The 72,089-nt window shown below is 40.3% G+C and overlaps 2 protein-coding genes across 3 annotated transcripts; one reads left to right on the top strand and one right to left on the bottom strand.

Moving 5' to 3' along the window:
• Window positions 1-47,229: 47,229 nt before the first annotated feature.
• On the bottom strand, window positions 47,230-51,710 carry LOC122022292 (probable serine/threonine-protein kinase At1g54610). 2 transcript variants are annotated; one of them, XM_042580249.1, is made up of 7 exons: window positions 51,279-51,708; window positions 50,875-51,168; window positions 49,679-49,996; window positions 49,219-49,437; window positions 48,705-48,805; window positions 48,501-48,618; window positions 47,230-47,852 (listed from the first exon to the last, which is right to left on the bottom strand). In XM_042580249.1, exons 1-7 carry the CDS (start codon window positions 51,564-51,566, stop codon window positions 47,538-47,540), a joined length of 1,653 nt encoding a protein of 550 aa, XP_042436183.1. In that variant the 5' UTR covers window positions 51,567-51,708; the 3' UTR covers window positions 47,230-47,537. The 2 variants fall into 2 exon arrangements, with proteins under 2 accessions (XP_042436183.1, XP_042436184.1); XM_042580250.1 differs by lacking the exon at window positions 49,679-49,996 and having other exon boundaries at window positions 51,279-51,710.
• Window positions 51,711-57,592: 5,882 nt separating this feature from the next.
• Window positions 57,593-58,400, top strand: LOC122022280 (zinc finger protein GIS3-like). The gene has a single exon (XM_042580237.1). It carries the CDS (start codon window positions 57,630-57,632, stop codon window positions 58,080-58,082), a length of 453 nt encoding a protein of 150 aa, XP_042436171.1. The 5' UTR covers window positions 57,593-57,629; the 3' UTR covers window positions 58,083-58,400.
• The last annotated feature ends 13,689 nt before the right edge of the window (window positions 58,401-72,089 follow it).

Raw genomic sequence — 72,089 nt, 5'->3', positions numbered from 1 at the left:
GTTTGAGTTAAGGTATACCTCCATGTTTGGTTTCCAGATGGAAAACTCCCCCTCGAATGCAGGTGGGTAGTCGCTAGCTCCGACCATCGTTTTTGTTGCGTCAGACGGCGATTAGTCCTTCTGAGGCGTACTCGACTCTGATACCGCTTGTAGGACCGTTGGGCCGGCTAGGAGGGGGTTGTTGGATATCCTGCTAACACAAAAAGAAAACAAACCCTTCTCGAACTCTTTAGGCTAACACTTGCATAATTAAGTTAAGCAGATAAATTAAAAGCAAAAAGAAAAACGAGCCACAAAAGATTTACTTGGTTACAACCGATGTGGTTGTTAATCCAAGGAATATTAAGCTCAATAAAACTCCTTCGGGCGGAGAAGCCTCGTACAGCGTTGAAGTGCAGAAAACAAAAGCTTAGACTAAAAGAGAGTGTGCAAGCACTAGATTTATAATCAGTGAGATCTGTTTAAGCTTCTGTACCAAGGCTATATTTATAGTCTTGGTCCGGGCGCCTGGAAGGGTTCCGGGCGCCCTGGGGGGGATAAATTTTATCCCCCAACGGTCGGATCGAGATAAACTCGATCCTGTTGAAAAGTCGATTCCGGGCGCTCGGAAGGGTTCTGGGCGCCCCGGTCGGTTCCGGGCGCCCGGAGCCCTAAGGTCAACATAAGTTGACTTTTCGACTCCGGTTCAACTCGTCTCGGTCCGGGTCTGTTCGCTCCGGCTCCGTTTGCTTAGGTGATCTCGGCCTTCCAGAATAGGGCTCACCGGAACCCATGTTCCGGCCTTCTCGAGCGTGCTTCCCTCCGGCTTCTCGTCCCTCGGAATTGCCGCGTGTTCCTTCTCGTCCACCAGCGTACTCATCCACAGTCTTCGTCCCTCAGTCACACCCCGTGCCGACCTTCGCGCTAGCTGCGTCTCTTGCTCCCCGAGCAATCTTCTGCACCGCCTTTCGTCCCTTGGAACCACCGCGCGCGCTTCCTTCTCGTCCGCCGGTGTACTCTTCCGCAGCACCTCGTCCCTCGGACGCACCGCGTGCCGTCCTTCTCGCTAGCTGCGTCTTCCGCTCGAGTACCTGTGCTCCTAAGCTCCTGCACACTTAGACACAAGGTTAAATACACACAAGACCTAACTTAACTTGTTGTTCACACCAAAACAGCCTTGGGGTTCCAACAATCTCCCCCTTTTTGGTGTGATCAACCCAAGTTAAGCTAGGGACAAAATTAGATATGAAATTAAACAGTTTATTGCAATAACATGCAACATGATAGAAAAAATTAAATTTTAACAGAATTTAACAGAAAATTTCAATTTTCTCTACCTCCCCCTAGACTTATACTTTCTCTTCTCCCCCTTTGATCACAATAAAAATGGGGTTTCAAGAAAAACAATCTAAGGGTTAAAGACTTAGAAAAAAATATCTCTAAACAAAAGTATTTCTAAGTCATTAAGATCCTTTTAGAGCAATTTCGAGAACTTTGAAAATTTTGCAATAATTTTCACCAAAAAAAATCATTCTAAGCCCAAATATTTATGCAAGAAAATTTAGAAAAATTGATAACGTAAAAAATTTTCTTTGCATTTATTTAATTGTTGTTCTAATGCTCTTTATCAACAGGATTTAAATTTCCATTTTAATTTATCAAAACTTCTTAAATCACACTGTTTCAAATTTAAAGCCACAAATATTAAACATGCAACAATTTGTATCATGTTAATTTCTATTATTTTTTGAATTTCAACTTCACAAAAATATTCAAATAGCATAAATTCTAACTTGATAAAATTCCTCAATAATATAAAGAAATCTTTCGGTAATGTGCAAAATTCGTTTGAAAGAATATTTTGTAATTTGCCAGAATTTTTTAACAATAAGAATTTGCAGGAATCTATTAATAATATGTTTCTTAATCCGAAAATATTTTTCGATGAATCAATTTCTAATTCATAAAACTTTTTCAATAAAGTAATTTGTAATTCCAAATATTTAGGACCAGAAAAAGTTTTCGATAATATTTCTAAGTTGCATAATTCTTTCGAAAAACTTCTTTGTGATTCACAAAAGTTTTTTAGCAAAGTTTCAACTTGCAAAATTCTTTTGTTAAGATATTTTGAAATTCGAAGAACTCTTTCGATAATATTTCAAATTTACAGGATAAGTTTGACAACTGATTTTCTAATATAAAAAACTCTTTCGATGATTCACAAAAATTTTCAGGCAATTCTTCGATTGAATCATTCAATTGATCAGAGGTTCGAGTCCATACCTGACTTACCTTGTCAGTAATTGATTCTCCCCCTATCGAGTTGCTTTCTTCCGAAGATTCTCCCCCTTCATCGATCTCGGGATGTACTTCGGCTGTTGTAGTACTTACCTCGATTTCGGACTCTTCTGTCGGTGGCTCAGTGTCTATTGAGGTGTCAGCTTCTGAAGGTTCTTCGTAGAGCTGCAAGAACTTTTCCCAAAGTTCTTTTGCGCATTCATAATCTGCCACCTTTTTGAAATCTTCCTTTGGTATTACATTCAGAAGATAATATTTTGCCCGCCCATTTGCCATAGACTCCTCACGTTGCTTTTCGTTCCAGAGGCGTAGATCGAGTCCTTCTCCGTTCGTGTTCTTTGGTTCTTCATAACCAAATTTCATTATTAAAGAAATACCAGAGTCTGAGTTAAGGTATACCTCCATGTTTTGTTTCCAGATGGAAAACTCCCCCTCGAATGCAGGTGGGTAGTCGCTAGCTCCGACCATCGTTTTTGTTGCGTTAGACGGCGGTTAGTCCTTCTGAGGCGTAGTCGGCTCTGATACCGCTTGTAGGACCGTTGGGCCGGCTAGGAGGGGGTTGTTGGATATCCTGCTAACACAAAAAAGAAAACAAACCCTTCTCGAACTCTTTAGGCTAACACTTGCATAATTAAGTTAAGTAGATAAATTAAAAGCATAAAGAAAAGCGAGACACAAAAGATTTACTTGGTTACAACCGATGTGGTTGTTAATCCAAGGAAGATTAAGCTCAATAAAACTCCTTCGGGCGGAGAAGCCTCGTACAGCGTTGAAGTGCAGAAAACAAAAGCTTAGACTAAAAGAGAGTGTGCAAGCACTGGATTTACAATCAGTGAGATCTGTTTAAGCTTCTGGACCAAGGCTATATTTATAGTCTTGGTCCGGGCGCCTGGAAGGGTTCCGGGCGCCCTGGGGGGGATAGATTTTATCCCCCAACGGTCGGATCGAGTCAAAACTCGATCCTGTTGAAAAGTCGATTCCGGGCGCCCGGAAGGGTTCCGGGCGCCCCGGTCGGTTCCGGGCGCCCGGAGCCCTAAGGTCAACATAAGTTGACTTTTCGACTCCGGTTCAACTCGTCTCGGTCCGGGTCTGTTCGCTCCGGCTCCGTTTGCTTGGGTGATCTCGACCTTCCAGAATAGGGCTCACCTGAACCCATGTTCCGGCCTTCTCGAGCGTGCTTCTCTCCGGCTTCTCGTCCCTCGGAATTGCCGCGTGTTCCTTCTCGTCCACCAGCGTACTCATTAGCAGTTTTCGTCCCTCAGTCGCACCTCGTGCCGACCTTCGCGCTAGCTGCGTCTCTTGCTCCCCGAGCAATCTTCCGCTCCGGCTTTCATCCCTCGGAACCACCGCACGCGCTTCCTTCTCGTCCGCCGGTGTACTCTTCTGCAGCACCTCATCCCTCGGACGCACCGCGTGCCGTCCTTCTCGCTAGCTGCGTCTTCCGCTCGAGTACATGTGCTCCTAAGCTCCTGCACACTTAGACACAAGGTTAAATACACACAGGACCTAACTTAACTTGTTGTTCACACCAAAACAACCTTGGGGTTCCTACAATCTCCCCCTTTTTGGTGTGATCAATCCAAGTTATGCTAGGGACAAAAATAGATATGAAATTAAACAGTTTATTGCAATAACATGCAACATGATAGAAAAAATTAAATTTTAACAGAATTTAACAGAAAATTTCAATTTTCTCTACCTCCCCCTAGACTTATTCTTTCTCTTCTCCCCCTTTGATCACAATAAAAATGGGGTTTCAAGAAAAACAATCTAAGGGTTAAAGACTTAGAAAAAAATATCTCTAAACAAAAGAATTTCTAAGTCATTAAGATCCTTTTAGAGCAATTTCGAGAACTTTGAAAATTTTGCAATAATTTTCACCAAAAAAAATCATTCTAAGCCCAAATATTTATGCAAGAAAATTTAGAAAAATTGATAACGTAAAAAATTTTCTTTGCATTTATTTAATTGTTGTTCTAATGCTCTTTATCAACAGGATTTAAATTTCCATTTTAATTTATCAAAACTTCTTAAATCACACTGTTTCAAATTTAAAGCCACAAATATTAAACATGCAACAATTTGTATCATGTTAATTTCTATTATTTTTTGAATTTCAACTTCACAAAAATATTCAAATAGCATAAATTCTAACTTGATAAAATTCCTCAATAATATAAAGAAATCTTTCGGTAATGTGCAAAATTCGTTTGAAAGAATATTTTGTAATTTGCCAGAATTTTTTAACAATAAGAATTTGCAGGAATCTATTAATAATATGTTTCTTAATCCGAAAATATTTTTCGATGAATCAATTTCTAATTCATAAAACTTTTTCAATAAAGTAATTTGTAATTCCAAATATTTAGGACCAGAAAAAGTTTTCGATAATATTTCTAAGTTGCATAATTCTTTCGAAAAACTTCTTTGTGATTCACAAAAGTTTTTTAGCAAAGTTTCAACTTGCAAAATTCTTTTGTTAAGATATTTTGAAATTCGAAGAACTCTTTCGATAATATTTCAAATTTACAGGATAAGTTTGACAACTGATTTTCTAATATAAAAAACTCTTTCGATGATTCACAAAAATTTTCAGGCAATTCTTCGATTGAATCATTCAATTGATCAGAGGTTCGAGTCCATACCTGACTTACCTTGTCAGTAATTGATTCTCCCCCTATCGAGTTGCTTTCTTCCGAAGATTCTCCCCCTTCATCGATCTCGGGATGTACTTCGGCTGTTGTAGTACTTACCTCGATTTCGGACTCTTCTGTCGGTGGCTCAGTGTCTATTGAGGTGTCAGCTTCTGAAGGTTCTTCGTAGAGCTGCAAGAACTTTTCCCAAAGTTCTTTTGCGCTTTCATAATCTGCCACTCTTTTGAAATCTTCCTTTGGTATTACATTCAGAAGATAATATTTTGCCCGCCCATTTGCCATAGACTCCTCACGTTGCTTTTCGTTCCAGAGGCGTAGATCGAGTCCTTCTCCGTTCGTGTTCTTTGGTTCTTCATAACCAAATTTCATTATTAAAGAAATACCAGAGTCTGAGTTAAGGTATACCTCCATGTTTTGTTTCCAGATGGAAAACTCCCCCTCGAATGCAGGTGGGTAGTCGCTAGCTCCGACCATCGTTTTTGTTGCGTTAGACGACGGTTAGTCCTTCTGAGGCGTAGTCGGCTCTGATACCGCTTGTAGGACCGTTGGGCCGGCTAGGAGGGGGTTGTTGGATATCCTGCTAACACAAAAAAGAAAACAAACCCTTCTCGAACTCTTTAGGCTAACACTTGCATAATTAAGTTAAGTAGATAAATTAAAAGCATAAAGAAAAGCGAGACACAAAAGATTTACTTGGTTACAACCGATGTGGTTGTTAATCCAAGGAAGATTAAGCTCAATAAAACTCCTTCGGGCGGAGAAGCCTCGTACAGCGTTGAAGTGCAGAAAACAAAAGCTTAGACTAAAAGAGAGTGTGCAAGCACTGGATTTACAATCAGTGAGATCTGTTTAAGCTTCTGGACCAAGGCTATATTTATAGTCTTGGTCCGGGCGCCTGGAAGGGTTCCGGGCGCCCTGGGGGGGATAAATTTTATCTCCCAACGGTCGGATCGAGTCAAAACTCGATCCTGTTGAAAAGTCGATTCCGGGCGCCCGGAAGGGTTCCGGGCGCCCAGGTCGGTTCCGGGCGCCCGGAGCCCTATGGTCAACATAAGTTGACTTTTCGACTCCGGTTCAACTCGTCTCGGTCCGGGTCTGTTCGCTCCAGCTCCGTTTTCTTGGGTGATCTCGGCCTTCCAGATTTTGGCTCATCCGAACCCATGTTCCGGCCTTCTCGAGCGTGCTTCCCTCCGGCTTCTCGTCCCTCGGAATTGCCGCGTGTTCCTTCTCGTCTACCGGCGTACTCATCCGCAGTCTTCGTCCCTCAGTCGCACCCCGTGCCGACCTTCGCGCTAGCTGCGTCTCTTGCTCCCCGAGCAATCTTCCGCGCGCGCTTCCTTCTCGTCCGCCGGTGTACTCTTCCGCAGCACCTCGTCCCTCCGACGCGCCGCGTGCCGTCCTTCTCGCTAGCTGCGTCTTCCGCTCGAGTACCTGTGCTCCTAAGCTCCTGCACACTTAGACACAAGGTTAAATACACACAGGACCTAACTTAACTTGTTGTTCACACCAAAACAAACTTGGGGTTCCAACATTTTCTTCCTTTGGTGAAAACCTAGCAATGCACCTGTGATCTCCTCCAATTTGAGAGTTTCCTTACCCCACATCAAAGTAGTAATCAAATTCTCGTACATAGGAGATGAAAGTAGAGAATTCAACAACATCAACGCCTTGCCTTCGTCTTCGATCTTCACATCAACACGCTTCAGATTACTTACAATCTGGTTAAATATGTTGATGTGCTGGCTCAAATCGGTTCCTTCTGTCATCTTCAGCTCGAATAATTTCTTCTTAAAATATAACTTATTTGTCAATGACTTTGATATATACCGACTTTCCATTTTTGCCAAACTACCACCGGTGACTCGTCGTCCATGACATGGTACATCACGTTATCCGTAAGACAAAATTTGATTATTGCTACTACCTTCGCCTGAAGTTCTTCCCAATCTGATCTCTCCATACTTTCCGATTTTCTTTCTCCTAGCGCCTTCACTATGCCTTGTTGCACCAACAAATCCTTGTCCCTTCTCTGCCATAATCCAAAGTTTCCAGTTCCGTCAAACTTCACCATATGAAACTTCACAGAAGTCGTTCTCGACATGTTTAAGAAATCTGCCAAAAACCTGTAGCTCTGATACCAATTGTTACGCAAAGAGAGGGCAATACCTCTCAACCTCTAAAATGCGGAAGAAGAGGAAGAGAGAAAAAAGATCACGCGGAGTAACAAGACAAAGATGCACAAAAGGAGAGCAAACACGAGGAAAGAGAAGAAGAGAAAGAAGAAAAGTTACTGTGGTTCAGCAGTGTGCCTGCTCCACAAAAACGGCCGAAGCTTTATTAGAATTCTCTCTACAAATGAAGATCACATTACATGATTCTTATGATTGTTGTTGTACAATAGGTTTACAATGATTCCTATAAATAATGCTAAACCCCAGATCCGGTAAAATCATAACAGAATTTTGTTATAAAAAATCACAACAAAATTTTATTATATAAAATCTTAATAAAATTTTATTAAGAAAAATCTTAACAGATTTTTCTTTCATAACATCCCTCATATTAACCTTCATCCAAATATGAGTTATCCGTAAACACATTGATAGTTCTCATAAACTCTTAATGCTTAGGAAATCTTATCTTCTTGCATCACCACAATTAACTAACACCAAGAGTCAATCTCTAGATGTTTACTAGCTAAATATTTATTTCCTAGAGTTGTAGTTGGTCAACTCCTCTTTCTAAATATTTGGACTACTTAGGAACTCAAAAGTGCACCATAAGTCCTCCAACTAAATACAATCCTAGTTGATCAAAGTTCTTAGTAAATGGGGGAAATTAATCATTTCTCAACTTGGCAAACTTTGAGATTATGGTTTCTTGGTTCACACTTTCATTGAAAGTGAATCATCTTCCAACATCATGCTACAGATCTAGGTGATCAATATCCCACCACTATGACTAGATTGAGCATTAGTGAAAAAATTAGGATTAATAAGAGTAGTTTGCCAATGCTTTTTATGCCTCGCATTGCAGCAGCAACAAGTCATAATAGCAATGCATGATTGCTTTTTCATCCTCGACTCTCATTGTAATGCTTCTATTCATGATGTGACACCACAAATTAAGATGAGGAATTATATATGAATTGAAATGAAATGTTGAAGGATTAAGTCTCTATTTGTGGGTTAATACATGCATTAGCACCACACATAATTGCTATTAAGAATAAATCTCAATTAAGTAATTAATCTAATACATTGTATATTAAATAGGATTTAAGTTATCGAATGTGGATTGTATGTATAGATATAACAATGTGGTTCGTTAATATTGATGAACTATTAATGAGTTATGAGCTTTATGATAGATGATCCCTGTAGGATGGGCTGGTATAAGAGGAAGAAGTCAAAATTCATTTGGACATGTTATGGAATTGTTGACTTTCTTCCTCTCTTCTCCCCATTGAGACAAGACTCCAATTGTCACCTAGATCTTGTAGAAGACTCTCCGTTGCATGCAGGAACTTTGTTCAACGACAAGTAAGGAATCGATGACATTGCTTCTTGATTCAGGTTATCCCTTCGATTTCACCATTGTTTCGATTTCAATTTAGACGGATATATGATGATAACTATATCCTGTTGATGCATTCTCATTTTGTTTCAATGTATCATATTACTTTCAATTGGTATCAGAGCTTAAAATTAGCTTATCGTCATCTTTATGACATAAAAATTAGATTTTGATGATTTGGTAAGTGTACATCGATTTTACATTCAATTCCACTTTGAAGATGTGAATCAATGTATCTCCGTCGAATCTAAGATTGGAAAACCTAAGATTTAACCTAGACTTCGAGTTTTTCTCATTATCCCACAAAGAACATGAAGAATAACACAAATTTAGAGTTTGTTGTGCCGTTCTAATGCTTAAAAATCGTGTGCAGAAAGGCAGATTTCAAGTTATGTGAATGACAATCGATTGATAACCGTTAGCAATCAATTGCTAGCACAAAATTGGGCATAGAATGACTCGTAATTGATTGGTGAGTTCGACTGATACTCACCAATCGATTGTTAAGCCTAAATTTGAACATAAAATGGTTCGTAATTGATTGGACATCTTGACTGATACTTATCAATCAATTGTCATAAGGATAAATCCATTATTGAACCTAGGGTTGTGTACGGAAGGTGCTGTAATCAATTGGACAGTTTAATTGATGAATCACAATCAATTGTTGTAATGCACTAATCAATTGCTGCTCGTCGGATTGTCCACTGAAGGTCTCATAATTGATTGGTGGGTTTGAATGATCAATACTAATCAATTGTTGTAATCATCAATCGATTGTTGTGGATGAACTCATGAACAAAATCCTTCTATCTCAACTGGTGAACTCAACTGTTGTTGGGTAATCGATTGCTAAAAGTGGACAATATCGATTATTATGTCCAAAAATCAGCACATAAGGAGTATCAATTGATTGTTGTTCAAGGGAAATCCATTAATCCATTATTAATCGATTGGTAATTGATATCAATCAATTGTTGACAGTAAAGTTGAATTTTCTCAAAAAAATTTTTTGTATCAATCTTCTCACTTTCTGCTTAATCGAATCAATACTATCACCAAAACAAAAACTATTGGGTATGCTTTGGGTATTTGCGTATGATGAATATATCTATGCTAGAGATGGTTGGCATAAAGGAAAATCATTCTTTATGTCATATATATATTTAAGGAAAATTGTAAATCAAGCTAAACTTCCTAATCATGCGTGTGGTGTGTCGGTCCAAAGGAAGACACTATGTGGTTGATTAGAAGTGTTCTGTGTGATGCTTGAAAACATAAGCAAACTAAGAAGACTTGTATATAAAGTTAATCATGTGTATAATGTGTTGGTGTGTTATGTGACAAGTGAAGGTAATTATGAGTTGTTTAGAAAGTATCACTAACAAGTTACATTTTAGTCAAAAGACTTAGTGTAATGCTGCACTTAGTATCTCAATAAATGCTCATATGGTTGCATGTTTTGAATGTTGCATTTATTGCTACAACACATCTATAAATATGCAAGTTTTGTTTATAAATTGAGTTATACTCTTTGCTTTTATTTATTTAGCACTCTTAATATCTACAAATCTGAATAATATATTCGTACTTACTGGTATAAACTTTGAACAATGGAAAAATATATTATGGTACTATCGGGCTATATGGATTGGACTTTACATTTAGGCACGATTGTCCTTCACCTTTATCCAATGATAGCACTGTAGATCAAAAGGTGATCTTTGAAAAGTGGAAGCGATTAAATCGTATGAGTCTAATGATCATAAAGATGTTAATTCTAGAATCTAGTAGGGGCTTGACAATTTAGAATGAGGATGGTAATACCTTTCTTAAGGAATTAACGGACCGATTCACCTCAAACTAAAAGGTCTAGACTATACACTTCTTACGAATTTGGTATCCATGCAGTATAACTAGAAGGGAAGTATTAGAGAGGATATTATGGAGATACCAAATTTGGTTACTAGACTTCAGACACTAAAGTTAAAAAATGTTCAAAAGTGTTCTTGTGAACTTAGTCCTGATCTTTTCGTTGGTCCATTACAGCCAACAAGAGGAGAAGGGGGGGGGGGGGGGGGGGGAATTACCCTACACAACAAAAATACCTTTCTCGATGTAATAGTTTGATTAATAGAAATATTTGTACAAAAAGAAATTAATTACAAAGAAAAAGAAGAGGTATATCTTTTATTTGGTTTGCAATCAGAGGATTGCTAGTCCAAGACGTTGAAAGCTCACTATCAAATATCCTTCAGGCAGATAAACCTTTTACAGCAGTTAAAACACTCGATTACACAACTAAACAGAAAGAGAATCTTTTACAACTGTTGTATCGAACTAGTTAGATCAGGGCTATATCTATAGCATTGATCCGAGCGCTTGGAAGGGTTCCGGGAGTCTGGGTGTGGATAAATTTTATTCACGACGCAACGGATCGCAATAGGTGGCGATTTGATATGATTTCTGGTCCAGGCACTTGGACCAGGTCTAGGGCCTCGGACTTGGTTGAGCCAACTTTCGACCAAGGCGTGGCCCGGGGCGCCTTGGCTTGCCCTAGTGGTCCAGGCGCCCGGACCAGAGTCAACTCTGTGTAAAATACCGAAAAAATGACGGATAATGATAAGGAAATTTTTCAGAATTTTTGGAAATTTTTCGGAGCTCGTATAGACGAGTTAACGGGGATAAAAACGGCGCCCGGGAAAAAAACCTGTTTAGGCTACCCTAATTAAGTGAGGAAATATTTATTTATTTCTTTTATTTCTTTTATTTCTTTCCTTTTCTTTTTCTCCTCACTGCGTTTTAAGCCCGACGCCGTTCCCCGACACTGTTTCCCCGCGCCTTCTTTTTTTTTTCCCCGATCTTCTGCCCTAACTGCTGCTATGCGACGGTTTTCATCTCCTCGCCAAACCCGATTCCCCTCGCCTCTCCTCCATTTTCCTTCCAGAGCCGCCGCCACAGCCGACACCGCACGAAGCAGTGCCGACCGATCGCCGACGCCACTTTCTCTTCTTTCTCCCGATCCGAGCCCTTCTTCCCTTTGTGCTGCTGGAGCCGACCAGCACAGGCGATGCCCTCACCCCTCTGCCGCCGGTGACGAGAGCCTCCTCTCCCCTCCTCTGGTTCGACGAGCCACCGGCGGACACCCTTGCTCTCGGCCCCCATCGCGACGATCAGCGACCACTAGATGTCGACGCGCAGAGATCACGCCATGCCCTAGCCAACTCGGCACCGACCTCTCCTATCCGTACCCTAGCTTTCCTCTGCCTCCTGATCCCTCTCCCCTCCAGCGACGCCAACCGCCGCTGTGCCCTAGATTGGGTTCACAGTCACCAATCGCGCTGACGCCGACGCACAGCACCTCTTCGCTGTGCCCTAGCACCGGTAGCCGACTTCGCCTGTGCCCTAGCTCCGAACCTTGCCTTCTCCTCAGAGTAGTAGTGATTCGGCAGTGTGACAGCAAGGTGAGAGTTTAGATCTTGATTTTTTTGTGATATGTTCTTGTCCTTTATCTACTATGGATCATCACCAGAGGTTCTCCATTTACATAGGGTTGCAGGTTCGATCAGTAGCATTACTGCTCTGCTGATTTCGGCCTGGCAAGTGCTGAGTGGAGTATTAAACTGTAGACATACTCAGCTGCGGCCATCGTTTTACGGCTGTGGACTTCCCTGGTCAAGAATCCTATTAGCTACCCCGCATTTGGTGAGTATGTATGAGGAATAGGTTAAGCAATTAGGGTTTCCTAACCCTAATTGAGATTTCGTTTGGTTATGCACATTGTGGTAGGTTGAGGTTTATAGTTTAGGGGTTTGCCCTAAATTATTATTATTATTTTTTTAGGGATTTTATTTAGCTATACAATTGGATTTTTAGCTAAATAAAAGTATATCGGTTGACACAGGCCTTTAACGCGAGACGAGTATCTCGACGTCGTATTTTGGACCAGATTGGACTTTCCTATTGGAGGCGGGTACTTTGACTTATGTCTTTTTGATATGCATAATAATGTTTTTAACATATAGCAATGATTATGTTGCTCATTTGCTTCGGTTGATCACTACCCGATCTATTACATGCTTGTTTGTTTATGCACATCATGTTAGTATATATCTGATCATACATGCTTATAGGGGTAGTGGCACAACCATGACATATATTATGTTCAGGACCTAGGGTTTATTTGATACCCTATCCGATCTATGAACCTTTGATTTGATACATTGTCCTGTGGTACACATTTTATATTTATATATGGATCTTGATATGCTGTTCATGATATTGCCATGTTTAGTGTCATGCATCATCTTGCATGATTGCATGCTGTGCGATAGTCTGCTCCATTATTGTCGAGCACATCGCCAATTACATGTATCCGTACACACCACCACTCATGGGTTAGTGGTAGATCAGATAGTTGTGTGACAGATCTGCTGTTTGGCTCCGTTGGTCTGGTGACTCAGCGTGGTAGTCGGCAGACAGTTCTGCTCTGTTTGGCACCGCTGGTTTAGTGTAGCAACGTGGTAGCCGGCAGGCGGTTGGACTTTGTTTGGCTCCGTTGGTCCGCTCATGGGTAGTGTGACGTAGCGTGGTAGCCGACAGAGATGCCTCCCCGTCATCGTGTACCGGGAGATGAGAGCATTGCGCTCCCCCACTTATGATTTGGGGTAGGAGGATAGACGTACTCCGACAGCATCCCGTCCACTCGGTCACTCATCAAGGGTAGTGATGTCAGAGTTCACGGTTGTCACAACCCTACCCCCTCGGTCTCACCATTATGTGTGAGATGGCTGACTGGCGTCAGGGGTGACCATGACATTTGCATCATATGCATGATACATTTATTGCTTGTGTTTGCTGCATTTACTTGCTGCATTTATATAGATGCATTTGACTGACATGCATACAGGATTTATGACATTCTCGGTCTGACGACCTGTTGTACTTATACCTTGGTCCTGGTTAGTACATTTTTTTCTTGTATTCCTCAATTGCATTTATCTTTCTTGTATCATGAGACTATACACATGATTAGTGCTAGTTGTTATATTCTTTATTATGCATATCAGTTGATACCCGCTGAGTGTTGGACTCACACCCTCCTCCGTTGTTATTTTCAGGTTGATGCTGTCCAGAGAGTTCCAGTCGCTAGTCCCCATGCAGTCCTCAAGGATGGTTATTTGTATTTTGGTATTCTTTTCTAAACTATGTTTGGACTTGTTCCATTTTGGATACTTTGGATCTGGTATGGATTGTTTTACTTGTGGATAACTTTTATTTGGATTTGTTTTTACTACATGCCTGCGTAGAGGGCAGAAGAGGTAAGTTCGTTGTGATTTGTGTTTTATGAGTGTAGTGGAGTAGGACATCGGTTTTGAGCTTTATGGGTGTAGTTGAGTAGGGTGGATTTTGAGTCTTCTTATCATTACTATTTAACTGCGTGATTGTGTCAGCCAGAGGCTGAAATTGATATAAACTGCGTGGATGTCTGTGTTATTGTTTGTTTATTATTGTTATTATTCCAGCCGCATGTGGCTGAGGTATATGGTGATGTAGAAAGTTTCAGATTGTCCGTCGTACAGGGGAGATGTTGCGAAATTTCTTCGGACAGTGACTCCCCCGGGGCGTGACACTCTGTGTTGACTTTTGGTCCGGGTCTTTCGCTCAGGCTCCTCTCGCTTGGGTGATTTCGACCATCTAGAATAGGGCTCACCCGAACCCATTTTTCGGCTTTCTCGAGCAACCTTCCACTCCGACTTCTCGTTTCTCGGAACCGCCGTGCACTTCCTTCTCGTCCGCTAGCGTACTCTTCCATAGTGCCTCGTCCCTCGGACGCACCGAGCCCGTTGACTCTCTCCCGTGTCGTCTTTCTCGCTAGCTACGTCTTTCGTTTGACCTCCAGTGCTCCTAAGTTTTTGCACACTCAGACACAGGACATTAAAACATAATAGGACCTAACTTGATTTGGTTGATCACATCAAAACTACTACGGGGTACTTACAATCTCCCTATTTTTGATACGAGCAACTCAAGTTATGTTAGGGTAAACTAAAAACAAATAACAGGAAAATAGCAAGTATAGATGTTACCCTTCCCCTAGACTTAATCTTTACTTCTCTCCCTCTAATCATATTAAAAATAGGGGTATGCCATGAAAGTAACTTGAAATAAATTAAAACAAAGTAAAAAAAATAGTTAATGGTGGGAAAATTCTAAAATTTTTTATAATAGTAAAGCGGATATATGCAAAGTAGAAATAAAATTTTCATGAAATTATGGATTTGATCTAAGCAATAATAATTTATCTTCAAAAATAAGTTGATTTTTTGAAAAAATATATTTAAAAATAGTTTCTAGGCTAAAAAAATCATGAAAAATTTTCTAAAAATGTAATGGAGCAAGTATTTTTATAGAAAAATTATTTTTTATAAATTGAACAAAAATCAAATTTTTAATATTTAAAATATGACTTTTGTAGTAAAAATTATAGAAAAATAATACAATGGTAAAAAAAATTTAAAATTTTTTCTTTGATCTATAACATGATAAAAGTTCATAGAAAACTAAACTTTGCAAAAATTACTTTTAGGAATTATTTTTAAATAAAAAAAAATAAAAATTTTGTTAAACAATTTTAAAAAATTTAACAGTCAAAAAAATTTGAAAAGTTTCCTACAGATAAGTGATGAAATTCTCTTTCTTGGAAAAATTAAATTCTAATTAATTTATAACAAAAATTATGCAAAGCAATTTATTTAGTTAATTCTAAGCAAAAAATAAAAATTAAATCAATTAATACTACGACTTGCATCAAAATTTAATTTAAGCACAATTTTGGAAACCAATATAGGTTTCTTCTAACTGAGTTAATCAAAAAATTTCTAGGGATGTATTTAGATGATAATTTTCTAATTTGACCCTTTTTATTTCTAAGATGCTAATTGAGTCCTTGAAAATTTCTAAAATTTGAAAGAATAATATTCAAACATGCATAATTTTTCAATTCTTGTATTTGTTTTTTTAAATTTTGATTTTCTATTTTTAATTTGTCGAAATCTTCTAATCGACAAGATCCTGCTAAAGTTTCTTTTAATTCATTATTTTCCTTTAATAATTTTTTATTATCTATTTCTAATTTATAGGAATTTTTTGATAAAATTTTAATGAATCTAAATAACTGGTCAGGAGATAGAGACTGTACCTGACTTACATTGTTAATTTCTGATGCTCCCCTTGTAGAGCTACTTTCTTCTGACGTTGATCCCCCTTCTTTGATGCTTTCGATACTCATCTCGGATGAGCTCACTTCGTCTTCTTCTTCTTGGTGACCTACCATCAGCACAAGTTCGGCGTGGACTTTGATCTCCGACTCTGACGACGTTTTGTCCCACGTCGCCTTTAAATTTTTGTACTTTGTCTGGGTTGACTTCTTATCCTTATCCTTATTCTTTAATTTTGGACAGTTGTCTTTGACGTTCCCTTCTTCATTGTAGTGGTAGCATCTTACCTTTTTTTTCTTTCTTTTACCCTACACTTGATTAAACTTATTAGCCTTAAACAATTTTTTGAATTTCCTTACCATGAACGTCGTTTTGTCATCGTCAAGGGATGTTTCAGACTTTGGTTCATCCACTTTTGCTTTTAGGGTAATGTTCTACATCATCTTCATCTTTAGATCTGTATATCTAGATTCATGAATTTCAAATGTCAAAAATAATTCCTCTAAATTACTTACCTCTAAGTCCCTAGAGATGAAATATGCATCTACTAGGGTTGACGATTCAGGAGTTCTAGGAAATGCATTAAGTGCGTATCTTAGCGAATCTAGGTTGGTTACCTTTTCTTCGAGATTCGTGAGTTCGGTGATGAGTTCTTTGATCCTTGAGTGGAGGTGTGTGACAATTTCGTCTTCTTCTAATCGAAGGTTGCTAATATGGTTTCGGAGCAAGTCCCATCTTGCGAGTTTTGCTCCGAGGTCCCTTCGTGTAGTTCCAGGAATTTCTTAAAAAAAATGTAGATCCGCTACATTAACACCCCCTAGTGCCGACCCCATGGATATGGAGGGAGGTACATGCAGGTACACAGGCGTCAAGCGCATGGTGGGGTAAACCTCAGGTCGTTAGTTCCTGAGAATCGACCCCTGCCCACTACGCCAAAGATGTCATGCGCCCACCATCCGTGCTACGCCCTGGGGGCAAGAATTTCTCTTAAAGCTCCTTGGCTGACTCATAGGCTTTGATTTGGTTGACTTCTTGAGGCGGTAAGATGTTCAACAGATAAAATTCTACCTTGCAATTTGCCACGAAGTCAGCTTGCTCCTTTTTCATCTAGTGATGTTCTTCTTTGTCCTTTGGTGCTACAAAACCATACTTCATTACTATTAGTAATTCAAAGTCAATTTTAAAAAATACCTCCATCTTTTTCTTCCAAATTGTGAACTCCCCCTCGAACTTAGGCAGGTAGATGCTCAATTTGGCCATCGTCTTCTGTGTTTCAGTCGGTAGTTAGTCTTTCAGAAGCGGTTGGACTCTGATACCACCTGTAGGTCCCTTATGACCAACAAGAGGGGGTGGTGAATTACCCTGCACAAAAAAAAATAATACTTTTCTCGACCTAATAGCCTGATTAATAGAAACACTTGTACAAAAAAGAAACTAATTACAAAAGAAAGAAGAGGTATAGTTTTTTTACTTGATTTGCAATTAGGGGATTGCTAGTTCAAGATGTTGAAAGCTCACTATCAAATCTTCTCAGATGAAGAAGCCTCTTATAGTAGTTAAAGCACTCGATTATACAACTAAACAAAAAGAGAATCATTTACAAGTGTTGTATCGAACTATTGAGATCAGGGTTGTATTTATAGCACTGATCCGGGCACCTATCTGAGCACCTAAAAGGGTTTCAGGCGCCTGGGTGTGAATAGAATTTTATTCATGACGCAACGGATCACAACAGGTGATGATTTGATAAGATTTCTGGTCTGGACATTTGGACTTGGTCTGGGCACCCAGATTGAGCTGAGCCAGCTTTCGACCAGGGCATGTCCCGGGGCACCCTAGTTTGCCTCGGTGGTCCGGGCGCTTGGACTAGGTCTGAGCGTCCGGAATAGCTCTAGGAGCCCAGACCAGAGTTAACTCTGTGTTGACTTTTGGCTCGAGTCTTTCACTCCGGCTTCGCTCGCTTGGGTGATTTCGACCATTAGGAATAGGGCTCACTCGAACCCAGTTTTTGGCCTTCTCGAGCAACATTTTGCTCTGACTTCTTGTCCATCAGAATCGTCGCACGCTTCCTTCTCGTCCGCTAACGTACTCTTCTGCAGTGTCTCATCTCTCAGACGCACCGAGCCCATCAACTCTCTCCTGTGCCGTCTTTCTCACTAGATGCATCTTTCGGTTGACCTCCTGTGCTCCTAAGTTTCTGCACACTGAGACACAGGGCATTAAAATATAACAGGACCTAATTTAACTTAGTTATACTTACACTTTCTGTCTACACAATTCACTCTTTTCAATATAAGTAACAACACTCAAAAAGAGAAGTGGACACTAAAATGAGCTTATAGCTTAATTTGTACAAAAAAAAAGAGATTAAGATATGACACATCTCATAGTGCTCATTTTGCATCCTTATCTTAGTACTCAAGCAAGAAAAGGATAAAAATATTTTTAAGTGTAAGGGTAAATAACCTACATTGACTGGGGCTTCACAAAAGCAACAATATCTAGATCTAACTTGCTACTTTTGTAAAAAGAAAGGCCACCTAAAGAAGGATTGCCCCAGATACGTCAACTAACGTGTCAAGAAAGGTATACTCATCAACTTTGTTAGTTCATAAGTAAACCTAGCCACTATACCTAATAACACTTGATAGATAGATACATACACAACTATTCACATAAATGTAATTATGTAGGGTTGCCATTGGAGCCGACTGCCAATTGATGTTAAAATGTTTATCTATATTGTAATTGACAAGAAGGTGAAAGTAGACGCTATATGTGTCTTTAGAGTTTGTCTTGGGAATGATATACTTTTGATTTTGAAAAATATATTTGTAGTACTATCATTTAGGTTGAAGGGGAGCCTTGGCATAACGATAAAGTTGTTGCTTTGTGACCTAAAGATCACAGGTTCGAATCTTGAAAACAACCTCTTGAAAAAAGTAGGGTAAGGCTGCGTACAATGGATCTTTCCTCGGGACCCCGCATAGTGGGAGCTTCATGCACCGAGCTGTCTTTTTTTTTGCTATCATTTAGGTTAAACTTAATTTCTACCTTTCGATTTAGGTCAACCCTTCAATTTTGCCATTGTTTCAATTTCAATTTATCTGCATAGATGATTATAACTAGATCTTGTTGATGCATAATTAAAGCCAAGAAAAATATGTATATTATTCTGAGGCATGAAGTTGTAGAGAAATTAATAAGAAAATAAGAGAGAAGTTACACAAAAAAATAAATATCCTAAATTAGGCTTAGACTTATTATGAAATCAAGAGCACAAAGCAAAAGGAATGTAGCCGTAATGTGGCTTAAGTAAAATAAATTGATTTAATATTAAAATAACTTGTTCTAAACATCATCTAAGAATAGGTTTATATACCTCTCAAAACTCTCAAAAAAATCTAAACGGAAAAAATAATCAAGTAGACTAATTCCCTAAGATTTAAGATAAATTAACTAATAAAACTTATTTCCTAAGATTTAAGATAAATTAACTAACATGACTTAGTTCCCTAAGATTTAGAACCAAATTAAATATAATTAAGAAAAAAATAAAATAAACTTAATTAACGGATAACTAATTTAAAAAAAAAATCCAAAAGATGTAAATCTAAATACATTGGATTCCCTCCTTCATTAACCACTCAGGGTTGAAAAGAACTCATCCTCAAGTTCAAAGTAGTGTCAGGTGGTAGTCTAGGAGGAAGATCATCTAATACCCAATCGGTAAAATCTATTACAAGTTGTTGAACTATGAAAATCCTAATCGATTCGCCGATGAGCATGACATCATGGACACTACTGTTGTCCATCTTAGAGCTATAATCTTGCAAATCACATCTATTCACGACCTTAGCTCTTCTAGCACTTAGCAAAATCGAGCCATCATCATATATTGCCAATGAGGTAACTGGTGAGAAGTGCTTTTCTAGCACTGCAACACATTTCTTAGATTGCAAGTTCCAAACTTGAATAGTAGCAACATCATCGCCTGAGAACAACAATAACTGGTTCAGCTGGAATTTGATGAATGTCACAATACCCCGATGACCTTTGAAGAAATGTGGGCAAAATCCACCATCTACGTTCTAAACACAAACCATTTTTTTTGCTCCATCCGGAAATCCACTAGGAGAATGGAATGCCATGCTCTTACTGAACCATCATATCCCTTCCACGAACGAATGCGCTTGCGGGAGGACAGCTCCCAAACTCAAATTTGATGCTTGTCGGTAGTAGTGAAAAAGAACCTGTCATCAAGGCTTAAGGTGAAGGAAGTACTAGACTCTAAAAACTCATCAAGACTCCTTAAGGGAGAGGAATCGGACAAGCTCATGACTTTTACTTCATCACCATAGGAGCAAACAAGGAAGGAGCGGTTGAAGGACATAACAAAAGATCCACCTTCGTAGAACTGTTGCAGGACGACACGCATAGGTAGCTTTGCTTCAGAACCAAAGGAGATATCGCATCCATCGCCAACGACTGCATGGAAGGTCCAACTTGGATTTGATTGCTTCCGTAGAACCATAGACTTTGTTAATTTGCTGATGTTCCATTACCTTTGATGAAGAAGAACCATTGTTGAAAGAATCCAATTTGGATGAGACAGTAGATATTGGTTTGACTTCTGTAATATTCATATCGATCTCTTTTATACTGTTAGCGACATTCTTAGAACCTATTATGTCACATTGAATCATTTGCATCTTGTTGTTGAAAAAACTGCAAACAAGTTTTAGCGGTGCATTTTTCTTCAGTATTACAAACAACAGCACTATTCATGTCGGGACCATGAATTTGTTTTGCTTCTTCCTTGATTTGAAAATCCCTATCAACTTCATCCATAACATCATCCACTTCTTCATCATCATAAATTGACTCGCTAGTTAACTCGGTCTCGTCTTGGTCGTAATTGGATCACCGAGTATTTTGATCTTGTCGTCTATATCTTTGTCAAGAAAATTTTTATTCAAATTAAAATAAAATAACTTACGACCTTTAAGATGTTAGGCACTACGATCACAGTGTGAGATTTTCTCAGCCGGAACCTGTCTATCACGACCTCGACCATGCACCTCACTATTTTCAAGATCTTGTGTCGCTAGATGCTGGGATAACTCCGCAACTTGCTTATGCAAATCCTTAATCATCATTACATCCTGAATATTACAATCATGGTGCTGGGTTTCCTCATTCGGAACCTACCTATTGTGACCACAACCACGTCCACGATGATTCTCTGTTGGATCTTAATGAGCTCTAATACCAACTGACGTCGAGTAAAATATGTATATTGTTCTGGGGTGTGAAGTTGCAGAGGAATTAATCAGAAAACAAGAGAAAAGTAACACAAAAAAAAGGAATAACCTAAATTAGGCTTAGCCTATTATGAAATCAAGAGCGCAACGGAAAAGGGATGTGCCATAACATGGTTTAAGCGAAACTAATTGATTCAATATCAAAATAACTTATCCTAAACATCATCTAACTATAGATTTATATAGCTCTCAAAACAATCAAAAAAAAATTTAAATGAAAAAAATAATTAACTAGATTTATTTCTTAAGATTTAGGATAAATTAACTAACAAAACATATTATCTAAGATTTAAGATAAAATAACTAACAAGACTTAGTTCCATAAGATTTAGAATCAAATTAAATATAATTAAGAAAAAAATAAACTAAACTTAATTAACAAATAACTAATTAAAAAAATCCAAAAATGTAAATATGAATGCTTTAGATTCCCTCCTGTATTAATCATACATCCTCGTTTTTTTTCGATGTATCATATTGATTTCAAATGTAACTTCCAATTCAATAAACAAAATTGGACCCTTAAATCTCATTGTTCAAAGACACTCCTCCCCTTCATGCAAGCAATGCCAAATCAAGAAATTCATGAAATCCTCACCAAATAAAAAACCCACAAGCTTAGATTTTAATAAACCTAATTTTGATTTTAATAAAATTACCACGAGTAGGAGAGCTCCATTCCATATACATGTAAGTGAACATTCTTTTGACAATTCACATTAATGATCCTTCTCATGTCATTACTAAAAATTAATGATGGTTGAAGGCATCAAACTCGCCACTTATTAAGTGGCTATTGAAGATTAGAGATATCATCTTGGATTGTGTACGTATAGCGGAGCAGCCAACATCTATGCTCAACTCTTGATATGACTCATCAAGACGAGGCATTGTAGATGCATATGACTTCTTTCGGCTTTACTTCTTTTGTGTTAGTCCTGGGTCGAGTTGGCGGGGGCGCTAGGGACGAACATATTCATCTTTTGTCACTATATGACTTCTTTCGACTGAGGGAGCAATAGCCAACTTTAACTATAGTGGTTTGAAGGTCGAGCATCATACCTAAATATAGTTTTGTACTCGCTCATAAACTCTTGTAAACTAAGGATAGACTTCCTTATATGCCATGTAAGACTTGCCTCCTATCCCAAGGGAAGGATGCATGCATGAGACTCAGGAGCCCTTTCTTCTTGCTCAATTAGCAAAGTCTTGTGGATCAAAGTGCACACTTGATTGAATATCTGGCAGGAGATGAACACCATGAGACAAATGTTATGAGTCTTCAAAAGGGAGATTAGCGGCTTAGGGTGGTTTATTGCAAAGATGAGAACCTTGACTATGTCATATATGATATATCTTATTTGACAATCTAGAAACCATTATAATTTTGATGGAGTACTAACTCTTGATAGGAAGTTCATCAAGAAACACATATTTTTAGATCTATGAACACCTAGATTGCATTTTTTTTTTAATTCTTAATTTTTGAGTGTGCATAAGTTATGCTTCAGATTTAGCCGGTAGGAGAACCAGAGGTACCTAATATAAAAATAATAATAATAATAATAAAAAGTATCATAGCACTACATAGGAACACAAACACGAAGTGTAGAGAATAACATATTTTGTTGAATTCCTTTATATGGAACAAAATGAATCTTGATTACAATTTTTAAATTCAAACTAGAAAAATGATGCATATCTCTCACAAGGGCTAAAAACATGTTTTTCATAATAAAAAAAAATATTATACTGAATGAAAAAACAAACAATAACTATTCAAAATAGAGCTAGTTTTCAACATATATACATGTCATACTAGCACTAGAAATATGAATAAGTTTGCTTTCTATAATGGAGAAAACCACAAAAAATGCTTCGAAGCTATATCATAGAAGACCTTCGGTGATGAAAATTCACCCTTGCAAAATCCATTGCAGATATTCTTGTCACACAAGGCTTTTCTGCGATAATTTTTTATTGTTGCAATTTTGCAATAGAACTTTTTGTCGCAAACTCGACTGCAATAATTGTATGTGATGGAATATTCTATCACAATTTTTATCTTCATGAGTTTTTGTCGTAGATAATAGTGCAGATTAAGATCTATGAAGATTGTTGCATTTTAAAATTTAAAAATAAATATTCTTGGATACAATTAAATAACCACAAGATATAAGCAAATAAACTACAACTACATCATAATTAACAACTTATCAACATCATACGAGGTTGCATGGGGATTGGGCTCAACTAACGACCATGCATGAGTCGTCGGATATATGAATGAAGCAAAAAGTTAACTTCGCTCATCCCAAGCACTCATCACTGCCCTCAGAATAAGATAAAAGGAGGTAAATCACGTACCGAATGGCATTAGGTGGACATATGAAGCACCATTATTAGGCTCTCTCCGTAGGTAGATATTGTGTAAGCATTGACACTTAGCTAATGACCAAAATGCACTTGTGACCACATCAATTTAACTATTATCAAATCCAGCCCAGTTGTAAAAAAAACTCCTCCTAGGCTTTCATAACCTCGACCAGTGAATTCGGTGGTGCCAAGGTTGAGGTGTTGTTAATGTCACTGCAAATGATGACACACTACTACCTTGTGATAGTCTAGTACTACTATATATACTGCTACCTTGTGCCACAGTCCCCTAGATGTTTAATGTCACTGACTGCTGCACCTCCACTCCAAGCAGCAACCACCATCTTCACTCGAAGGTCAACTGCAATCTCCAACACCGCCAACAACAAGACCCACCGTTTAATGCTTCTAATGAATCCACAATAGCAACAATGGCCTTCTCTTTCCCCTATTTCTTCGGGGCCTCTCCTCCTTTCCCTCTTTCAACAATTGTAGAAACCCTTATCCTCTTTCCCTCCTCTAAGTCCAAGTAGCCTTGTCTTCCCTTAGTGTGGTGATTGATCTCTTGTCTTTCAGGGCAGCATGGGTGGATAGTGTAAGTTTGGTATGAAGGATTAAGTCTCCATTAGATGGGGTAATCTGTGATTAACATCGCACACAATAATTGTCATTTAAGAAATTAAATCACAATTAAGTGATCTAATGCTTGATGCATGAAGGAGGCTTTAAGTTAAATATATGTTGATTCAATATGTAAATCCATTTAACCTGATTCATTGATGTGTGTGTTTCTTGTGTGATTTTTAGTATTATGTTGCATACATTCTGTGACATGTCATGAATATATTTCACATTCATGTATCTTCTTTTTATTAGTTTCACTTTTCTTGTTCGGAGAATTACTTTTTGTGCCTTCTTATTGATAGGATGTGAATTCAGAGATAAAACATAGCCAAGAAGCCTTAGAACCTGTATTTCCAATATAGTACATGGTTGTAGATCATATGGGAGAAAAGGACAACCAAAATCCATCAAATTGAAGTTTTAATTAAGGAACACACTTTGACTGTATCACATGACACGGGTGTGTTCCTCCAGGACAAATTTGACATGAAACAATGAAAAAACAAAGTCTATAGCCTCTGTCATGGCCTCCCCATGCCCCCCAACATGGTCGGGTCTAAAAATCTTGATTTTAGCATGGCCTGGCCATGTCTCCTAGGCACGGTCATGTCAATTTGTCCTAAGGTGGGTCAAATAGCAAACCAAACTTTAAACGTACATAACTTTTAGCTGGGGTCGAACCACAAAGCCTATAACCTATTAAATTAAATATAATTTTAAGATCTACAAGTTTGGTTCAGGGTGAAACCTATAAATGTAAGATTGTTGAGTGTTGATAAAGGGCGGATGAATATCAACCATCTTTTTTGTGCTCGATTTTGTCGTTTGTTTGCCATTCTATTAGGGTTACTACGTAGCGGAACAATAAACATACAGAAAGAAAGACACACAAGATTTTTACTTACTTTCCAACCTCCCAGGGTCAGTAGGTCCAAGGCCTACACACTCAATGTGTGTCTAATAGTGGTCTCCTTTTCGAAAGTTTTCCAGAGGCAAAGAAACCTGTCTTATAATTTAATAACACAAACACAAGGATAATAAATAAATAAGTGCAGCTTGTGAATAAGAAAACAAACAACACTCTTGAGCTGATATGGAAGTCCTAAATGCAACGCACTCCTCTTGGAGTTTCCCCGATAGCAGAGCTTCACCTTATTATCTTTTCTTTCGAGCAAAGAGATAGAGTAGTAGTAGAATGGATGATTTGAAGCCTCCGCTCAAAGTTGCTTTTATAAAGTCTCTCTGGACAGTTGGAAGGTCTTCCAGGTGACTCAAGCTTGACATTTATCCGATCTGAATTCACCGCAGCCTTTATCCAAAATCGATCATATTTGGTCTAGGGCACTTGGAAGCTTTATAGGCGCCTGGACTAGTTCAGGTCTCCTGGAAGCTTTTGAGGCGCTTGGACCTGACTAGTATAAGCCATAAGTTCGGTTGTCTTCCGTTTGCATTTGTTTGCTCCCCCAATCTTGGTTCTAGCTCTAGTAGATTCCTGCAAGATAAGCATACAACAACAAATAAGTAGCCAAAGTCTACCGAACCTACTAGGCTTACTTTTTACTCGAAGTCAACTCCTCTAAGACTTTACCACCTAACGTTTACTCCTTAAGATTTTACCTTGCCAAGCCTTCAGTCCTCCAGATCTGCTTGGACTTTCTCTCAGCTTGATCTTGACCATCGGGAATTTTTGCTAGACCTACGGTCCTTGACATATCTAGACTTCTTGTCTGGTGTCCTCGACTTGCAGGACTTCCCGTCGAATTTGTTAATCTACCAAGACTTCTTGCCTAATCCCTTTAACCATGACTTTCTTGCCTAACCTCCAGTTAGGCCTAGTCACTCAGTAGATTTCTCACCTTTCTAACCTCTCATTAAGACTTTCCCTTGGCCAATTTTCAATTAGAACTAATCACTCACTAGACTTCTCACATGCCTAACCTCCTGTTAGGACTTTCCCTTGCTAGTCATCTAGTCCTGATTAGACTTCTCTTTTCCAAATATCAGGTCAAGTTTGGATCAACTCTTAGTTAAACTGACTAGACTTAGATACATTGTCAAATATCGAATCCCTAGAAGTTGATTGCACCAATATTAAAAACCTTATCTAAAGGCCCGAAACATTGTTTTGGAAGCAGTCTGACAATCTAACATGTCTGAAAGGTCTGAGAGGCTATAAAAGAACTCATGGGGCTCTTGTTTAGGGTATTAGAGATTGGGAGATCTGCCCCTTCCTTGGATGTGGGTTTTCCTTTTCCTAGGGAACCCTAGAGCTTCTATTCCAAGAATCATCGAAGTGATCAGTCCACTGATTGGAGCTTGGAGTTCCTTCTAAAGATTAGCAACCATCTCACTAAACTTTCTCTTCTCCCCTTTCTCTATTTGAAGTTTTTAGATGCTTTCTTTTTGACTTCTGATTGCAACTTCATGTCTATGGAGTAGTTATCTTGATTCTAAGACTAGGGAGTAGCTCGATGTAATTATTGACAATCAAATTAAGTATTTATTTATCTTTTCTATTGCAACATATTTATTCCATGATCTAACTTTATTATACATACACAATTGTGAAACTAACCTGCACCTTTGTATCTCACGGGGCGTAGAGAAGGACCGAAATGTAAACCTAAATCTCCGACCCATAAATCACCAAGATGTGGGGAGTCATTCACGAAAGTAGGTCGAAACACCACCAGGAGATAGTGCCCGAACAAGGACACCATTGACTATTACAGAGCTTAATGGGTTTACCTTGATTCAACATTGTGAAGTAAAGGAGGACAACTAGGGGACCATGGGGTCATCATGATAGGGTCCTCCTTAAGAAAACGATCGTACTAGCAATGTCACCTCGAAAGTAAGTGCCACGTTTGAATAGGTACACCAGTATAATTCCAATAGTCTATATCGGTATGTCCAAATATGCCCATCTACATATGAACAAACATTGAGATAAAAACTAAACAATACTTAAGTTGTCAATGATCATCGTGGCGAAACCAAAATCCTAGGATTGTTTCCCCAATTTTAGATTTCTTCCTTGACCACTTGCTTTCTCTCAACCTTTTGCTTGCTCTAAACTCTCTCTCTTTCTTTAGCACACATAACCTGCGATTTTTTAGATAAATTACTTTACAATTCCAATTAGTAATTGGTTCATATAGTCCTCATGGGATTAATACTTTTTATTATTTGACGATGACCGTATACTTGTGGTTGCAACACATCATTCATTAACATTAATAGGTCGTTAATGAGTAATGGCCTTCATGTGGATGGTCATTGTAGAATGGGCCTTGGGTATAAAAGGAGAAGGCTGATTTCAATTTGGGCATCTTTTTGAAATATTTGGCTTCATCTTCCTTCTCTCTTCCCCATTGAGAAGGAGCTCCAGTTGTTGCCCGATCCCTGTAGAAAGACTTCTGTTGCATTGTAGGAATCTCCTCGGCGACAAGTAAGGGATATAATGACTCTTATGATGAATTCGAGTTAACCTTCGGATTATTGTTATATCAATTTTAGTTTTGCCTTAAATAAGATGATATTTAGATCCTGTAGATGATACATTGTTAAGTTTGTTTTTGATGTATCACAAGGTTTAGCTCATTATCGGTTTTTTAAGGCATAAGAATTATTTTTGATGATTTGGTAAGTATACATTGATTTTGCATTCAATTTCATTTGGATGAGCAAATAGATGTATATCCATCAAATGAAGCATTGGAAAACCTTAAGATATAACCTAGATTTTGAATTTTTTGCATCATCCATGAAGAACATGAATAACAGCAAAATTTTAGGATTTTTTAACTAAAAAAATCGTGTTTAGAAACGTAGATTTTCAGTTACCAATAGATTAGTGTGGATCACCAATCGACTAGTGAGCATGAATTTGGGCATAGAATGCTCCCAAGTTGATTGGGCAGTTCAACTAGTGGTCACCAATCAACTGCCAAAAGTACCAATTGATTGTGATGCCCAAAGTTGTGTACAAAATGGTCTGAAATTGATTAGGCAGATTGACTGAAATTCACCAATCAATCGTCATAAAGGATCAATCGATTGTTGAACTTGAGGTCGGGTACAGAAGGTTGCAAAATTGATTAGGAAGATCAACTGGTGTTCATCAATGGATTGCTATAAGTACCAATATATTGTTGTTTGTTGGGTTGTCGTGAAAAAGTTTCTAAATCGATTGGTAGGTTCGATTGGTGTTCACCAATCGACTGCTATGAGATGCTAATCGATTGGTATGGATGAATTCATGAATAGAAGCCTTTCGAATTGATTATGGAACTCAACTGCTAAAGGGCAATCAATTGCCATTGGTGGGAAATCAATTGGTGTGTCCTAGAAATGACATATAAGGCGTATCAATCGATTGCGGCTTAAAGGCAATTGATTTATAATGGATTAATTGCATTATTAGTCAAGTCAATACTATCACCAAAGCGAGGACTACTGGGGAGGTTATGAGTATTTCCGTAAATGAATATACATACATGCTAAAGATGGTTGGCCCAAAAGAAAGTCATTTTTTATACCAAATGTATATTTAAGGAAAGCTCACAAGTCTAGTTTCGCTTCTAAGTCATACGCATAGTGTGTCAGCCCAAAAGAAAACACATTGTATATATGGCCGATTAGAAGTGTTGTGAGTGATGTTTGAAAACATAAGATAACTAATGAAACTCATGCATAAGGTTAATTATGTGCATGACATGTTAGCCTAAAGGAAGATGCATTGTGTCACAGATGAACGAAGCTATGAGTTGTTAGAGAGAACAAATAGCAAATTGCATTTAGTCCAAAGACTTAATGTAATGTTGAACTAGGTATCTTATTAATGCCCATAAAGTTACATATTTTGTTTGTTGCATCTTGTTATTGCACAACTATAAATATACCTGCTTTGTTTAGTTAAATCGAGTTATGTTCTTTGCTTTTGTTTATGTAATACTTTCAATATCTGCTAATATGAATAATATCCCTATGCTTACTAGTATAAACTTTGGATAATGAAAATAGCATATTATAGTATTTTTAGGCTGCATGAATCTAGACTTTACTTTTAGTCACGATTGCCTTGCATCTTTATCTAATGAATCCACTCACATGAGTCTAATGATCATGAAGATGTCTATTCTAGAATTCATTAAGGGTTTGATAATTAAGAATGAGGATGAAAAAATATTCATTAAGGAGTTAGTATACTAATTCGTCTCAAATGAAAAGGTCGATACTACTATACTTCTCACAAAGTTAGTGTCCATGTGATACAATGGGAAGGGTAGCATTAGGGAGAACATCATGGAGATGTCAAATTTGATTATAAGGCTTAGGACACTAAAGTTGAAAATGTCCGAAAGCGTACTTACGAACCTCATCCTAATATCTCTACTTACACAGTTTGCCTTTTTTCAAGATTATCTATAATACTCAAAAGGAGAAATGAATACTAAATGAGCTCATAACTCGATGTATACAAGAAGAAGAGAGATTGATGCATGATACATCTCATAATGCTCACTTTGTATCCTCATCTCAGTATTCGAACAAAAAGAAGAAAAAAAAGATAAGACTAAGAGTAATAGTAAAAACTTACAATGATAAGGGTTTCAAGGCATAAGGTGCAAAAGCAACAAAATTCATACCTAACTTATTTTTTTTGTTAAAAAAAGGTCATCTAAAGAAGGATTACCCTAGATATATTCACTGACATGTCAAGAAAGGTATATGTTTTAATTTTGTTAGTTCAGAAGTCAACCTAAATACTATACCTAATAACACTTGGTGGATAGATACGGGTACAACTATTCACATAAATGTAACAATGCATGATTGTCTTAGGAGCCGAATGTCAATTGATACTGAAAGATTCATCTATACGGGAACTAATAAGAAGGTGAAAGTAGAGACAATAAGTGCCTTTAGAGTTTGTTTAGGAAACAATATACTTTTGAATTTGAAAAATACATTTATAGTACCGTCATTTAGATGAAATTTAATTTATATTTTATATTTGGATAAATCTAGATATACTTGTTCATTTGGAAATAGAAAAGTTAGTATTTTTTGAAATTCTATTTTGTGCGGTACTGGTTCCTTGATTAATAAACTATACAAGTTGGATATTGAAACTCATACGAATAATATTGTAATGATAGCATATGTGCAAAGGGTGGTTTAACGCATGAGAATTCATCCATTTTGTAGTATAGACATTTAGGGCACATCTCTAAACAATGCCTAAAAAGGTTAATGTCACTAAGAATTCTTGATATGTCAAATTTTAAAATTTGCATTAAGTGTATCAAAGGAAAAATGATAAACAAAAGTAATAAAGGTTCAAGATGTAGTAATAAAGTCTTAGAGCTAATACATATGGATAAATGTAGACTATTCCCTAAAGCTTCTTAGAACGGTCAAGCAAACTTTATTAGCTTTATAGATGACTATTTTTTATACAAATATTTGTACCTAATTCACGAGGAGTCTCAATCCCTCGGCATGTTCAAAACCTTTAAAACCAAAGTTGAAAATAAACTTGGTAAGAAGATTAAGACGGTTAGATCAAACCATAGGGGTAAATTCTATGGTAGATTTGATGGATCAGGTGAACAACATCCTATATCATTTATAGATTACCTTGTAGAGTGCTGAATCGTGGTACAATACACCATGCCTGAGATCCCTTAGTAGAATTATATAGTAGAGTGACGAAATCAGACCCTAAAATATATAGTGAGGAGTATAATTACATTTTCTTCTCTACTAAAATCTTTATGAGTGAGACACTTAAGATTATGGTTTACTTACTTAACAGAGTTTATAGTAAGGAGGGTAATGAAAATCCCATACTAATTATGGATAGATAAAACGTCTAGTATTAGGCATCTACATATCTGGGGTTATCCAACTGAGGCTAGGCATTATAAGCTTAACAAAAGAAAATTAGACTCATGAACCATTAACTGCCATTTTGTAGAATACTTTGAAAACTCAAAAGATTTAAAGTTTTATAACCTCTTGAGTATATCCTTTTTCAAAATGGGTAATGCCGACTTCATTAAGGATGGTGAGAGCAATAAAGTTAGGGAAATATCATTTGAGAAAAATATTGGTAATCCTAATACGGTAACTCTTGATGTAGCTAATGGTGAAATAGTTATCATTCCACATACAGTTAAAGTTGCATAACAAGAAGGGGTAGTGAATCACGATATTCCTGTATCACCTCCAATTTAATGGAGGGGGCGCCGACTCAAATAGAGGTATTTTCTTTTACGGTTGAGCATAACTCTCAACCACCTCAAGATCAAGTGTCACTGAATAGATCCATAAGAGATAGGGGGTTTACAATGTCTTGTGATTATATGCATTTCCAAGAGCATGAGTTCGACATAAGGTTGAAATATGATCCCATATCTTTCCAAGAAGTTAAACAATGCCTTTATTCAGAAAAATAAATTGAAGCCATGAAAGAAGAGATGAAGTCTATGGCAGACAACGAAGTTTGAAAACTTATCAAATTACTTGAAGGTGTAAAATCTATTGGTTGCAAATGGATATTTAAAACCAAACGAGATTCACATGGTAATGTCAAAAAATATAAGGCTTACTTAGTCACCATTGGGTTCACTCAAAAGGAGGATATTGATTACAAGGAGATTTTTTCATTGATATCGACAAAAGACTCCCTTAGGATAATCATGATACTTGGAGTTATACTAAATGGACGTTAAAACTGTATTTCTCAATGGAAATATTGAGAAAACTATATATATGGTACAGTTGGAGAACTTTGAATAAGGAGATTCAAAGTACATAGTATGTAAACTAAGGAATCTAAGCCCATTTATGGTTTAAAGTAGACATCTCATTAATGATATTGGAAGTTTGATCAAGTGATTTCTTCATACGATTTTAAAGAAAATCTAGTTGATCAATGTTTGCATACCAAGTTTAGTGAAAGCAAGTTTATTAAATTTGTTCTGTATGTGGACGATATATTACTGGTAGGTAATGATAAAGGTCTTCTATTAGAAACTAAATAATTTCTATCCGGTGAATTTGAAATGAAGGATCTTGGTGATGCATCCTTTGTTTTAAGCATATAGATTATTCATGATCATTCAAGGTGCACACTTGGACTATCACAAAAAGGCTATATAAAAAGGTGATCATTTGGTATAGCTTACAAAATTATGCTCCTAGTGACACACCTATGCCAAAGAGTGATAAACTTAGCTTGCAACAATATTTGCGCCATGAACTTAAGATTAAAGAAATACAACAATTCCCTTATGTATCAGCAGTAGAGAGTTTGATGTATGTTGCCGATCCAGATTTTGCGTATATTATGCAGATGTTAGGTAGATATTTAAGTAACCCTGGATCATAGCATTGGAAGCTGTAAAGAGGGTTATGCAGTATTTGCAAAGAACGAATGATTACATGCTAACATATCGGAGATCAAGTCATTTGGAGATCATTGGATATTTATACTCCAATTTTGTTGGATTCTTAGATAGTAGGAATTCCACCTCAGGTTATGTCTTCATATTGGCAATATATATTATATCATGGAAAAGCATCAAACACATGCTAATAATCACTTCCACTATGAAGGCAGAGTTTATAGCCTACTACGAAGCTTTTAATCACAGGATATGGATGTGAAACCTTATCATAGGTTTACAGATCATTAGGAGCATTGATAGACCGTTAAAGATTAACTATAATAATAAAACTATAAAATTATATTCTAAGAATAACCATAGTTCGTTAAAGTTTAAACACATCAACATAAAATTTTTTACGATTAAAGAAAGAGTTCAGAGTGGTCAAATTATGATAGAGTATATAAGGACAGATTCCATGTTAGCAAATCCACTCACCAAGGGTTTGTCACCCAAGGTATTGTTGGAGCAATCTTGCTCAAGACATTACTCATTGTTGATGTTTGGTTAAAATAGTTTAAGCTAGGCATTAATTGTGATCTAACATAAGTATTGAGTGAGCAGATACAAAGAAAAGACCAAGTATGAAGTTTTGGCAAGGAAAGATCCGGAGGTGTGATCTATTGGCAAAAAGGAGACTTAGCATGACGGAGCCAAAGGTAGCCCTTGAAGGCAAGCGCAAGGATGAGGAGTCGTGGAGACAGAAGCATCCTAGGGGCGTAAGGCTGAGGGAAGGTGCTTGGAGGCTTGAAGTCTAAGCTAAGGAAGTAAATTCAAGTGTATAAAATAATGTAAAACTGAGACGGTACAAAATGCTGTAAATTTCAGAAGTATAAGGTACCAGTCGACTGGTACTTACACCAGTCGACTGGTACCAAGGCACAGAATGGACAGAATGTCGCCAGGGTAACTGGAGGCAAGTACCAGTCGACTGGTGATGGTACCAGTCGACTGGTAGATGACCGTTATGAAGTGGCGGCTCAAAATCTCGTCAAATCCTTAGTGCCGTTAAAGCCCATCAGTCGACTGATAGGTATACCAGTCGACTGATGTCGGGAAAACTATAAAAGCAATTCTTAAGAGCTTGGAGAGGATCAACTGTTCTAAAACTGAAAAAGTGCTCATCAAGTGATCCTCAAGCCTACAGACACTCATACTCTTCCTTCTGATCCTAACTTTCACTTTGTAAAAGGAAGAGGAGATTGTGTAAGGGTTTCTCCACCTTCGATTGTCATTCGAGAAGGAGAAGTTTATAGTGGAACTTCATTGTGTGGGTGTGTGCGCCTTGGATTAGTCACCTCAAGGAGGTGGAGACCAAGTAAACAAAGGGAGTTAGCATTGAACTTTTGTTTTCATACTTGTTCATTTGTTTCCTTTATCTTCCACTAACAAGTTGTAGGTGAAAAACGAAAGAAAGGCTATTCACCCCCCCTCTAGCCGAACACAAAGATCCTAACAATTGGTATCAGAGCAAGGAACGCATCGGAAGAACTCATCGTCAACCGAAGCATCGAAATGGCGTTTCAAGAGGGATATAGCACCGCTAGACCACCCTTCTTTGATGGCAATGACTTTGCATATTGGAAAGGTAGAATGGAATACTATTTAATGAATGATATTGAGAATTGGTTTAGTGTTGTAGATGAGTTTGAAAAGCCAAAGGATGGATCGGGAGCACCTCTTCCTACCAAGGAGTGGACAAAGGAGATGGCAAAGAAGGCCCAAGCTAATGCAAAAGCCACAACAACCCTACAATGTGGACTTTCAAAGGAGCAACTAAGCAAAGTAGGACCGTTCGATTCCGCCAAGGAGCTTTGGGAGAAACTCATTGAGTTAAATGAAGGATCAAGCGAGTCAAGAAGGGCCAAGAGAGATCTTTTGTTGGGACAACTTCAAACCTTCACTATGAAGACAAATGAAACCGTAAGTCAAATGCACGGTAGATTCAAGGAAATAGTAAATGGTCTTCATGTTATAGGTGAGAAAATTGACAATAGGGACCTAGTAAGGTATGTTCTTCAATCCTTTCCTAGAACCACCTTATGGGCCTCAATGGTTGATGCGTATAAGGTTTCTAGAGACCTTTCTTTAGTTAAACTTGATGAATTATTTTGCGAATTTGAACTTCATGAGCAAGCTAATGCGGTTTCAAAAGAGAAAGGTATGGCTCTTGTTGTAGAGAAGAAGGAAAAGAAAAAGAAGAAGGAAAAGAAGGTGGAATCCTCATCATCCGAATCCGAGCAAGAATCATCGGATAGTGATGATGAAATGTCGGCAAGTGAAGTGGCTCACTATGTCAAAAAGATGATGGGAAGATCAAGAAAATTCACAAGAAAGGATGTGAAGAAGATGTTTCAACCCTCAAAAGGTAAGAGTAGCCAAAGTTCGAACTTTAATACTAATGTCACTTGTTATGGATGTAACAAGAAAGGACACATCAAGCCGAATTGCCCGGAATTAAAGAAGAAAGAAGAAAAGGAGAAGAAGAAAAAGGAGAAAAAGAAGGAAGCCATGATGGCCCAAGCTACATGGGATACACCAAGCATTGACTCATCGGATGAAGATGAGCTATGCCATGTTACTCGACATATGGCCTTTATGGCTTTTGAAGAGGGCAAAGATGAATCAAGTCAAGAGGAGGTGTCAAGTGAAGAGGAGTCATCAAATGAAGAGGAAGCAAGTGATGAATCATCATCAAGTGATGATGATGAGGTAAAAGAATCTCCCAAAGTAGAATTTCTTTACAAAACTATTGCTCATCTCAAAAATGCTTTTGTTAAATCACAATCTAAGGTAAAAACCTTGAAGGGAAAGCTTAAGCTTATTAAAATTGATGCATGTTCATCTAGTGAGTCAAGCATGCTCAAGGAAGAAAACGAAAAATTGAAGAATGATGTGATTGAGTTAAGAGCATGTCTAGTGAAGTTTACAAATGGATCCAAATACTTAGATATGATCATTAGAGACCAAAGAGCCGTTTACAACAAAGCCAGTATAGGATATAGACCTAAAGAAAAGGAAGTTGCATACATGTCTCTAATTAATGGCACTAGAAGTGATAGAAACAATGTTAAGAAGAATGCTAAAGGAAAGGCAAGACAAGCTTGGGTGCCTAAGAAATATTTGAATGATATTTCCGAATCAAGTGCATGGGTACCAAAGAATTGTGTGTTTTATGTTGTCTAGGTAGAAGAGAAAAAGGATGCAAGTATGTGGATTGTGGATAGCGGTTGCTCAAGACATATGACCGGTGATGTGAGCAAGTTCTCCACAATAAACTATATAAAGAAAGGAACGGTATCATTTGGGAATAGTGGGAAGCTCAAGATTATAGGTAAAGGTACAATTGAGGTATCACCCAAAATTATCATTCATAAAGTCTTGTTGGTTAAAAATATGGGATTTAATTTGCTTAGTGTTAGCCAACTATGTGATGCCGGATATAATGTAGAGTTTCACCCAAATAAGTGTATAGTTAAACACAAGAATCTTGAGAATGTGATGCTAGAAGGATTTAGAAAGGCAAATCTCTATTATGTTGATCTTTCATATGCTTCTAACCCCTCTATTAAGTGTTTGATGTCTAAAGAAGAAGAAGGATGGCTATGGCATAGAAGACTTGGACACATCAACATGAAGAACATAGCCAAGGTAGCCAAGATGGAGCTAGTTAAGGGGCTACCAAAAATCAAGTACATCAAGGATAAACTATGTGATGCATGCCAAGAGGGTAAGCAATCAAGGTCATCACATAAAGGTAAAACCTTAACTAGCACTTCATTACCATTAGAATTATTGCATTTGGATCTTTTCGATTGTCATAGAACACCCTCTTTAACGGGTAACAAATATTGTTTGGTAATAGTAGACGACTACTCTAGATATACTTGGGTTCATTTCTTAAAACACAAAGGGGAAACTTTAGACACTATTATAGGGTTTACCAAGAGGGTAGAAAATGAAAAGAACATCAAAATTGATAGAATTAGGAGTGATCATGGTGGAGAGTTCGAGAACTTGAACTTTTCTAAATTTTGTTTGGATAACGGTTATAAACATGAATTTTCTTGCCCAAGAACACCTCAAAAAAATGGTGTAGTGGAGAGGAAAAATAGGGTCTTACAAGAAGCGGCTAGGACCATGCTCAATGCATACTCCCTACCTAGCTATTTGTGGGCCGAAGCGGTTAATACCGCATGTTATATCCAAAATCGTGTTTTGATTCATAAGTTTTTAGGGAAAACACCATTTGAATTATGGAATGGCACAATTCCTACAATTCACTATTTTAAGGTCTTTGGTTGTAAGGTTTATATTCTCAATACCAAAGATGACTTAGGAAAATTTGAGCCCAAGTCTAATGAGGGAATTTTAGTTGGATACTCATCCACTAGTAGAGGATATAGAGTATACAACAAAAGGACTCAAATGGTTGAGGAATCATCTAATGTTGAGTTTGATGAGTCTACTAGGACTTACCCTAGAAAATCCTCTATTGACAAGGATATAATTGAAAATAATCAAAACATCACTCAAGAAATGCAAAATCTACAATTAGGGGGTATTGATCTAGGGGGAGAAAGAAATGGCTCGGATGATGAAAGAAACAATGTAAACAATGATACTTCCAAAAATGATGATTCCATTACCCCAAGGACCTTAAGGCACCATCAAGATCATCCTATTAATCAAGTAGTTGGAGATGTGGCACAAGGGGTAAGGACTAGATCCTACTTTAGGGATCATACTAGTCAAATTGCTCTAATATCACAACTTGAACCAAAAACAATTAATGATGCTTTACTTGATACGGATTGGATTTTAGCAATGCAAGAAGAGTTGAACCAATTTGAAAGGAGTGATGTATGGGAGTTGGTTCCAAGACCTAATGGGAGTACAATCGTCACAACAAAATGGGTTTTTAGAAATAAGTTGGATGATCAAGGGAGAGTCACTAGAAATAAGGCTAGGTTGGTAGCTAGAGGTTTCAATCAAGTGGAAGGACTTGATTATGATGAAACCTATGCTCCGGTAGCTAGGTTAGAGTCCATCCGAATATTATTAGGATATGCCGCTTACATGGGTTTTAAACTCCACCAAATGGATGTAAAATCGGCTTTCTTAAATGGTTTCATTAAGGAAGAGGTTTATGTAGAGCAACCACCCGGATTCGAAAATATAGATTGCCCAAACCATGTTTATAAGCTTAAGAAAGCATTATATGGGTTAAAACAAACACCTCGGGCTTGGTATGAGAGACTTTCATCCTTCCTAATCTCCAAGGACTTTAGAAGAGGAACAATTGACCCAACATTATTTCTAAAGTCTAAGGATGGGGAAATTTTTGTTGCACAAGTCTATGTTGATGACATCATTTTTGGCTCAACAAATAATGAACTTCTTCATGATTTTATCAAACACATGGAAAGTGAGTTTGAAATGAGTCTTGTTGGAGAATTGAGTTTCTTTTTGGGATTACAAGTCAAGCAAACTAGCGAAGGAACCCATGTTTATCAAACCAAATTTGCTAAAGAACTTATTAAGAAATTTGGGTTGGAAAATGCTAAAGGAGCATCTACTCCTATGGGGACTAATACCAAGATAGATAGTGATCAAAAAGGGAAATTAGTTGATCCAAAACTATATAGGAGCATGATTGGTAGTTTGCTATACCTAACCGCTAGTAGACCGGATATAATATTTGCCGTAGGAATGTGTGCAAGATACCAATCATGTGCCAAAGAATCACACTTAGTAGCGGTAAAGAGAATTTTGAGATACATCAAGAGTACTCTTAATGTAGGTCTTTGGTATCCTCGGACTAGGAGTTTTGAGTTGATTGGGTATACCGATTCCGATTATGCGGGTTGCAAATTAGATAGAAAAAGTACTAGCGGTGGTTGTCAATTTCTTGGACCTTCCCTTGTAAGTTGGAGTAGTAGAAAACAACCTTGTGTGGCCTTATCCACAACCGAAGCCGAGTATGTGGCCATGGGTAGTTGTGTAGCTCAATTGCTTTGGATGATGCATACTTTAGAAGATTATGAGTGTCACTATTCTAAAGTTAAGGTGTTGTGTGATAATATTAGCACCATCAACTTAACCAAAAATCCGGTGCATCACTCTAGGACAAAGCACATTGAGGTGAAACATCATTTTATTAGAGATCATGTGGCAAGGGGAGACATTGAACTACTTTATGTTGAATCTCAATCTAATCTTGCCGATATTTTTACCAAGCCTTTGCCCGAAGTAGAGTTCACCTCTATTAGGAGGGAACTTGGTATGTGTTTTGTAGAATAGTGAGTATAGCATCGCATGCTGTTACATCACATTATGTTTTTTTCTTCTCACATAGCCCTAAGGAGCCTTGCTTGTGTATTTCTTCAATTAGATACCATGTGAGATGTTTAGGATGATGTCCTTGGTTCCACATGTTTGTCATGATACATGATTTTGGGCCAATATGACATCTAGTCACATTAATCCTTAAGTGGACCAATCATTGGGAAGGCTTGTGCACAATTAATGTGTACATAGCTCTTTGAACATGATTGGATATTTCTTTCAAATACAAATATCACAACCTATTGTATGAAATTTAAGATGATATGGTAAATACCATATCAAGAAGTGTAAGAAAGAAACCTTGTTCTAATATAGGTACAGCACCTATAGGGAAGTTCAAATTGGGACTTTCACTCACCGATATACTACATAATCCAACTAGTGTTAAAGCATGTGTCAATCTTAGGATCTATGATAGACATATTTTTCTACATATTTTTCCCAAATAGACAAGGTTAAAATATACTTCTTCACCAAATTTGAGAATTTTTGGAGGTTGGTATAATTACCTGTAGGTTTCTGAAATTCGGGCAGAATAAGGCCAGAATTGGTATCAGTCAACTGGTTCAGGTACCAGTCGACTGGTAACAGTGACCTTTGCGAACAGAATGATTCTGTGGGTTTCTGTTTTAGGCACCAGTCGACTGATGAAAGTATCAGTCGACTGGTACTCGCGTTTTGATATATCCTTCCGCGTGCAGTGGCCCGATGGAAACCCTAGTTTCATCTGCCGCCTGCTGCCGCCTGGATTCCAGCGCGGCTCGTCGCCGTTTCTTGTCCTCTCCGGCCGTCTAAACCTCCTTCTCTTTCTCGATCTGTCCTCATCTTCCCTCATTGCTCAGTTTGTTTCTCCTGCGGCCTCTCCACACCAGCCGGCTCGTGTCCTCACCACACCTCTTTCTTCCTCGGTTCTGCCTTGGTTTCGTGGCTATGGAACGCAGGTAATCCTTCTCCTTCATCTTTTCTCAAGATCAAGTGTGATTTAACCCTAATACCTTGCTGTTTTTGCTGTTTTTGCTATGATTCTGTGCTCTTCTCCCTGTTTTGGGGTTATTTTTGGATCATATGCATTGCATTACCATATTTAGGGTTAGGCAAAAACGCAGGGCTGGTGAGGGAACCTCCCGGCAGTCTGCTCCCGGTCCCTCGGGGGATCGATTCCGATCCGAAGCCGCACGACAACAATTTGCGGCTCCAGATTTCGCTATGATACCCTGTCGGTATCTGAATCAGACCTATTTTACTACAATTGTGCCAGATGTCATGGAGATCATTGAGTATTTTGGTTTAGATAAGTTAGTGCATTGCACGCATTTAGTCAATCTGGATTTATGTAAGGAATTCTACATCAATTTGCATCCTAGAGGTAGTGGAGGTCATACATGGGTATCTCGTGTAGGTTGTGTCGATATTGAGTTCACTCCCAGCATTCTCCAGTCTTTTCTAGAGTGTCGGGCTTCTGAGAGCTCCTTTACGTGTTTTCCTACTGTTGTTGAGCCATTCACCGATTCACTCTCTCATTTGTCCATTGAAGTGATACATCAGTATTACTTCAATGCCCCCCGAGCTCCTCTGCGACGCATCTTCAATGCTACCCGTATGTCTGCCCGCAGCAACATCCTTTATAAGGTTGTTATTGGGTGTATCTTACCTATAGTCACTCGGGGGCAAGCCAAGATTCGGCTGCCCCATCTGGTCATGATGTATGCTTTGGAGCACCGGCTCGACATCAACATCGCTCTTCACGTCTTTGAGTCCATCGTGCACTTCTCTAGTCCTTCTAATGAGAAGTTGTACATGCCTTACTGTCACATCCTGACGTCTTTCTTTGCTTCTCGGGGTCTCGATGTCATGAGGGGTCAACTGCATCAATTATCTAAGGACTATGATCAGATTGGGGCCCGCCAGATGTCTCTTGCAGGTATTGAGCGACGCCAGGGGGAGATGGTATGGCGTGCTCAGGAGGCGGATGATTCTGACGCTGAGGAGGCTGACGTACCTCCTCCTTTCCGGCAGGACTGGACTGCTTCTCAGCAGCGTCAGGCGGATATGTATGCGATGCTGCAGCGCTGGGATCTGACATACCAGGCTCCTCCACCTCCTCCCAGTGATGATCACTAGGACTATGCTTCTGGTTTTCTTTGTGTGGTGATGTCGAGATGTGTTTTGGCTTCGACAGTGCTATATTTTGTTCATCTCGAACATTTAGCTTTCTGACTATGATGTACGCCTGGTGTTATGACATTATGTGACTCGTGCTTATTTTCTTTCACTGCTGGTTTGTCAGCTCCTTTATATTCGCATATGTCTTCTTTTATTATCTGTCATTTGTGTCTTCCTATCCCTTGCTCTTAGACGATATCATGGATTAAGGGGGAGTTGTAACTTTTTTTGTGTGTGGCAAAAAGGGGGAGATGTGGATATCTTAAGTTAGATATTTCGTATGCTTATGCTTCATTCATGATTCATGTTATATGAAGATATTTTGTATGCTTATACTTTGTATGCTTATGCTTCATTCATGTTATATGAAGATATTTTGTATGCTTATGCTTCGTGAATATCATCATACTTTCTAGATGTTGTATATTTAAAGACCTAACTTAAACACATTTTGCCAAACATCAAAAAGGGGGAGATTGTTGGAGCAATCTTGCTCAAGACATTACTCATTGTTGATGTTTGGTTAAAATAGTTTAAGCTAGGCATTAATTGTGATCTAACATAAGTATTGAGTGAGCAGATACAAAGAAAAGACCAAGTATGAAGTTTTGGCAAGGAAAGATCCGGAGGTGTGATCTATTGGCAAAAAGGAGACTTAGCATGACGGAGCCAAAGGTAGCCCTTGAAGGCAAGCGCAAGGATGAGGAGTCGTGGAGACAGAAGCATCCTAGGGGCGTAAGGCTGAGGGAAGGTGCTTGGAGGCTTGAAGTCTAAGCTAAGGAAGTAAATTCAAGTGTATAAAATAATGTAAAACTGAGACGGTACAAACTGCTGTAAATTTCAGAAGTATAAGGTACCAGTCGACTGGTACCAAGGCACAGAATGGAGAGAATGTCGCCGTGGTAATTGGAGGCAAGTACCAGTCGACTGGTAGATGACCGTTATGAAGTGGCGGCTCAAAATCTCGTCAAATCCTTAGTGCCGTTAAAGCCCATCAGTCGACTGATAGGTATACCAGTCGACTGATGTCGGGAAAACTATAAAAGCAATTCTTAAGAGCTTGGAGAGGATCAACTGTTCTAAAACCGGAAAAGTGCTCATCAAGTGATCCTCAAGCCTACAAACACTCATACTCTTCCTTCTGATCCTAACTTTCACTTTGTAAAAGGAAGAGGAGATTGTGTAAGGGTTTCTCCACCTTCGATTGTCATTCGAGAAGGAGAAGTTTATAGTGGAACTTCATTGTGTGGGTGTGTGCGCCTTGGATTAGTCACCTCAAGGAGGTGGAGACCAAGTAAACAAAGGGAGTTAGCATTGAACTTTTGTTTTCATACTTGTTCATTTGTTTCCTTTATCTTCCACTAACAAGTTGTAGGTGAAAAACGAAAGAAAGGCTATTCACCCCCCCTCTAGCCGAACACAAAGATCCTAACAGGTATTTCATCAGTATGTATTAAATATGGGGGTTTTTCATTTTGACGAAGTACCCATTTGATAAGAATATGTATTTTGTTGTAATTAATGAACACATATATTTTTAACTTATTGTACGCACTAAAGATTTTACATGTGTATAAGGTTTTGACTCCCTCACATACATCATGATTTGGTATTGCGGTTTTCTATACGATTTTGTAAATATGATGTGAGATTCTATTTTAAGTTGTAAGATTGAATCATGATTTACCACTATGGTTTAGCACAATGTTTTGGTAAGTATGATTTGGATCCGATTTGGGTCATAATGAGGACTCTTGAAAATGAGCATGTATATATCACATTTCATGTCATTTTCAAAAAAAAAATATTTATTTTATTTTTTATTTGGCACTAGATATCCATCTTTCGCATATTAATCTTGAGGGTGATCGACTTGGCCCCATGAAAAGTTTCCACTTACAACTAGAGTAAATCGGGAAGCACTCGCAGTGGATGACCCATCCACACATTCACACTTGATCTATGTCATTAATGACATTAGCACTGTGATTACTGTTAGATCTTGTTATAGTTATAGTAGCACTAACTTCTTTAGTCCTGTACTAATTGATTTAATGGACTAGATTATTTAAAGGAATATTTAACTCATAAAGTCTTTTGACATGTTGAGCTCAACTAAGGTGTTGTAAAGTGTTTACGATATAGCGTATAGCTCAAGTGGGAAATTGAAGGATTAAGTCTCCATTTGATGGACTAATACGATATTAACAACACACATGACAATTGTCATTAAGGGAAAAACCTCAATTAAGTAATCTAATGCTTGATGCATGAAGGGGGTTTAAGCTAAATGAATGTGAATTTAATATGTAGATTTGTTAACCCGGTTCATTAATATTAATGAGTTGTTAATGAGTAATAAGCTTCACGTGGATGATCCATGTAGGATGAGTTGGGTGTAAAAGGAGAAGGCTAATTCATTTTGGGCATCTTGCTGAAATCTTTGGCTTTTTCTTCTTCCTTCTCTCTTCCCCATTGAGAAGGAACTTTAGTTGTTACCTGATCCTTGCAGAAAGACTTCCGTTGCATTACAAGAATCTCTCTGGTGACAAGTAAGGGATATAATGGATCTTGCAATTGATTCAGGTTTGCCTTCGGATTACTATATTGTATTGATTTCAATTGTGTCTTAAATAAGATGTTAGCTGGATCCATAGATCATGTAGTTTGTTTTTGATGTATCACAATGCTTTCATGGTACATTACTATAATTAATGTGTGTTGTTGTTGTTTTCTTCCCCAATGAGTTTAGGTGATCATTGATAGTTTGCAGCATCACAGAATCTTCCTTCCATCCACATTAGCATATTTGCCATTTAATCAATGAATCAGAAGTAGATTCTATAGGATCATTGTGATAATGGCTCGAACTGGCTAGAGGGGAATACGTTAAACAAAGAAATCTTTATAAAAGATATAAAAATATCAAATTTGTCAGTAGTCGTAATATGCTTGTGTGGGAATTCAATCAACCATTTTAAAATTTATATTTTACGTGGATTGGAGCACTACTCCTATTCCACAATAATTCATATAGAAAAAGAGACTATGACTCTATTTTCCTACCTCTAGTCAATTAGTAACTATTAGGATCTATTTTATAATAACTTGGAAAAAAAACTCCTTCCAACCTTTAACCATTTGACAGTTGACTATAAATTGATCTTATAATTTACCTCTCTTCATATAACCTGAGGATGAGTTGTGAGGGGCGTTAGGGTGAGCATAATCACCCAGAGTGAGGATGATAACACTTTGACGTGAAATTAGATATCTATTCTCTTGTAAAATCAAATACAAAAATAAACACAATAAAAAAAATACAAGTGTTAGCAAGTGATTTACCAGGTTTAGACGCCAAGTTTTTACACAGTTTATGGAGTTCTAGGCCCTTCAAAAAATTCACTATACTTTTAAGGTCCTTAAAAGAGGTGGAGAAAACTCCTATAAAACCATTTTCAAGAAGTATATAAAGTAATGATGAAGTAACTAAGCATATAAAAATATATTAAGACTTAGAGGTACAATCCTTAAGTCCTAAGCATATTAAACTATAATGTTTTTTAAAAAACTGAATTCTTTGTGAAGCTGTCGAATGATCATAGAATTATGACTTCCTAATTCTTGTCAATATTCGAGCTCCCTTTGCATCTCTATTTAGAGTCTCTTTATGTTTAGATAAAATTCATCCAACTATTCTATCTAATATTATTAGTCTACTCAATTAATCTACTAATCAACTAAAATTTAGATAAAAAAAGATTATTATTTCCTCACCGTTGTCTCCAGACGAATGTTCATCCATCCCATCGACTCAAATCCATCCCAATCGACTCAAAGCTTCATCAATCAATTTCTTTAGATAAAATCTTCAAACAATTTTATTTTTCAAATTTAAAAAGTAAATCAACTTATTGCCCAATCTTTTAAGCCTGCATAGAAAGATTCTATTCGCAACTAATTTAGTGTTAATTGACTTTGATTTAGCACAACAATAGATTGAAGCTTCGACTACAACCCCAACATACATTGTTTCTTGGTCAAATCCTATGCCCAGGTAAGTATCTATCTAAATCTCAAAGTATAAGTTACTCAACTCTTGCAATTCACTTAGTTTGCCATCCTAATTTGGCTTTGCTTCTAACTCTCGGATGCGCGGAGCCATCAACTCATTTAATTTGTCGTCCTTCACTTCCTTCCTATGTAGTTTGTCTCCTTCTAGCCTTCCATCAATGTTACCACCTCGATGTTCCTCATCCTATGATTCCTTAGATGTCTTATTCCATCCTGCTTCAATCTCCAAGAGACTTTGAGCCACTAGTCCAACTATGCTCCTACACATTTTATGCACACACAAGAAATACAAAAAAACTAACTTAAATGCTTTACCAACATATCAAAATAATATAGTTGAACATGATCACTTAGGATATATTGCACTAATAGAAACAACCTCCAGTTAACCAATTGGGCATAAGTAGTTATTACACAGCCAACAAGTAATTGGACGGTCGATTGGAAAAACTATCCAGTTGAGTGAATTTGGAGCTAGAACAAAAATATTTTATTTTTTGAACCCTTGTATTTAGTCAACTAAAGCTTACCTTCAATCAATTGAATCTACTTAGAGATCTCAACTTCACTTGGCTTACACCCTTGTAGGTCTACTTAAAGCTCATATCAAGCTTAACTATTGACTGCGAGCTGCAACCAAGAAATTGTTGCTCCTTTGTTAATGACTTTCTACAGGTCACTGGTAGTCTAGGCCTCTTCTTAGCAATAAATATCATCCTTGATGATGCTTCTTAAATGTGCAAATCTAAAGATTACATCATACGTAATCTCTTACGGCTCATATAGTTTCTAGGCCTTCAACCTCGCATCATCTCATGCATTGCCAAAGACTCAAACCTCTAGGTTTTCAACCTCATTGACGTCATGTGAGACCATCAGTCTCTCAAATACAATAAGCCCTCCAGCTTACTCCAATGTAACACCTTTTTTTGTTCTCTACAAACTCCATCTCTTGTCAGAATGCCCTAGAGTATGCCACGTTATGAATTTTGAGTCACTTAGATCTTACACATCTTGCGTTGATCACCTACAAACTCACCTTATAGATTGTCAAACTATTGAACCATGACATGAATGTGGGGACTCTGAGATGTGGCTAAAGGGGAGGTGAATAGACGCTTGTCTTTTCTTTTCGTGTTTGCCTACAATTTAGTACATAGCAGAAATACAAAAGACAAACTTAAAAACACGAGCACAAACTCATACACCAGATATATGAGGTTTCATATGTCTTAGCTCCTACTCCACGGTCTATGATCTATCAATGAATGTCCTCTAGCTTTCCTTCTTTTCGAAAATCTTTTAGAGATGGAGAAACCTCTTGCAATACTTGAGCTTACAATAATGTACAAGAGAATACAAAAGATAAGTCAAAAAGTTTACAATACAATAAAATTTAACTATACAATGAAGCGGATATTATTTGGTGGATGGTGACTTATATAGTAGATAAAGTTTCTGCCCTACAGATGATGTGGCCTATTAATAGTTATCTACACAGGTTTCTCTTCTTGGTCTACCTTTGATAATTGCATCCATGTAGATTGTGCACATCTTTCCACTCCCTTTCATAGTAGGGAGATTGTAGGGGGTAACACTCATATATGGTCCAAACTATGCTCTATTGATTGCTATACTTTAGCAGGTAGTAGCTGGTTAATATTCACACCCACATGCTAATTTTCATGCAATGCAGTTTTTAATTATATCATTACATTGCAGTGCACATGTGAAGTTTATTATCTTGCTTATTACCTTACCTTGTAATTTTCATCTTTTCTACTTTCCCTATTCAGTTAAAAGTATCTAGTACTTTGGTGCTTTGAGGACACTTTAGGTGTGTTTGGGATGTTTTATGATTTGTTCAGAGTCTTCATTTTGTGTGTTGGTTGCATCCTATTCAACGACGACCAAAGATATCGTCATGAGGCTGTTATGAGTTCTAAGTTTTGCCAATGGTTATGGAGATCCCCATTTGGAGAAAACTAGGCCTTAGATTCAAAATGCCTCGGGAAATTCAAACCAAAACCAGTTCCAAGTAATTTTACAGACCTGAATAACTGATAAACAATAACCATCAGATTTGATTTATTAAAGGACATCATACAATGATGATAATAGCTACTGCTTGTCACAAGGATGAAGAATTATACTTTTATTCTCTATAATGAAAATGTAATATTTGTAACAATCATGTTCTATGAATAAAAATTAAAAAAAAAAAACTGTACATCATGGCGCCCATCTTAGCAAGATTGCAGTATGTGCCATGCTATATTTTGTATCGTGAACTTTAATATGATGTAGGTGAGGAGGTGGAGAACTGCAGAATTTTACATGTCCTAACTTGAAGCAACCCTCAGCTACCTTGTATTATAAATGAAAGCTGGATTGATTCACATTGCAGTGAGCAATAGTTGATTCCCTCCTGCCTGTGTGTGCTCAGGTGCGTTTTCTGAAATTGCTCAATAGATAAGGAGTAAACGCTCCAAGGAGAAATCCAGGAGGAGCCATCTTATGATTTTTTCTGCTTCCATTCATCTTTCTCAAAGAACTTGTTCGGTCCGCTGAAGTTATATGCATATTACCAGCATTTTTCGATGGTGCCACCCTTGCTGATGTGAATGATTCATCCATACTGACAAAAGATTCATCGTACGACGAGTCCATGGTGATTCCAATTGCTCCATCAAGATGAGGCGGTGGGAATTTTTCAGTTATTTTTATGGCACTTGCACTAGCCATCCATCTCAGACGCTGGAGAGAAGAAACAAAGGGATAAAATTTCCAATGAGACTATAAGGAAAAAAAAGGCCTTGAGAATCAAGTTAATTGCTTATTGTTTTAAATTTTTGTCCCTTATTAGATTTAAGGGTGAATACTCTCACAATGTTGATGCAACACAAAATCAATCCGGTTAGCTTGTAGCAAATAAGTTACTGCCGGATTATCATAGAACTCAATGTTCTATGACTAGTTAACCATTGTTCTCAGTCTAATGACAGGCGTGAGATTTGTTGCACTTTGTGTGTGCCTATTCTTTTGCTTCTTCAGCAAGCTTAAATCTGTTTTCTACTATTTTTTTACTTCTACAAGTGATATGAAAACAGAATGAACAATACCATATCATCAGACTATTATCTGATGCCTAAATCCACTACTCAAAATTCACTTGCCTCTGCTAATGAATTTAAGTCCGCCTTATAGAACTTCACTGCTTAGCCCAGAAATTTTGCAAATAACAGTCACAAAAAATGGATAAATAGATTTACTCTTTAAAAAAGGGATACAACTTACGCAAGTGAATTAGGTCAACTTCGTTGCAGTCTTCATGAATAATTTGTTAAAGAGAAAGATCTACTTGACTCAAGCTTAATAAGCAAAAGAATTTTGCAGAATACTCACATCAAGTTCTGCTTGCACCTTAGCAATGGCTATTGGAGCTCCTGGTCCTCGGTATTTTTTATCATGCAATTGGATTCTGTATTTGGATTTACCATCTTTTGTATTGATATTTTGTTGCCTGTTCATAAAATTTTAACAGAAAAATATATGTAAAATTTTTGGTCCATAAAGTTGATTAATACGTGGAAAGGAGAATAACATCACCTTTTATGTCTGCTTTTCCTCTGATGCATATCCATTTCTTTGCTTGGGGGATACTGTTGTAAACTAGATGGACCACATGCATAGGGTTTTGTTTTGAAGAACTGCAAGTCAAAGGCCACAGGGTAATTACAATGAAATGTGCTCTATCGTTCTCTATTGAAATAATTGTCCTAAAAATCCATTGAAAATGGTGCATAACTTTAATCATTTTATCAATTGTCATGTTAGTAAATTGGCACTCCCTAGATATAACGATTAATATAGTTTATTAACTGAGTTTGTCATTGCTCATAGGCTTTTCAGTTAGTTTGGCTGGTAAAAAGATCATTTGGCAAATATTTCACTTTCCGTACTTGCAAGTCATATGAGGAATTGATTTTTTGATGTTCTATGTCTTTATTCCAGGGATGCTGGCTCTGATTAATTATAGTTTCACAGAAATTTTGTACATGTGGCTACTGAGATTTCATATCTAATAAAGCAAATGGAAAGAAGTGAAGATGCAGGCATTAACATCACTGTTGAGGACAGAAGTTGCAGTTCCTCTCTCAAGCGGATCAAGTGAAAGAAGCTTGTCAAGAAGAGCCACTGCAGAAGGTGAAAGATCTGAAAATGTTTCCCATAAACAACGCTCATAAGATCTAAAAGAAGATTTCTGCTGCAAGTTTAGTCTCTCAAAATAGCCTTCTGATGGGGTTCCACATAACTTAAAGATGCGGTGCAATTGCTCCACCTACATAAGCCACAGAAAATATGTTTTAAACTGATTGCAGATGATATGGATATGAGCTCCAAGAAACAAGCTTGGCAGATAATTCATGACTTTATCCTAAAAACATTAAAGTTAATTCTGTATCTACAGTTAAGCTGCAGGAAAAGAAATCGGACCAAAAAGACCAATAGAAGATAATATAATAATGTGTGCCACATTTAATTTCTTATTATATTATTTTCTAATGAAAATGAGAGAAAACCTCAGTTCTTGCAGGGAGTATTGGTTTCCCAGTAAGAAGCTCTGCCAAAATGCAACCAGCACTCCACAGGTCTACACCAAAACCATAATGAGTTGCACCTAGAAGCAACTCTGGAGGCCGGTACCACAAGGTTACAACTCTGTTTGTCATTGGCTTTACCTTGTTATGATCATAAGAAATGGCTAGTCCAAAATCCGCAATCTTAAGAATTCCTTCTTTGGTAAGTAACAAATTTGAACATTTCAGATCACGGTGCAAGACACCTCGGCTATGACAATGCTCAAGCCCGGAGAATAGTTGCTCCATATAGAATTTGACCTGTCATCTAGGTAAAGGTTAAGAAACTGCAAGGGAGTTTATGATGAGTAAATTCAAAAACGAAACTAAAATTAACAATTGCGCTCATTTTAGTAGATTACTCCTTAAAAGATAAATTTAGTTTCATTAAGCTCATTGGTTTGAACTGAAGCAGGCTTTTCTATAGTCAAAGTAGATAGGATCTATAGTCTTATATCTAGAAGAATCAATGGATTCCTTCACATGTCTGTTATTTTAGAAATGAATACAGATGGATTAGTAGGTTGTTAAGCTCTTAGCTTTCACATTTAAAAGAAGAAAAAAATGGCAAAGGACCATCTAACGCTCATTGTGGAAGAAGCCTAAAAGTTGAATTCAAATACTGATCTCAGCAAACAACATATTATAAGTCAATAATTTCAAGGGACTATTGCGATTAAGACTAAAACACGTGGTTTATCAAAGATGAATTCTTTACCTAACCATTAAAATCAATTCCAAGCAAGATTATTGACCTGTAAAATGGAGAATACATGCTAAATGAAATGATTAACAGAAAATCCAAACTTTAACACAAAGATCATCATCTGTTGAAATCCATACCACACTTAAACTCAAACAAACATCCTGCTATTTTGATCAAAAATTTCTCTTATCAAATGCTATCCATTCAGATGCGTTCTTAACATCAAATAAAAGCCCTATAAGATCATCAAGTGGTGAACATCAGTTTCTTATTATCGAGCCTCAATAAGATAAAAGCACCATCCTTGTAGTTTAGGTAAGGCAATTCCCGAGAGGAAGCTAGCAAAACCCTAGGAATTTTCAGTGCCCAAATCAACTATTTCTTACCGGAATAGGATCTGATAACTAGAAAGGGTTTTGAGGGCAAAACGCACCTGGGACTCACTGAAGCTGAAGCCGGGGAGAGCGGTGAGACCGGCGAGGTCGTGCTCCATGTAGTCGAAGATGAGGTAGAGAGAGGGCGAGGTGGGAACTCTTGACACAGCGAGGCCCTCGAGGCGGATGACATTGGGATGGTCGAGGCGGCGAAGCAACACGATCTCCCGCACCATGAACCCCACGCTCTCCGCCGAGTCCACGCTCTCCACCCGCACCTTCTTCAGCGCCACCACCCGCCCCGTCACCAGGTCCCTCGCCTTGTACACATTGCTGTATGTGCCCGACCCAATCTAGAAACCACCGAACGAATAAAAACAATAAAGAAAGGAAAATCGCGTTGAATTTCTTAAACTTGACAATTTGTTTCCCTAATTTTTCCTCCCGATCGAACATCGCTCACCTTCTCAATCTTTTGGAAAGAGTCGGCGCTGCGAGGCGGCCAGCCGTCGAGGGCGTCGCCGGCGGCGGCGGAGAGCCAGGCAGGCCACGCGGGAGAGTCACCAGGAGAATACGACACGAAGAGTCGGCGTGGAGGGGCAGGCGTCGGATCCGCAGGCAGATGGGTCACAAGGGAATCGGGGTTCTTCTCCGCGGTGGCTCTACTGGCGGCGGGGGTCTCGGCGGCGGCGGTTGCCGCGACGGGATGGGAAACGTCTCCGACGGTAAACTTCCCGAGGAAGCAACCCATGCGGCTCGCTGCGTCCGCATGCGGATGCCGGAGCGCACGGAGGCGGCCGAGGGCGACGCGCGGTTCCGGTCACAGCCACGTGAGGTCTGCAAGGGAGCGGGAAGCAGAACCGAATGGAATGTTCACGACCCGATTCTCTTTTGTATAATTTCCATTTCCCTTCAGTTCGAGTTTCTCGCATTTAACCTCCTTCTACTCCTTATCCACAAGAATGCCACCCAAACAATCGACGCTTCAATTCATGAAATGGCATTTCCGTTAATAACTGAGCACTTAGAGACCAAATTGGAAATTGAAGAATACCATGTAACATTAGTCCAGACCGGTACGCTTCGGTGCTGCTGCCGCATATTATTTTCTTAAAAACAAAAAGAAAAAAAAACAAGGGCAAAAATAAAAATAAAATGAATATTAGAAAAACAGGTCAAATTGGTATTGTATCAGCTATAAATCGATATCTATAATATAAATATTTTACAAAATAACCATAATTATAAGAAAGGGTTTGCAGATACTCTTCTAGAAGAACTTAATTGAGAGGCAACCAGTTTCTTAGTGGGGCATTAAAAAATGGACTACATTGGCCATGCATAGCGTACAGATGATAGTTAATTTCACCATGTTTTATTAAACGCATACAAATTAATTTGAATTATATCGATGTAGTTGGAAAATGTTTGACCTTTACCGACGCCGTGCATGATGATTCGTTCCGGTACTTGGCCGCACAGCCACTGACAGGGGGCATTTTACGCGGCTTTTCTCGACTAATTTAATAATGTTGAAGAAGGAAAACGATAAAGTGTGTAATTGACAGGGAGCTTGAATTTGAATAAAAGAATTTACCGGCCAAACATGAAAATTGACCGACAAGACTCCAAAGAGGGAGAAGAAAAATATTCTGCTGAAACAGATATTTTCTTTTGTTGACTTCTCAATAGACCAATCGACTAATTATTCAATCGATTAAAATCTAAATAATTTTTAAAAAAATTATAAAATTTTATAAGTGTTTATAATATTTATAAAACTTCATAAACACACATATTTTATCATAGATTTTATTTAATGAAAATAAGCTTTAGTTTTTAAGATTAACATAAAGTTAAAAGCTACAAAAAATATTTTTAAGTTTCACTTTCAAGTTTGGTATCATCCAAGAGTTAAAGTTCAAAATTATTTCTTAGTTTTTGAAAAAAAATTGAAATTCATTTTTTTGGATTAAAATTTTCAACTATGATCTTGAATTATATGCACATAATTTGAACAAAATGTCTTTCATGCGATTGATTGTTTTCATGATTCATTCATATATAACAAATATTCTCATTCAAAATCATCTTCCTAACATCTCACGTAAAGTCTTATGTCTATGAATCTCAATTCACTACAAATCATGTTCTTCTAAGTTGTTTGTAAGATATAATAAAATGTATAGTCCTGTTCTAGGTATTCATGTAATTATAAACTGGGTATCCTTGTTCATAAAGCACACATCAAACTCTCTTCAAGGAGGGCTAAATTAGGCTCCGAGAAGAGGCTTAGTAAACATATAAGGTTAAACTTGTATTCCACGTAGTCAAGTATTATATATATTTTTGTCACATGATCTTTATTAAAATGATGCTTTCACTTCAATATATTGTATCCTAAATGCATCATATGCTTAGTCAAATTGATGATATTCACATTATCACACAACATTTAGATATGTTTTTATAATGAGTCCATAATCCTCACGTGTATACATTATGCAAAGCAATTGTGTTATACTCAGCTTCGATTGGGAATAGTGCAATACAAAAATAGTACTTCAAACTACTTCTAACTATTTGACATCTCTATGGAGTATTTGACATGACTACCACTTTGACCCCAAATGTGAAGACTTGAGAGTTACTTTGCATATGCAGATGACTTACTATTGTTCTCTAGAGGGGATGCATCGTCAGTCACCATAATATAAGAATGCCTATCAAAGTTTAGTTAGATGGCTGGATTACAAGCCAACATCTACATGACTAGGGTGGATTGACCTACAAAGGAGGCACTGCTCACTATTACAAGCTTCCAAGAGGAGAATATGCCCTTTCGATATCTTGGGATCCCATTGGTCTCTCAAAAGCTGAAGATAGCCCACTCCACCGTCCTGATAGATTTACTAGCCAACAAAATAAAAGCTTGGCCAAGAAATACATTATCATATGCGGGGAAAGGACAATTGATTAGCTCCATCTTACAAGGGATTAAATGTGATGTCCATCCTCCCACTATCTAGTGGTATTATGGAACACATTTATAGCTTATGTCGTGGCCTAGGAGCATGTTTTCTTCTTATGTGATCAGGTTGGTCAACTTTGGGTGAGGATCAGATGGTGGCTTCACATGATGCAAGAGATGTCCACATATAAGAGAATATTGTGAGTCTTCATCCATCACTATTGAGGCACCAACAGGTTGATGTAGGCTCATCATCTTGCTATGTCAACCATGATACATCATGTCCAGCAAACGAGGAATTGTATTATGTTGGTCCCCTAGTGGCCGGCTAGAGGGGGGAGGTGAATAGCCAGAAAATACAAATCAAACTTTTCTCGACGTTTCAAACTAAATTAAGAAAGCACTTGTATAATAATAGAAAGTAAATGCATAAACTAAAAGCAGAGACAAGAGAATTTACTAGGTTTGCAATTAGAGGATTGCTAATACTACACAAATAAAGTTCACTCAAGTTTCCTTTGGGCGGAGTAGTCTCTTTACAACGCCGATATCTCATAAAAGTAGTAGAACTAGAATAGAAGTCGTTTTACAAGTGATATTCTAAACTACTAGGATCAAAGTTATATTTATAGCCTTGATTGGGGCGCCAGACGTTTGGACGTGGATAGAATTTTATCCTCTTCGCAACAGATCACTCCATATCAATTTTCGATAAAATTTCTGGTCCGAGTGCCCAGACCGTTCGGGTGCCTGGACCGTCTAGGCATTCAAACTTAGTCCAGGCGTCCGGACCAAAGTCAACCTTTGTGTTGACTTTTTGGTCTAAGATCTCGCTCTGGCTCCGCTTGGTTGGGTGATTTTAGCCATCTAGAATAGGGCTTACCCGAACTCATTTTCCACCCTTCGTGAGCAACCTTCTGCTCTGGCTTCTTGTCCCTCAGAGACGCTGCGCACCTCCTTCTCATCCGCTAGCGTACTCTTCTGCAGCATGTCGTCCCTCGGACGCACCGAACCCGTTGACTCTCTCCCGTGTTGTCCTTCTCGCTAGTTGCGTCTTTCGCTTGACTTCTTGTGCTCCTAAGTTCCCGCACACTTAGACACAGGGTATAAAAATAACAACAGAACCAAACTTAACTTAGTTGATGACATCAAAACCATCATGAGTTACTTACAATCTCTCCTTTTTTTTTGATGTGGATCAACCCAAGTTAAGTTAGGGTTAAAATAAGATATTAAATTAAAGACATTAAATGAAATGAAACAGTAAATATGTAATATTTTTAGAAAAATATACCTCTCCTTAAACTTAACTTCTAACTCTCTTGAAAAATTTATACTCGAAATTTTGATTTGGTGATTAAAAAGCAATTTTAAACAAAAAGAATTCTAAAAATTATTTTATTTATTGAAAAGTTATAAAAATTTTTATAAACGTTAATTAGACACATCGAGAGTAGTAATAAAAATTTCATAAGAAAATAACATTAATTGAAGCACTAATGATTTATTTATTATAGAAGGATGAATTTTGAAAAAAAAAATACTCAAGAATAGTTTAGAGGTTAAAAAATTCTTGAGAAATTTTCTAAGAATAGAAATGTGTATGTATATTTGTAGAAAAAATATATTTTCTAAAATTATGTATTCAAGATTTTTTTATTTTAAAAGTTAGCATTTATCTGAATAATTCAAAGAATATTTTGACTTTGCAATTTATTTTTTAAATTGAAAACTATATATAAAAAACAAGATAACGGTCCAAAAAAAAATTTTTTTTTTTGAAATTTTTCTAAAAATTAAGTCAACTTTTTCGAAAAAATCAATAACTAATTAATTTTGAACAAAAATTGTATAAAGGAATTTATTTTTACATATTAAGCAATTAAAAGGTAGATATTAAATTAAAATCTAGGAACAAAGCATTTACGACTAATACAAGAACAGAAAATAAAAAATGCTAGTACTGAAAAAGATAATTTCAACTTAATGTATAAATAAGAAGAAGTCCAAAAATATCTAAGATGATAATCACAACAAAGATGAGAGGTAATAGTAGCAATTTACAACATAAAGGAGCAACATGTTGTAAATCCGTGATTGTCATTTTCTTGTCCCCTCGGATGGGTCTAGTGGCTAACGTATGAGGTGTTGTCACAATGAGGTCCGTGGTTCGAATCTCGGCAAAGCCGAGGTAAATACCTCTTTTATGTGCTAGTCACTATTCCAAAGGCTAGTAGCCGTACGTGATTTACTTTTTTCGTGTTGATCCTGGGACGGATTGGCGGGGGCGCTGGGGGCGAGCGTATTCGCCTTTTTACCACATTGATTGCCATTTTCTTGTACAAGAAGCAAGGGATTGCCATTTTAAGATCCGTGATCTAAACCGAATCTGAAAATTGTCTAATTCAACGACATTTTCTGCAATAAAATGACAAATGTTTTTAGTTATAGTAGATATCTTTATTTACATCCAGATATCCTATTCAAAAATTTTACCTTAAATTTTAGATAAGGTAGCTAAAATTTTTTTGCATCAGCTACCCTATCGATTCCTTAAATTATGCATTTATGAATAGTATTTCTCTAAATTAATAAAGTAACTTTTTTATACTAAATTATGTATTTTGGATAAGGAAGCTGATGTGGATGGTGCAATATCTTAATTTAGTTATAGTACATATCTTTACTTAGTTATAATAATCATTTTTGTTTAATTGTAGTCGAAGCATTTGTTTAGTCATATAAGATGCACGACAAAAAAAAGAATTAGCTAGCGACATTAGGGTGCACTTGTTTAGTTATAACAAATGTTTTCGTTTTTCATTTAGTTACAATAGATGTTGTTGTCCTTAACTTGCAACAAATGTCTTTATTTTAGTAAAGAAACAAAGAAAAATTAACTAGAATACAAATGCTTATATTTGAGCTATAGTTATGTGCTGCAGTGTAAGTACAACTATTTTTTTTTTATTTTTTTAAAAAACTATATTTTAACCAAATGCCACAAAAGTATATGAATTTAAAAAGGAGTAATTATTGGTTATATCCAGTAAAGCGTGACTTGAAACCATGCAGTGTGACTTGGAACATCCCCAGGAAGATGCCTCATTGATCATCTACTCTCCTCGGTTTTTGATCCAGAACCGAAGTGATTCCAGCACTTTCATCTCAATCTTTTAGTGTACAGTGAACTTTAATTGCAATTAATTGTGGCACCAAGAGTTTATTTTTTGCAGTTGCATGCGCTTCTGTGTTCCATCCCACAATTCCCGCACTACGCGATTACATCAATCATGGCAGGCAGACAGGCAGCCAGCCAGCGAGGCAGGCAGGAGGCGAAGGCAAAGCAGACAAGCCCCGTCTACTCGCACTACGCGACGTCGCGGGCTGCCCAAAGCGTGATGGCTCGGGTCCGAACGCCCATGCACGCAACCGCCGGCCCCCTCGGAATCCAATCCGATCTGATCGAATGCACCTGAAGCAAGCCAAGCCGCCACCACCACCGCACTCTGCCCTCGTCATCGCCAGGGCACACTCGTCATCTCACGCCGACACCGCGTCGTGTGCTTCCGTCGCTGTCGCCCTTCACCCTCCGCGACTTTTGTCTTTTAGTAATTCCAATTCCCAACCGCAACAGCAGCGAGTTTAATCACACTGCATGATGATGATGCGGCGCAGGTGCTGCTTCGGGACGTTTCCGTACTTCCAAATCAAGCGAACCCTCCTCGCTTATCTCCACGTAAAACAAACCCAGCCACGCCCCCTGGCCGGTACAAGAGTAAAGTGATTAATAAGCTACCTGCTTCTGCTGCGGCGTTTTACAAGGTGGATCAAACTGACTAAATGTCGGAGCCGAACGGCGCTCGGTACTACAACTTCCTCGGCAGCGTCGACGTCCCGCCTCCGGCCTTTCGAGCCGCCCAGCGGACCTTCCCCTGCGCCTACTGCCCCCGCCGGTTCACCACCTCGCAGGCGCTCGGCGGCCACCAGAACGCCCACAAGAAGGAACGAGCGGCTGCTGCTGCTGCAGCAGCCGCCGCCGCCGCCGCAGCCCGTAAGCCTCCAGTGCCACCACCCTCCCCCGCACCCGCCGCAGCAGCTCCCGTCCAGATGTCTACGCCGCCTTCCCAACTTCCACTTCCGGCCGTGCTTCTCCACCCGGCGCTCTCTAGCAGCGTCGGAGGTGGATTCGCCTGCTTCTACGGCGCCGCCGTTGCAACCGGCGGCGCTGGGGCTGCGGACTCGTCGTCGACCGCCGGCGCCGCTTCCGACCTCGACCTCTCGCTGCACCTTTGAATCAAATCTCATAGTCAACACATACATACTAATATTTATACGGATGGATATCGAAAAAGCTTACTAGATAGCAATGCGCGCATGCGGGGAATGAATCGTCGAGCAAGGTTAGCGACTCCCTTGTGTTCTTCTTCTTATTCGTAGTTTCTTCCTCTTCTTGAGAATTACAGGAACCAGGTTAACCACTTCAACTTGATTTCTCGGCATCAAATTTGGACCAAAGTTTGAGTTTGCTTTCTCTGAATTGTTTTATTTTGTGGTTTTCATTATCTTGTGAAAAATCGGATGGCAACTGCTCAGAAAACCTCTGATTTCTTCTTTCTTCTACCAGATATGAGCTAGTACTCTGGAATTTGTTTTATTCAAATGAAAAGTGCTCCATATTTGTTCTCCGTATATTTGTCTCCCTTATATGATCCAACGACTCTTCAAGTTTATGTTTACTATATAGAAATGGTAAAACCATATTAATTAGCTGTTCCTGTGATATTTTTTACTAAATTTTCCAACCCAAAATATCGACATTCAAATGTTTTACTAATCTAGAAATAATCAGCAGGGTTTGTGCAGTTCTTAATTATTATTTTCACTTGATTTGTTTAACTATGGTTCCGAACGTTAATCATCATATTTCAAAAAAAAAAAAAAATCCTCACCGTTAAGCCATATTTATCTTAATTATAGAATACTTTTGCTCCATTAATCTTTCTATATGCAAAGCTAGAATATATTCTCAAAACAAGTATATATTTTTTATTATATACACTATATAAATATATATATTCTCAAAACAAGTATATATATTGTTTTTATTATATCTGTTTTGATAGCAAAAGGGTGAACTATGGTTCATTTGAATACTTTGTTAATTTACTTATAGTTGCTTGGTCTAGTGGTAAGCCAATTAGACACTAATAACATTCCTCAAAGTGAATTACTTGAATTTGCTATAACAATGCTCTATTGGAATGAAACAAGTTTAACCTTGTCGCTCTGATCTTGAATGAAGAATAAACTCACATCTAGTATAGTGTGGGATCTCGTGATCAAGATTGAATGTTTTCTTAATTTATATTGCAGTCACATGATGGAAGGCAATAAAGAAATCTCAGATAGAGCAATTCTATAACCATGGTGATACATGAATGATACGGGTTTCACACAGCAATTTTTCAAAAATCATAATTTTTGACTCAAGACTCTGAGAATCAAGTTCTGTCGACACTCACACATGTAGAATTTAAAGATCTACGTTTGTTATTAGGGAACTATAACCGTCAAATTTCAGACCCAAAAAGTATCGTTTGCACCCTTTTCGGAGCCTATAGACATTTTTTTATATTTTAAATATTTTTTATTTTTATGATATTTTGGATATTTTTGGTATTATTGTCTTGCAATTAGAGTATTCAATCTATATTTTGGATATTTTTATGCAAGAATAAGGCTTGGTTCATTTTCTATTGGTCCAAAATATAAGGATGCTATTTGGTGTGATGTCGTAGCGATGGATGTTTGCCATTTGTTATTCGGCAAACTATGATAGTATGCTAGAGGTGTGCATCATGATGAGTAGGGTAATAGTTATAGTTTTGTGTATGAGGAAATTAAAACAGTCAGTGGAACAACTCATACGTGCAAGCCAAGCTGCAGCCTTATTGTCTCGGGCAAAATTTGATGAGGAGCTTAGCTTCTAGAAGCATAAAAGATTATGTGTTGATGGGAAATGAAGGGTTAGAATTTAGAACTATTATAGAATATGTGACACCACTCATTGATGAATTTAGTGAACTTTATCTTGAAGACCTACCAAGTGAATTGCTTCCTTTGCGTAATATTGGAGTCTGGAGTGACACTATCAAACAGAGCACATTATAAGATAAGCCCGCGTGGGCATGAGGAGCTGAGATAACAGGTTGAATAGTTATTTGTCACATCAGAGAGAGCAGGAGCCCTTGTGTTGTATTTGCCTTTTAATACCAAAGAAGGGTGGTTCTTGGCATATGTGTGTGGCAGCAGGGTCATCAATAAAATCAATGTCAGGTATCATTTTTCATTCCTCCATTAGATGATTTGCTTGACCAGATTAGTGGATCTACAATGTATATAAAATTAGATTTGAAGAGTAAGTACTATCATATTTGTATCAAGCATAGGGATGAGTGGAAGATGACTTTTAAGACTAGAGAAGGATTGTATGAATGACTAGTGATACCTTTTGGGTTGTCCAATGCCCCTAGCACTTTCATGCGGGTGATGAATCAATTGTTACGACCATTTATTGGTAGGTTTATTGTGGTGTACTTTGATAATATTCTGATATATAGTATAACCCTTGAACAACATCTTCAACATGTGAGGGTGGTTTTTATTGTGTTGCGTAAGGAGAAGTTTTATATTGCAATAAAAAAATGTGTACTTATGGCTCCTAAGGTGTTGTTTTTGGGTTTGTGGTCTCAGGAGAAGATTTGGAAGTCGACGAATCTAAGGTACAAGAAGTGAAAGACTGACCTACATCAATGACCTTAATAGAAGAAAGGAGTCTTCATGATTTGACCTTGTTTTACATACGTTTCATTGCTTCTTTCAACACTTTCATGGCTCCTATAACATACTGCATGAATGGTGGCCAATTTGAGTGGACTGTAGAGGCATATTCGGGTTTCAAATTGATTAAAGAATGACTCACAACAATACATTAATCTTAGTGCTCTCGGATTTTTTTTTTCAACTATTAAAGTTACATACAGATGCCTCTAAAATTGGTATTAGTGCAGTACTCAGTCAGAACACTTGACCTGTAGTATTTTTAAGTTAAAAGTTATCTGGAGAAAAACTAAACTACAGTACTTATGATGTTGAGTTTTATACGATCGTGCAAGAAGTGAGACATTAGCGTCACTATTTGTTTCACAGGGGATTTATCTTGTACACGGACCATGATTCATTAAGACACCCACACAAGCAAAACAAAGTGTCACCCTGACATGCGAGGTGGATTGCTTATTTGGATCAATTCACCTATGTGGTGAGACATAAAGCAGGGATTGCTAATCGGGTCACAGATGCATTGAGTGGTAGGAGCAGCTTACTATGTGTGTTGAGGTGACAAGTTTTGAATCTTTTCGTGAGTTGCTTGCTAATTATCCTTACTTTTCTGTGATAATGCAAGAAGTAATGGTTGGGAAGAAAATATATTTCTTACTACATGATGGGTTTCTATTTAAAAGTAATCAATTATGCATTTTAGATTATAGTATTCACATGTAAATAATCAAGGAGTTGCATAGTGAGGGGCATATGGGATGAGATTGAATGTTACAGTTAGTTTAAACTTCCTATTTTTGGCATTCGCTATGGCGAGAAGTTGAGAAATGTGCAGTGGTGCAAAATTTGTCAAGTCTCTAAGGGGGAGCCACTAATGTAGGACTGTACATGCCTGTGCTAGTCCCTTCTCAACTTTGGGTTGATATTAGTATGGATTTTGTTCTAGGTTTACCACGAACCTAGAGAGGTAGTGATTCCATCTTTGTTGTCATTGATAGATTTTCTAAGATGATTCACTTTATCCCTTGCAAGAAGACTACTGATATTGTTAATGTATATAGCTCAACTATTCTTTTGAGATGTCTACCGTCTTCATGACCTTCTAATGACCATAGTGTCAGATTGGGATACTCATTTTCTTAGTCATTTTGGCACAACTTGTTGAAGATGGTCAATACACAGTTAAATTTTAGTAATGCTAATCATCCTCAAACAGATGACTAAATAGAGATTGTGAATCGGTCACTTGGAAATTTATTGTGTTTCTTAGTGGGAGATCATGTGAAGAGTTGGGATCAAAAGCTCTATCAGGCAGGCATAATTTGCTCATAACTATGCAGTGAATTATAGTACTAGTTTTAACCCATTCTAGGTGGTTTATTCGGTTCAACCTCGAGGTTCATTGGATTTGTTGTCATTGCCAAGTAAGGCGATGGTCCATGGTAAAGCTATAGATTTTATGAATAGTCTACAAGGAGTCCATAAAGTTGTTCATGAGCATCTATCTAACTCTAATTCAAGCTACAAATACACTACAGAAAAAAAGTGCTAGCACTTGGAGTTTGATGTTGAGGATTTTGTGTAGGTATTTTTAATTAAAGATTATTTTACCGTTTGGGATTATAATAAATTATCAGCCAAGAAGATTGGTCCTGTCGAGATTATTAAGAAAAGATAAATCCTAATGTATATCATTTAAAGTTGTCTAGTCATATTGGTACTGTCAATGTTTTTAATTTGAAGTGATCATGTCTGGAAGCTGAGAAGACGAACCTGCCGGTATGACGTGTCTGGAAGATTGATCGCATCCCCATGACCCGGTTGATGATCTGTCCGTTACGTTGACCAGATCGTCAGAAGTCCTCCTCCGGTCAACTGTACCTGTATCCAGCGACCGGGTTCCCCCGGACTCCGGTACCTCGGTGCTCGAGGCGAATACCACAGACATATAAGTAACTGCATAATAGTATGGCAGAATAATTAACTAAATGCAAAAGAGGTACGAGAACGTACACTGGCCCAGGGGGGCGCCCTCGGATGGATGAGTGAGCTGGTCGTGAAACTGACCGAGTCGTCGTGACCCGGAAGGTTGGATGCCTCTGAACCGACCGAAGAGGAGCTGGGTCCGGAGGTGACAACGCGGAGCCGAATGTGGCATGGATCTGAAAGGTGACACACAATCGGAATACAACGGCGACACGACCGGCGTACGACATTGGCTCGCAGGCCGGAATGTGACAACGGCGCGTAGGCCGGAACACTAGGCAAAGTCGGCACCAGGACTGCCGGTAAGTGCCGGAGGCGGCCGGCGAGGGAGGCGCTGTGCGCGCGGAGGCTGCCGGCGAGGGAGGCGCTGTGCGCGCGGAGGCTGCCGGCGAGGGAGCTGCTGTGCGCGCGGAGGCTGCCGGCGAGGGAGGCGCTGTGCGCGCGGAGGCTGCCGGCGAGGGAGCTGCTGTGCGCGCGGGGGCTGCCGGCGAGGGAGGCGCTGTGCGCGCGGAGGCTGCCGGCGAGGGAGGCGCTGTGCGCGCGGAGGCTACCGGCGAGGGAGGAGAGGAGGAGAAGAAGGGAGCGCCGACGGCTTCGTCGGCGCCGGCGGAGAGCTGGAGAAGGAGAGAGAGTCTCCTTGATGGCTGGCGGCGGCAAAAATCACGAACCCCCCTCCCCCGTTTCTCTCTGGCGGCGCCCCCCCTACAAACGCGAGCCCCCTCTCCCTTTTTCACAAACCGGCTCCTCAATGCCCCTCTAACCCTCCACCTCCTAAATGACGCATATGCCCTCTCTTTTCTCCCTAATCCCCTCTATGCCCTCTCCTATGATCCGGATCACAAGCCTCCCCCTCAAGTCCAGTCGAAGGAGGCGTGAGTCCGACTGACTGGACAGTCAATCGCAAAGAGCTGAACCGCTCTCGATGTCAAAGCCAAATCGCTGAATATAATATCCCTTGAGCGATCACTATAATAATGGTGTCATAGGAGATGGTAACGATACAGAGCGGACCAAGTCTGTAATCGCACTGATGTTGAGTGCGCAGCCGCGAAGATACTAACCGGACGATCGAAGAGATGACGATCGGGTGGATAGACGATCAAGCGTGTGGCCGAACGGATGATCGGAAAGATGTCGATCGAGTGAGTAGATGGCGAGCGGACAATACCGAACGGGCGACAAAGAAAATGACGATCAGTCGATCATGAAATGCTGGCCCGACGCACTGAATGAGCCGCACCGAGAATGGTCAGCGAGCGAACATAAAATGCTGTTCTGGCAATCAAGTAGCGATGAGTGGGCAATGCTGAACGAGCGATCGGACTGATGCCGATCGGATGGATAGATGTTGGACGGACTATGCCGCGCGTGCGCCTGGAACGATGTCGATCAATCGGATAAATGCCGGATCGATCGGATAAATGTCAGGCGGACGATACCGCACATGCGACCGGAATGACGTCGATCGGTCGGATAAATGCCGGGCGAGCGATGCCGCGCGTACGATCGGAATGACGTCGATCGGTCGGATAAATGCCGGGCGGGCGATGCCGCGCGTACGACCGGAATGATGTCGATCGGTCGGATAGATGTCGGGCGGACGATGCCGCGCGTGCGACCGCGGTGACGTCGATCGGTCAAATAGATGCCGGGCGGACGATGCCGCGCGCGCGACCGCGGTGACGTCGATCGGGGCGATGCCGCGCGTGCGACCGTGGTGACGCCGATCGGTCAATAGATGCCGGACGATGCGCGGCGACCGTGGTGACGCCGACGGTCGAGATGCCGGGACGATACGGCGACCGTGGTGACGCCGATCGGTCCGATAGATGCCGGGCGGACGATGCAGCGCGACCGTGGTGACGCTGATCGGTCGGATAGATGCCGGGCGGACGACTGCTCGACCGTGGTGACGCCGATCGGTCAAATAGATGTCGGGCGGACGATACTGCGGCGGTGACGATCGGTCGATAGATGCCGGGCGACGATGGCGACCGTGGTGACGCTGATCGGTCAAATAGATGCCGGCGGACGATGCATCGCGTGACGCTGATCGGTCGATAGATGCCGGGCGCGAGGATCGCCGACTTCGAACGGGAGATAGATGCTCGCGACGGCTACTCGACCCAAACGGGAGATAGATGTATGATATCTGTCCGATATCGGTCCTCCTACCGAACGGCTCGGGGTTTCCTCGAGCTCGTGGTTTTGATATAAACCTCCTACCGATCACTCGGGGCCTTCGTGATAACTCGACCCGAACGGGAGATAGAATATATGATATGCTGGTCCGTGCAGAGGTCTTAAGCCCGGAGGTTTATAGTCGCCGGCCCGACTGCGCCCCGACTCTTGGTCGGTCGCCCGGAGGTTTATAGTCGCCCGACTCTCGATTTTAACGACGGTGCTCGCGGTCTCAAGTGAGACTACACACCCGGCCGGAGCCCTTGGCTCGGAAAACCATATACCCGACCGACTCGGGCCTTCACATCGAGCGCTTGGCTCAGATATAATCCTCCCGAGGTAGTCTCGCTAAAATGTACTGGCCGAGCGGCTCAGCCTCGCCCCGAGGTAGTACTCACTAAAATGTACTGGCGAGCGGCTCAGCATTCGCCCCGAGGTAGTACTCACTATAATGTACCGGCCGAGCTGGCTCAGCCTCGCCCCCGAGGTAGTACTCACCAAATGTACTGGCCGAGCTGCCTCGCCTCCCTGAGGTAGTACTCAGCTAAAATGTACCTGGCCGAGCGGCTCAGGCCTTCGCTCCCTGAGGTAGTACTCAGCTATAATGTACCTGGCCGAGCGGCTCAGGCCTTCGCTCCCTGAGGTAGTACTCAGCTATAATGTACCTGGCCGAGCGGCTCAGGCCTTCGCTCCCTGAGGTAGTACTCAGCTATAATGTACCTGGCCGAGCGGCTCAGGCCTTCGCTCTTAGGCAATAACCTCCCTCTATCATCCTGAACAGCGCAGGGGTTTGGTTTCCCATCCTGCCATAATAGTATGCAGCCCGGCCGAACGGCTCGGGGTCTTCGTTTTCGAGCCTGTGGCTCGGATATAAACCTCCCGGCCGATCGGCACGGGGGCCTTCATCTTCGAGCATGTGGCTCGGATATAAACCTCCCTGCCGATCGGCTCGGGGGCCTTCGTCTTCGAGCCCGTGGCTCGGGTATAAACCTCTTCGAGCCCGTGGCTCGGATATAAACCTCTTCGAGCCTGTGGCTCGGATATAAACCTCTTCGAGCCTGTGGCTCGGATATAAACTCTTCGAGCCTGTGGCTCGGATATAAACCTCTTCGAGCCTGTGGCTCGGATATAAACCTCTTCGAGCCTGTGGCTCAGATATAAACCTCTTCGAGCCTGTGGCTCGGATATAAACCTCCCGGCCGATCGGCACGGGGGCCTTCATCTTCGAGCCTGTGGCTCGGATATAAACCTCCCGTCCGCTCGGCTCAGGGGCCTTCGTCTTCGAGCCTGTGGCTCGGATATAAACCTCCCGGCCGATCGGCTCGGGGGCCTTCGTCTTCGAGCCCGTGGCTCGGATATAAACCTCCCGGCCGACCTGGGGTCTTCGCATCCGAGCTTGAGGCTCGGATATAAACCTCCGACCGAACGGCTCGGGGCCTTCACATCGAGCTCGTGGCACGGATATAAACCTCCCGGCCGAACGTTCGGGGCTTTCGTCATCGAGCCCGTGGCTCGGCTATAAACCTCCGCCGATCGGCTCGGGCGCCTCGAGCTGGCTCGATATAAACCTCCTACCGAACGGCTCGGGGCGCCATCGAGCACGTGGCTCGGATAAACGATCGGCTGGGGTCTTCGCCTCGAGCCTGTGGCTCGGATATAAACCTCACGGCCGATCGGTCTTCGACATCGAGCCCGTGGCTCGATATAAACCTCCCCGATCGGCCGGGGCGCCTCGAGCCCGTGGCTCGATATAAACGCCCTACCGATCGGCTCGGGGTTTGCCATCGAGCCCGTGGCTCGATATAAACCTCCTACCGAACGGCTCGGGGTTTCGCCATCGAGCCCGTGGCTCGGCTATAAACCTCCCTACCGATCGGCCGGGGTTTCGCCGAGCCTCGGGCTCGATATAAACCTCCTACCGATCGCTCGGGGTTTCGCCTTCGAGCCCGTGGCTCGATATAAACCTCCTACCGATCGACTGGGGTTTCGCCTCGAGCCCGTGGCTCGATATAAACCTCTCACCGATCGGCCGGGGTTTCGCCATCGAGCCCGTGGCTCGGATATAAACCTCCTACCGATCGGCTCGGGGCCTTCGCCTCAAGAACTAATACGGATCATATAACTAACCGAGAACAGATAACGGAAAAACCGACCTAGGTCATGAGAATAGCGAATCTCGCCGTCCATCTTCACGCGCATCAGCGCCCCTGACGCGCCATTTTGATCCCGTCTCGAAGCCGAGAAGACGAACTCGCAGATGACGTGTCCGAAGATTGACCGCATCCCCATGACCCGGCTGATGATCTGTGACGCCTTCCCGATCGCCAAGTCCTCCTCCGTCATCCTCATCCTCACCGTGCCTCTGGTACCTCGGTGCTCGAGGCGAATACCACGTATATATAAGTAACCGCATAATAGTATGGCGTAATAATTAACTAAATGCAAAAGAGGTACGAGAACGCATCCCTGGATGTAGGATGGATCGAGTCAGCAGAAGTGAACTAAAAGTGGCACGAAACTGGAGGTGATCAAGAGGAGTTGAGACGGTGACACGGAGCCGAATGTGGCATGGATCTGAAGGTGACACACAAAGCTAGATGCAGCATGGATTTGGAGGCGACAGCTCGGAGTCGGATGTGACATGGAGCCGGAAGACGACACGCAGCTGGCGGAGGCTGCCGGCAAGGGAGGCGCTGTGCGCGCGGAGGCTGCCGGCGAGGGAGGCGCTATGCGCGCGGAGGCTGCCGGCGAGGGAGCTGCTGTGCGCCCGGAGGCTGCCGGCGAGGGAGCTGCTGTGCGCACGGGGGCTGCCGGCGAGGGAGGCGCTGTGCGCGCGGAGGCTGTCGGTGAGGGAGGAGAGGAGGAGAAGAAGGGAGCGCCGGCGGCTTCATCGGCGCCGGCGGAGAGCTGGAGAAGGAGAGAGAGTCTCCTTGATGGCTGGCGGCGGCAAAAATCAGGAACCCCCCTCCCCCGTTTCTCTCTGGCGGCGCCCCCCCTACAAACGCGAGCCCCCTCTCCCTTTTTCACGAACCGGCTCCTCAATGCCCCTCTAACCCTCCACCTCCTAAATGACGCATATGCCCTCTATTTTCTCAGGATCACAAGCCTCCCCCTCAAGTCCAGTCGAAGGAGGCGTGAGTCCGACTGACTGGACAGTCAATCGCAAAGAGCTGAACCGCTCTCGATGTCAAAGCCAAATCGCTGAAAATAATATCCCTTGAGCGATCACTATAATAATGGTGTCATAGGAGATGGTAACGATACAGAGCGGACCAAGTCTGTAATCGCACTGATGTTGAGTGCGCAGCCGCGAAGATACTGACCGGATGATCGAAGAGATGACGATCGGGTGGATAGACGATCAAGCGTGTGGCCGAACGGACGATCGGAAAGATGTCGATCGAGTGAGTAGATGGCGAGCGGACAATACCGAACGGGCGACAAAGAAAATGACGATCAGTCGATCATGAAATGCTGGCCCGACGCACTGAATGAGCCGCACCGAGAATGGTCAGCGAACGAACATAAAATGCTGTTCTGGCAATCGAGTAGCGATGAGTGGGCAATGCTGAACGAGCGATCGGACTGATGCCGATCGGATGGATAGATGTCGGACGGACTATGCCGCGCGTGCGCCTGGAACGATGTCGATCAATCGGATAAATGCCGGATCGATCGGATAAATGTCAGGCGGACGATACCGCACGTGCGACCGGAATGACGTCGATCGGTCGGATAAATGCCGGGCGGGCGATGCCGCGCGTACGACCGGAATGACGTCGATCGGTCGGATAAATGCCGGGCGGGCGATGCCGCGCGTACGACCGGAATGATGTCGATCGGTCGGATAGATGCCGGGCGGACGATCAGCGATGGCAACGGTGGCAACAACTATGCGGTGACGAAGGTCGATGCGGTCGGCACCATTGCGCAGAAGCTGCTGACCGGCCAGATCGTCGGTTCGATCAGCAAGACCTATGATGGGACCGATACGGCTACGCTGAGCGCGGCCAATCTGGACGGCATCATCGCGGGCGACGTGGTGACGGTGTCGAACACGGGCGCGACCTATGCCGACAAGAATGTCGGCACGGGCAAGCTGGTGACGATCGCGATCCCGATGCTGACGCTGACGGTCAGCCGGATGCCGTCGATGGTGAAGGGCGACGCGAGCGCCTCGACGATGCCGTTCGCGAGCGACTCGATGGTGCGAACGATCGTGATGCTGCCGATCGGATGGATAGATGCCGGGCCGCGAGGACTGCTCGACCCCGAACGGGGGAGATAGATGCTCGCGACGGCTACTCGACCCCAAACGGGGGAGATAGATGTATGATATACTGGTCCTCCCGGCCGAACGGCTCGGGGGCCTTCGGTCCTCGAGCCTGTGGCTCGGATATAAACCTCCCGGCCGATCAGCTCGGGGGCCTTCGGTGATAACTCGACCCCGAACGGGGGAGATAGAATATATGATATGCTGGTCCGTGCAGAGGTCTTAAGCCCGGGAGGTTTATAGTCGCCGGCCCGACTCTTGGTCGGTCGCCCGGGAGGTTTATAGTCGCCGGCCCGACTCTCGATTTTTAACGACGATGCTCGTCGGTCTCCAAGTGAGACTACACACCCGGCCGAACGGCTCGGGCCTTCGTCGTCGAGCGCTTGGCTCGGAAAACCATATACCCGACCGACCGGCTCGGGCCTTCACATCGAGCGCTTGGCTCGTATATAATCCTCCCCGAGGTAGTCTCGGCTAAAATGTACCTGGCCGAGCGGCCAGCTTCGCCCCCGAGGTAGTACTCGCTAAATGTACCGGCCGAACGGCTCAGCCTTCGCCCCGAGGTAATACTCACTATAATGTACCGGCCGAGCGGCTCAGCCTTGCTCCCTGAGGTAGTACTCAGCTAAAATGTACCTGGCCGAGCGGCTCAGGCCTTCGCTCCCTGAGGTAGTACTCAGCTAAAATGTACCTGGCCGAGCGGCTCAGGCCTTCGCTCCCTGAGGTAGTACTCAGCTATAATGTACCTGGCCGAGCGGCTCAGGCCTTCGCTCCCTGAGGTAGTACTCAGCTATAATGTACCTGGCCGAGCGGCTCAGGCCTTCGCTCCCTGAGGTAGTACTCAGCTAAAATGTACCTGGCCGAGCGGCTCAGGCCTTCGCTCCCTGAGGTAGTACTCAGCTATAATGTACCTGGGTTTGGTTTCCCATCCTGCCATAATAGTATGCAGCCCGGCCGAACGGCTCGGGGTCTTCGTTTTCGAGCCTGTGGCTCGGATATAAACCTCCCGGCCGATCGGCACGGGGGCCTTCGTCTTCGAGCATGTGGCTCGGATATAAACCTCCCGGCCGATCGGCTCGGGGGCCTTCGTCTTCGAGCCCGTGGCTCGGGTATAAACCTCTTCGAGCCTGTGGCTCGGATATAAACCTCTTCGAGCCTGTGGCTCGGATATAAACCTCTTCGAGCCTGTGGCTCGGATATAAACCTCCCGGCCGATCGGCACGGGGGCCTTCGTCTTCGAGCCTGTGGCTCGGATATAAACCTCCCGGCCGCTCGGCTCAGGGGCCTTTGTCTTCGAGCCTGTGGCTTGGATATAAACCTCCCGGCCGCTCATGTGATCCGGATCATAGGAGAGGGCATAGAGGGGATTAGGGAGAAAAGAGAGGGCATATGCGTCATTTAGGAGGTGGAGGGTTAGAGGGGCATTGAGGAGCCGGTTCGTGAAAAAGGGAGAGGGGGCTCGCGTTTGTAGGGGGGGCGCCGCCAGAGAGAAACGGGGGAGGGGGTTCGTGATTTTTGCCGCCGCCAGCCATCAAGCAGACTCTCTCTCCTTCTCCAGCTCTCCGCCGGCGCCGACGAAGCCGCCGGCGCTCCCTTCTTCTCCTCCTCTCGGCAGTCCTCGTGCCGACTTTGCCTAGGTTCCGATTAGTGTTGCTGTGGTATGCCGACCCATGTGTCTATCCAATCTGAGTGCTGTGTTCCGACCTTTCTGGTGTCTCTGTGTTCCGGCCTACGCGCTGTTGTCACATTCCGCCCTGAGCCAATGTCATACCCCGGTCGTGTCGCCATTGTATTCCGATTGTGTGTCACCTTTCAGATCCATGCTGCGTTGTCACCTCCGGACCCAGCTCCTCTTCGGTCGGTTCAGAGGCATCCACCCTTCCGGGTCACGACGACTCGGTCAGTTTCACGACCAGCTCACTCATCCATCCGAGGGGGCCCCCCTGGGCCAGGGTACGTTCTCGTACCTCTTTTGCATTTAGTTAATTATTCTGCCATACTATTATGCGGTTACTTATATGTCTATGGTATTCGCCTCGAGCACCGAGGTACCGGAGACCGGGGGAACCCGGTCGCTGGATACAGGTACAGTTGACCGGAGGAGGACTTCTGACGATCTGGTCAACGTAGCGGACAGATCATCAACCGGGTCATGGGGATGCGGTTAATCTTCCAGACACGTCATACCGGCAGGTTCGTCTTCTCAGCTTCCAGACAGGATCATGAAGCATTTGATTCTCTTCCATGGTGATTCTTCTGATGATGAAGTGGTCGACAATTCAAGAGCAAATTTTCTCCACCTTGGAGAGAATAATGCGGGTTTGATAGAGCAATCTTCTAGAAGCCATAACTTTTAATTCGGGATTTGGAATTAGACTCTGTTAGCCCTCACGTGTGTAAATTAAAATATCTATATTTGTTAATAGAAAACTTGTAACTGCTAAGTTTTGGACTAAAAAAACACCGTTTAGAACCTTTTTGGAGCCTCTAAGCATCTTTTTACTATTTTTAGTAATTTATATTTTATGGTATTTAGGATATTTTTGATATTATTGACTTACAATTAGGGTATTTGGTTTATATAAATGTCATGTTTAATGTTTTAAGACAGATTTTGATTAATATTATTTTTAGCCGTTGTATCTTCCTTGGAACGATGAGTTTTTCTTTTTCTTAGTATTCTTGTGTGAATCAATAGGGAATAGAATGTCGCTTTTAATATTTATGCGTGAATCAATGGATTCAATAATTATCCGTGACATCAAAGAATCTAGCATGTGAATATACACAAGGTATAAAGCTCTAGGATCCAAATCTGACTTAGGAGCCCTGAAGAAATACTGATAGAGTGCATCCATGATGGGCAAACTAGATCCATTAAGGATTGGTTACAATGACTACATGATAGTTGTGATTGCATATGGAATATGGATATCAAATGATTGAGGGGGTGTTTGATTGGTGAGTTTGGGAATGAAAGAATGAAATGATAGTAAAAGATAATGTTTGGATTGTAGGTT

Source organism: Zingiber officinale, chromosome 9B (assembly GCF_018446385.1).
Source record: "Zingiber officinale cultivar Zhangliang chromosome 9B, Zo_v1.1, whole genome shotgun sequence".
Taxonomy (NCBI): domain Eukaryota; kingdom Viridiplantae; phylum Streptophyta; class Magnoliopsida; order Zingiberales; family Zingiberaceae; genus Zingiber; species Zingiber officinale.
This window is presented reverse-complemented; position numbering and strand designations above follow the sequence as displayed.

Bases quoted from the DNA above. Each gene is read 5' to 3' on its own strand.
- LOC122022292 (XM_042580249.1), bottom strand. From the start codon at position 51,566: ATGGGTTGCTTCCTCGGGAAGTTTACCGTCGGAGACGTTTCCCATCCC. The intron at 51,169-51,278 runs GTGAGCGATGTT...GGTGGTTTCTAG, and splicing joins CTTTCCAAAAGATTGAGAAG to ATTGGGTCGGGCACATACAG. The intron at 49,438-49,678 runs GTTTTCTCTCAT...TGGCTTATGTAG, and splicing joins TACTCCCTGCAAGAACTGAG to GTGGAGCAATTGCACCGCAT.
- LOC122022280 (XM_042580237.1), top strand. From the start codon at position 57,630: ATGTCGGAGCCGAACGGCGCTCGGTACTACAACTTCCTCGGCAGCGTC.